The sequence below is a fragment of the Opisthocomus hoazin genome, chromosome 13, assembly GCF_030867145.1.
Source record: "Opisthocomus hoazin isolate bOpiHoa1 chromosome 13, bOpiHoa1.hap1, whole genome shotgun sequence".
Taxonomy (NCBI): domain Eukaryota; kingdom Metazoa; phylum Chordata; class Aves; order Opisthocomiformes; family Opisthocomidae; genus Opisthocomus; species Opisthocomus hoazin.
Genome location: NC_134426.1, coordinates 18,679,490 through 18,747,757, shown reverse-complemented (window position 1 = coordinate 18,747,757; position 68,268 = coordinate 18,679,490). Strand labels below are relative to the sequence as shown.

General features: G+C 57.8%; 3 protein-coding genes and 1 pseudogene across 3 annotated transcripts; 1 reads left to right on the top strand and 3 right to left on the bottom strand.

The window, feature by feature from the left end:
- Nucleotides 1-14,940: 14,940 nt before the first annotated feature.
- LOC142363067 (pre-B lymphocyte protein 3-like) lies at nt 14,941-15,544 on the bottom strand. The gene is made up of 2 exons (XM_075435060.1): nt 15,499-15,544; nt 14,941-15,269 (listed from the first exon to the last, which is right to left on the bottom strand). Exons 1-2 carry the CDS (start codon nt 15,542-15,544, stop codon nt 14,941-14,943), a joined length of 375 nt encoding a protein of 124 aa, XP_075291175.1.
- Nucleotides 15,545-24,024: 8,480 nt separating this feature from the next.
- Nucleotides 24,025-36,751, bottom strand: LOC142363070 (immunoglobulin lambda-1 light chain-like; annotated as a pseudogene).
- A 10,567-nt stretch (nt 36,752-47,318) lies between these two features.
- Nucleotides 47,319-52,750, bottom strand: CCDC157 (coiled-coil domain containing 157). Its single transcript, XM_075434439.1, has 11 exons — nt 52,503-52,750; nt 52,208-52,379; nt 51,380-51,541; nt 50,257-50,839; nt 49,862-49,939; nt 49,446-49,636; nt 49,139-49,306; nt 48,196-48,364; nt 47,916-48,055; nt 47,608-47,657; nt 47,319-47,535 (listed from the first exon to the last, which is right to left on the bottom strand). Exons 1-11 carry the CDS (start codon nt 52,748-52,750, stop codon nt 47,319-47,321), a joined length of 2,178 nt encoding a protein of 725 aa, XP_075290554.1.
- A 429-nt stretch (nt 52,751-53,179) lies between these two features.
- On the top strand, nt 53,180-67,118 carry SF3A1 (splicing factor 3a subunit 1). The gene is made up of 16 exons (XM_075434759.1): nt 53,180-53,372; nt 55,259-55,371; nt 57,138-57,342; nt 58,169-58,426; nt 58,882-58,956; nt 59,682-59,832; nt 60,335-60,528; nt 61,162-61,279; nt 61,392-61,577; nt 61,931-62,052; nt 62,219-62,461; nt 63,153-63,363; nt 64,125-64,279; nt 65,111-65,212; nt 65,433-65,504; nt 66,401-67,118. Exons 1-16 carry the CDS (start codon nt 53,307-53,309, stop codon nt 66,500-66,502), a joined length of 2,373 nt encoding a protein of 790 aa, XP_075290874.1. The 5' UTR covers nt 53,180-53,306; the 3' UTR covers nt 66,503-67,118.
- Nucleotides 67,119-68,268: the final 1,150 nt, after the last annotated feature.

Genomic DNA, 68,268 nt, shown 5'->3' with positions numbered 1-68,268 from the left:
GTCCTTGTAGATCACAGTGACAGGGGCGCTGCCAGGGACCTTCTGCTGGTACCAGCCAGCATAGCTGCTGCTGTATAGCCCAGAGCAGGTGATCTGGGCGGTTTCTCCCATGTTCACTGACACCGAGGGAGGCTGAGTCAGCGCTGCCTGGACCAGGGAACCTGCAGAGGGAGAGCAGAGAGAGCAGAAGATGGGGGTCAGTCAATACCACACAAGTGGGACATGGCCCCTGTGCCGAAACGCCCTCATGCCCCAGCTGGCCAACAGCCCCACACACAGCACTGAAGACCAGAGACTCATGGCCCTGCAAGGAGAGCTGGCAGCAGCAGGGAAGCAGAACACCACCCTCTGAGGGCAAGGCACCTGGTCATGGCTACAGAAACTTCTGGGGAGCAGAGCCTGGCCCAGAGCAAGCCAGCAGAGGCAGCTCCAGCAGCAAGAGGAGGATGGGGTTGCCAGGAGCAAAAGGCAGCAAGGCTGGGGACGAGGCAATAAGACTATTATAGCAGTAGGGAAAAGGAACTCCCAGCCACACAGTCACCTTCTGTGCCTCGCGGAATGGAGGTAGGGCTCTTCAAAGTGACCTCCTTGGACAGGGGACAGGAACCTGCCTCATCTCCACAGCCACAACTCTGCTTGGCCAGGAGGGAAACGGGCTGAAAACCTTCCTCTTTGATGCTGTAGGCTGTGTCTCACTTCCCTATTACCCGGTGCCTCCACCACCCAGATCAGAACTGCTGCCATCAGAGCCACCACAGTAATAGACAGCCTCGTCCTCGGCTTGGACCCCAGTGATGGTTAACGTGGCTGTGGTGCCAGACTTGGACCCGGAGAATCGTGAGGGGATGCCCGAGGGTCTCTGGTTGCTGTTGTAGATCACAGTGACAGGGGCACTGCCAGGGACCTTCTGCTGGTACCAGCCAGCATAGCTGCTGCTGTATAGCCCGGAGCAGGTGATCTGGGCGGTTTCTCCCAGGTTCACTGACACCGAGGGTGGCTGAGTCAGCGCTGCCTGGACCAGGGAACCTGCAGAGCTGTGGGCGAGCACCGCGAGGAGGAGAGGGGCTCAGGCCATGGCGCGATCCCACCAGCTCTGCGTCCCCACGCCGATGGAGATGTTTTGCGGACCCTGACTCCCTTTTAAGCCCCCGCCTGCCCAGGGCACGGCTCCTCCATGCAAATCTGAGTCCACGCTCAGGGCCACATCCTGCCTGGACCGCCTAGAGCACAGAGAGGCCGGGGCAGCAGCAGCTGCAGAGAGCTCTGGGCACGTGGCGTGGGGCAGCACCAATGCCTTTCTGCTCCCCAGCGTCAGACGTCAAGACTGATCCTCCCATTCCCCCCCTCCTTCCCTCGGGTCCTGCTGCACTCTTGCCCCCTGCCTGGCCCTTCTCCTGCCTGGTCTTGGCCTTGGGTGAGCAGAGCACCCAGTGCCCAGCCCCATGCCTCAGGCTCTGCCCCACCGCCCAACACCATCCGGATGGGCTCCAGCCTCTCACCGACAGTCCCCAGGGAACGTCGGCTGCCTGTGGGGCAGCTGCAGTGGGCAGTGTCCCTGGGCATGTGTTGTGGATTTGCATGAAAAGGTTTTGGAAGTGGGGGGGGCTATAGGGATGGCTTCTGTGAGAAGTTGCTGGAAGCTTCCCCCATGTCTGATAGAGCCAATGCCAGCTGGCTCTAAGATGGACTCACCACTGGCCAAGGCCAAGCCAATCCGCAACAGTGGTAGCGCCTCTGTGATAAAATATTTAAGAAGGGAGAAAAAAAAACCTGCAGTCAAAATGGCAGTCGAGAGAGAGGAGTGAGACTATGTGAGAGAAACAACTCTGCAGACACCAAGGTCAGTGAAGAAGGAGGGGGAAGTGATGCTCCAGATGCCAGAACAGAGATTTTTCCCCTGCAGCCCGTGATGAAGACCACGGGGAGGCAGGCACCCCGTGGGAAGGACCCATGCTGGGGCAGTTTGTGAAGAGCTGCAGCCCGTGGGAAGGACTCACGCTGGAGAAGTTTGTGGACAACTGTCTCCCCTGAGAGGGACCTCACGCTGGAGCAGGGGCAGAGTGTGAGGAGTCCTCCTCCTGAGGAGGAAGGAGTGACAGAGACAACGTGTGATGAACTGACCACAACGCCCATTCCCCGTCCCCCTGTGCCGCTTGGGGGGAGGAGGTAGAAAAATGGAAGTGAAGTTGACCCAGGAAGATGGCACGGGTGGGGGGAAGGCTTTTCAAGATTTAGTTTTATGTCTCATTATGCTACTCTGAATTGATTGGTGATAAATTAAACTTCCTTTTCTCCCCAAGTTCAATCTGTTTTGCCCGTGACAGTAAATGGTGAGTGATCTCTCCCTGTCCTTATCTCGTCCCACGAGCCTTTCATCATATTTTTTCTTGCCTGTCCAGCTGAGGTGGGGCAGTGACAGAGCTGCTTTGGTGGGCACCTGGCATTTATCCAGTCCAAACCAAAGCAGCATGGAGCCGCAAGCTTCCCTGGCCTGCAGCCCTTGGTAGACTGTCGGCTGCCCAGGCTTCCCACCAGCACCACTTTGCTCTCCCAAACTCCTCATCCTGGGGGTTGGAGGTCAAGCTTTGTCCTGGCTGCTCGGCCGGCAGCACGGTCCTGCCTGTCTGTGATGGGGCTGAGCTTTCAGCAGGCTGAACTCCCCAGCAGGTTTGCCCAGGATCAGGCACAGACCTTGCTGTGGGCAGGTCATACCCAAGCATGGCCAGGCACCCCTCTCCTGCAGCCCAGCCCAGGTGGGCTCCCCCGGCCTGCACCCAGACGCACCAGTCACCCCAAACCAATGGCTACGGCTCCTCAGCCCATACCTACCCCTGCCCAGGACTTCAGTGTCCCACAGCACAAGGGCCTCTGCAACAGCCCAGCAGCACCACGCTCCCTCCGTGCTGCGTGGCTGCAGTCAGAGCCCTTTGGCTGCCGGAGCAGTCAGACATTTCCATGCCGGTGCTCGCACAGAGCCGTGCCAGCTGGACACCTCCAGGCCAAGGAAAAGCCTGTCGGCAACCACAGCGTGTCACAGCAGCTCCAGGTCCAAGGGAAGGGGAGAGGGTGGTGGGGAGCAGGTGCCAGTGACAAGAGGGGCCGTGGTGCAGGAAGGCACAGGGGCAGGCGCAGGGCTGCTTGGGGTCATCCCCTCCGCAATGACAGGGGATGGGCACAGACCTGGGGCTCTAAGCAATGGCTGAGCAGGGACGCCAGCCACAACCACCTGCAGCAGAGGGCAACAAGGTCAGGGCCATGATGGGGACCTGGCCCACCATCAAATGGGGACAACAGATACTCCCAACCAGCTCTGGTGATGGTGGGAGCTTTCTGTGTCACTGCCCCATTGCTCCATGTCACCATTATAGCTGCTGTCGGCACCACCACAGTAACAGAGAGCCTCATTCCTCGGCTTGGACCCCAGTGATGGTTAACGTGGCTGTGGTGCCAGACTTGGACCCGGAGAATCGTGAGGGGATGCCCGAGGGTCTCTGGTTGCTGTTGTAGATCACAGTGACAGGGGCACTGCCAGGGACCTTCTGCTGGTACCAGCCAGCATAGCTGCTGCTGTATAGCCCGGAGCAGGTGATCTGGGCGGTTTCTCCCAGGTTCACTGACACCGAGGGTGGCTGAGTCAGCGCTGCCTGGACCAGGGAACCTGCAGAGCTGTGGGCGAGCACCGCGAGGAGGAGAGGGGCTCAGGCCATGGCGCGATCCCACCAGCTCTGCGTCCCCACGCCGATGGAGATGTTTTGCGGACCCTGACTCCCTTTTAAGCCCCCGCCTGCCCAGGGCACGGCTCCTCCATGCAAATCTGAGTCCACGCTCAGGGCCACATCCTGCCTGGACCGCCTAGAGCACAGAGAGGCCAGGGCAGCAGCAGCTGCAGAGAGCTCTGGGCACGTGGCGTGGGGCAGCACCAATGCCTTTCTGCTCCCCAGCGTCAGACGTCAAGACTGATCCTCCCATTCCCCCCCTCCTTCCCTCGGGTCCTGCTGCACTCTTGCCCCCTGCCTGGCCCTTCTCCTGCCTGGTCTTGGCCTTGGGTGAGCAGAGCACCCAGTGCCCAGCCCCATGCCTCAGGCTCTGCCCCACCGCCCAACACCATCCGGATGGGCTCCAGCCTCTCACCGACAGTCCCCAGGGAACGTCGGGTGCCTGTGGGGCAGCTGCAGTGGGCAGTGTCCCTGGGCATGTGTTGTGGATTTGCATGAAAAGGTTTTGGAAGTGGGGGGGGCTATAGGGATGGCTTCTGTGAGAAGTTGCTGGAAGCTTCCCCCATGTCTGATAGAGCCAATGCCAGCTGGCTCTAAGATGGACTCACCACTGGCCAAGGCCAAGCCAATCCGCAACAGTGGTAGCGCCTCTGTGATAAAATATTTAAGAAGGGAGAAAAAAAAACCTGCAGTCAAAATGGCAGTCGAGAGAGAGGAGTGAGACTATGTGAGAGAAACAACTCTGCAGACACCAAGGTCAGTGAAGAAGGAGGGGGAAGTGATGCTCCAGATGCCAGAACAGAGATTTTTCCCCTGCAGCCCGTGATGAAGACCACGGGGAGGCAGGCACCCCGTGGGAAGGACCCATGCTGGGGCAGTTTGTGAAGAGCTGCAGCCCGTGGGAAGGACTCACGCTGGAGAAGTTTGTGGACAACTGTCTCCCCTGAGAGGGACCTCACGCTGGAGCAGGGGCAGAGTGTGAGGAGTCCTCCTCCTGAGGAGGAAGGAGTGGCAGAGACAACGTGTGATGAACTGACCACAACGCCCATTCCCCGTCCCCCTGTGCCGCTTGGGGGGAGGAGGTAGAAAAATGGAAGTGAAGTTGACCCAGGAAGATGGCACGGGTGGGGGGAAGGCTTTTCAAGATTTAGTTTTATGTCTCATTATGCTACTCTGAATTGATTGGTGATAAATTAAACTTCCTTTTCTCCCCAAGTTCAATCTGTTTTGCCCGTGACAGTAAATGGTGAGTGATCTCTCCCTGTCCTTATCTCGTCCCACGAGCCTTTCATCATATTTTTTCTTGCCTGTCCAGCTGAGGTGGGGCAGTGACAGAGCTGCTTTGGTGGGCACCTGGCATTTATCCAGTCCAAACCAAAGCAGCATGGAGCCGCAAGCTTCCCTGGCCTGCAGCCCTTGGTAGACTGTCGGCTGCCCAGGCTTCCCACCAGCACCACTTTGCTCTCCCAAACTCCTCATCCTGGGGGTTGGAGGTCAAGCTTTGTCCTGGCTGCTCGGCCGGCAGCACGGTCCTGCCTGTCTGTGATGGGGCTGAGCTTTCAGCAGGCTGAACTCCCCAGCAGGGATGCCCAGGATCAGGCACAGACCTTGCTGTGGGCAGGTCAAGCCCAAGCATGGCCAGGCACCCCTCTCCTGCAGCCCAGCCCAGGTGGGCTCCCCCGGCCTGCACCCAGACGCACCAGTCACCCCAAACCAATGGCTACGGCTCCTCAGCCCATACCTACCCCTGCCCAGGACTTCAGTGTCCCACAGCACAAGGGCCTCTGCAACAGCCCAGCAGCACCACGCTCCCTCCGTGCTGCGTGGCTGCAGTCAGAGCCCTTTGGCTGCCGGAGCAGTCAGACATTTCCATGCCGGTGCTCGCACAGAGCCGTGCCAGCTGGACACCTCCAGGCCAAGGAAAAGCCCGTCAGCAACCACAGCGTGTCACAGCAGCTCCAGGTCCAAGGGAAGGGGAGAGGGTGGTGGGGAGCAGGTGCCAGTGACAAGAGGGGCCGTGGTGCAGGAAGGCACAGGGGCAGGCGCAGGGCTGCTTGGGGTCATCCCCTCCGCAATGACAGGGGATGGGCACAGACCTGGGGCTCTAAGCAATGGCTGAGCAGGGACGCCAGCCACAACCACCTGCAGCAGAGGGCAACAAGGTCAGGGCCATGATGGGGACCTGGACCACCATCAAATGGGGACAACAGATACTCCCAACCAGCTCCGGTGATGGTGGGAGCTTTCTGTGTCACTGCCCCATTGCTCCATGTCACCATTATAGCTGCTGTCGGCACCACCACAGTAACAGAGAGCCTCATTCCTCGGCATGGACCCCAGTGATGGTTAACGTGCCTGTGGTGCTGGATCTGGATCCACAGAATCGTGAAGGGATGTCCGAGGGTCTCTTGTTGCTGTTGTAGATCACAGTGATGGGGGCATCGCCGGGGACCTTTTGCTCGTGACAGCCAACAGCACTACTGCTGCTAAACCTGGAGCAGGTGATCTGGGCGGTTTTTCCCAGGTTCACTGACACCGAGGGTGGCTGAGTCAGTGCTGCCTGGACCAGGGAACCTGCAGAGGGAGAGGAGAAAGCGGAGAAGACGGGGGTCAGCCAGTGTCCCGCAGGCACAGCCCTGCCCGGGCAGTGGGACAGGGACAGGACCCCTGTGCTCAAAGTCCCCATCTGGGCACAGTAAATCTGGCCAGGGCACCTCAGCTGTGGGTGAGCACCATGATGAGGAGAGGGACAAAGCCACCCAGGCACCTGGTCCCAACACATGACCAGGAACGCAGGCTGCTGGGCAGCCCCTTGCTGTCGTGGGGCCATGGTGGGATATTGGCCAGAGTGAGGGGCTCCTGCACAGGCTGAGCATGAGCTCTGTGGGCTGGCACTGGGCAAAACACAGCCCTTGGTGCCAGCCGGGGAGCGCAGGGGACCTCAGCCCTGCAGCTCAAGGCAGGCACGGGGCTGCTGGTAGTTATCTCCTTACCGAATGACAGGGCATGGGCACAGACCTAGGGATCCAAGGAACGTCCGAGCTGGGACACCAGGCACAGCCACCTTCAGCACAGGGCAGTGAGGGCAGGTCGACGGTGTGGATCTGCCACCATCAACTGAGGACAGCAGAGACTCCTAACTGGCCCCTGTGACGGTGAGATGTTCTTGTATCACTTCCCCATTGCTCTGTGTCACCGTGGCACCAGTACTGCTGCTGTCGTAGCTTCCACAGTAATAGACAGCTTCGTCCTCGGCTTGGACCCCAGTGATGGTTAACGTGCCCGTGGTGCCAGACTTGGATCCGGAGAATCGTGAAGGGATGCCCGAGGGTCTCTTGTCGTTAGCGTAGATCACAGTGACAGGGGCACTGCCAGGGACCTTCTGCTGGAACCAGCCATAGCTGTAGCTGCTCCCGGAGCAGGTGATCTGGGCGGTTTCTCCCAGGTTCACTGACACCGAGGGTGGCTGAGTCAGCGCTGCCTGGACCAAGGAACCTGCAGAGGGAGAACAGAGAGAGCAGAAGATGGAGGTCAGCCAGTGTTCCGCAGGCACAGCCCTGCCCGGACAGCGGGACGGAGCCCCTGTGCCCAAGGGTCACAGCCGGGCGCAGCGAGTCTGGCCAGGGCACCTGAGCTGTGGGTGAGCACCGCAAGGAGGAGAGGGGCCCAGGCCATGGCGCGATCCCACCAGCTCTGCGTCCCCACGCTGGTGGAGATGTTTTGTGGACCGCGACTCCTTTTTAACCCCCCGCCTGTCCAGGGCACGGCCCCTCCATGCAAATCTGACTCCATGCTCAGGGCCGCATCCTCCCCACGCCTCTCCCCAACTCCCTCCCTTCCCACTCCCGCCCAGCCCCACCACCCCAGATGCAGTGGAGCTTGTCCCCAGGCACAGCACGGAGACACGTCCCAGCTCAGAATCCGAAACCCGCCAGCACGGATCCCCGTGCCCAGCCGCGGACGAGGGCTGCAGGGCCAATGGGTGCGGGGAGTCGGGAGCTGGGGCAGGGTGCAGGGGGCACGGGCAGCGCCCACAGCTCCAACAGCCCTGCCACGGGTCGCGGGGAGTAGACAAGCCGGTGCCTGTGCCAGGATGGAAGGATAAGCCAGTGCTCAAGCTGAGAAAAAGCAAGAATAAAGTCCCCATTTCAATCCCTCTGAGATCCTCAGCTGAACCTTATCTATGACCAATGAGCACCTGGGAACGTAACCTGCAGTGGCCTGGAGGGAGGGGGCTGGGAGTGGGGCTTCTCAGGGAGCACACAGCTGCCCTCGCCCCTGAAGACCTCAGGGTGCTCAGAGCAGCCCTGCTCTTGCCCTCCTGGCCCCAGCCCATGGCACATGGCCCTCCTCCCCAGCACCATGGTCCTGGGCACAGAGCTGGGGCACAAGGCCACCTGGGACCCGGCTGCCCACATGGCACATCCCGACACTGCAAATGCAGCCCCCATGGGGCCAGCACCCCTACCCACAGCCTGAACCTGTCACACCTACGCACCCCCACATCTTGTCCCCTGCCCCGTCACACTTGTTGGGACAGAGGAAACGTCACTGATGAAAGCAAGTGGCACCTCATGACATGAAGGAGACGGTGCCTTTGTCCCCAGTGATAGCCACAGACCTGAACTCACACAGCACAGGACGGGGATGTGGTCTGGGTGCTGGGCAGCTGTTGTGGGGCCATGGTGGGAAATCAGCCAGGGTCAGGGGCTTCCCAAGAAGGCAGATGTGCTGGGGCGCTCGGGCACAGGCTGAGCATGAGCCCCGTGGGCTGGCACTGCGCAGACACAGCCAACGCTGGAGGAGCCCGTGGGCTGCTCTTGCAGCACAACAGAGCAGCTCCTGGCCAGCCCTGCTCTGCCCCGACAGCCTTGTGCACGGCCCTGAGCTGCTGTGCCCAGGGGAAACTTCCCTTCCCAGGGCTTGCAGGCACAGCTTTGGCCCAGCTCCCCCGCCCATGGCACGTCCCCACCTCTTGGTGCTGGGGCTGCACTTTCAGCAGGGCTGAACCCCCCTCGGGTGATGCCCCGGGGCCTCCTGGCGCAGCCGGGCTGGGGGGAGGGCAGGGAGGCACCCGGCAGGGCCCTGGGGGCCAGCCGGGGAGCGCAGGGGACCTCTGCCCTGCAGCAAAGGGCAGGGACAGGGCTGCTGGGCTCTTCCCTGCATTGCTTTACAGACACGGTGGTCAAACAATGACAGGGACAATGCTCCACAGCCATTGAGTCACCTCCAGTGCTCTAAGACACGAAAGGGATGATATTCACAGCCATGGCCATGCAGAGAGGACAGGAACTGGCATCTACCCCACAGGGACAACTCTGCTTGGCCAAGAGGCAGAAGGCCTGAAAACCTGCCTCTTCAATGATAGTGTCTGTGTCTTGCTTCCACGGTACTCAGTGCCTCCATCACCCCGATCAGAACTGTTGTCCTCCCAGCCACCACAGTAACAATCAGCCTCATCCTCGGCTTGAACCCCAGTGATGGTTAACGTGGCCGTGGTGCCAGATGTGGATCCGGAGAATCGTGAAGGGATGTCTGAGGGTCTGTAGTTGTCATTGTAGATGACAGTGACAGGGGCACTGCCAGGGACCTTCTGCTGGTACCAGCCAGCATAAGGATAGCTGCTGTCAAGCCCGGAGCAGGTGATCTGGGCAGTTTCTCCCAGGTTCACTGACACCGAGGGTGGCTCTGCCTGGATCAGGGAACCTGCAGAGGGAGAGGAGAGAGCAGACAGTGCCCCAGAATCACAGCCCTCCCCAGGCAGCGGAACAGGGAATGCCATAAAATCATAGAAGAGTGGACACAAGCACTGTCATGGTAAATCTGGGAGCAGAGCCCAGCCCAATGCATCACAGCACATAGGCAGCTCTGCCAGCAGCAGGAGGACATGGTCATGAGCACCAGGAGGAAGTGGAGTGGCAGACCAGGCCACAGTGGGAATTTTGTCGGGACAGAGATAACAGTCCAAAACCACCAAGTCACCTGCAGTCGTCTGGGACACAGAAGGGAGGACATTCACAGCCGTGGCCATCCAGAGGGGACAGGAACCAGCATCAGCACCACAGCCACAACTCTGCTTTGCCAGGAGGGAGAAGGGGTGAAAACCTTCCGCTGATTTTGGAGTCTGTGTCTCACTTCCTATTACTCATTGTCACCACACACCATTGCTGCTGCTGTCCCAGCCACCACAGTAATAGACAGCCTCGTCCTCGGCTTGGACCCCAGTGATGGTTAACGTGCTTGTGAAGCCAGACTTGGTTCCGGAGAATCACAAAGGGATGTCTGAGGGTCTCTGGTTGTTGTAGTAGATCACAGTGACTGGGACACTGCAGGGACCTTCTGCTGGAACCAGCCAACAGCATAGCCGCTGCTAAGCCCGGAGCAGGTGATCTGGGCGGTTTCTCCCAGGTTCACTGACACCGAGGGTGGCTGAGTCAGCGCTGCCTGGACCAGGGAACCTGCAGAGGGAGAGGAGAGAGGGAGGGGGCCATATAGTGCCCACCAAAAGCACCAGGATCACGCTGGGCTGCCTGCTCCCTGGGCCTTGCAAGCTGGGAAAACCGGGTCCTGCTTCAGCCCAGGGCACCACAGCTGGGTTTCTCTCAGGAGCCACAAGACTGTGACCGGCTGGATCGAGGTGTCTGGGCAAGAGCTCCTGGACTCTGGCTTTGGCAAATACAACTTAGCCAAGGCACATGCCAAGGGATGGCAGAAACACTTTGCTACCCTGCCTCGCTGACGCACCCTCTGCAACCGCCTCAGCCCATCTGCGACCCTGGCATCACCCACACACCCACCCTGAGAGCATCCCTGTGCAGCAGCACAGCTCCTCCAGCCACGCTCCCCTTCCCCTCCCGACACGGGCACTTCTCCGCAGGGCTCCGCACCCGGCCCAGAACCCTGCCCGCAGCGCAGACCCACGGCACGCCAGTGCTTCGAGGCCTCCTGGGCCCGGGTGGGGATCGCTCCGGCAGCACGGGCGCTCCTGCTTCCCCACAGCACCGTGGGCACGAGGAGAAGCGCTCTGGACTCTGCCAAGTCCTGCTGGTTCTGCAGCTTCAGGGCAAATGCCCAGCTGGCCCAGCTCCACCGCACCACCCACAGCTCTCCACAGCGGCCTTCCCAGACCTGCCTCCTCCTCTCCGTGCTGTCCCAGGCTCTGAAGAGTCCCCTGTGTCTCTGACAGCTCCTGAAGGTTTTCAGGGCTGCGTCTCAGGAAGCAAACTGCAGGTTTCAGCCCTCAGAGAGCCCGCTCAGACTAAATTCCAGCTCCTCATCACCTTTTAGAGGCATAATGAATAGGACCCAGACACACAAAGGCAGGGATTTATTATTCTATGTTCATTTCACAACAGAGGGTCAATGCCAAGCTACCACCACCCTCTGCGACTACCTTATGCCAGGAATACAGCAGGCCCTCCTTACACACAGGATATTTTCCACAGGCCTCTTTCTGTTAATCCACAGTTTCTTCTGTCACAAGTTCTGGTTGGGAACCAAGGCTAACAGGTTTTCTGGGTGTTGGATTTTTTTTTTTAACAAGCTCATAAGCAATAAAGCCTTGTGGTGCCTTTACAGTCCAGCATGCCACAGCAGCAGCACCCCCCCGTGGCCTGCCTCCGCCTACACTTGGCTAGAAAGAGAAGGAATGCAAGGCGGTCAGAAGTCCGCAAGCCAGTCTGAACTTAATTCAGTACTTCTTGAACTCCATTCTTTCTACGTTCACATCATCCTCAATTAGTTGGTATACATAAGTCACAACTGTGGAAGCCTGCATATCCGTCAGCACAAATGAAGGGAGGATGTTCCTGGAAAGAAAGCATACTTTGCTGATCTTCCCAATTAGATTACACTCTTGCTATTAACATACTTTATGCTTATGTGTTCTAATACGCTTGGTTGCCAAAGGCTGGAGGGATCTGGAAACACTGCAGCTGGCAGGCACTGACAACAGCGTCCCAGGCACAGTTGCACGTAGCCTCGAACAGCCCTTGAGGCTGCAGAACACAGACTTACAGAACAGTAGGGGTTGGAAGGGACCTCTGTGGATGATCTAGTCCAACCACCGTGCCAAAGCAGGAGAGAGGCTCCAGTCCCCTCATCATTCTTGTACCCCTCCACTGACTCTCTCCAATAGCTCCTCAACTCAACAGCCGAAGTCGTGTCAGGCTCAGACATCTAAGCTGACAGTGCCTTCAGAAGTCTGAATTCCTACAAAATACTAGCATGCAGCTTCTGGGAAGACCCTAAACACCAAGACTACTTCAAGAAGCTGCTGGAATGCGTCCCTCTCAGGGCCCAAGAAGCAGCCCCAGACACACTAGTGCCGGGCCGTTGTGCCCAACACGGGGGCTAAGTAAAACCCTAGTAAGGGGGAAGCCCCACTGCATTCCCCGGCAAGGGACAGAGCTGGCTTCCTGCGCCTCACGGCACCTCGCCAACAGGGTAGCCAGACACTTGGGCATACACTTCGGGTATGCCTACAGGCTCTGCTGCACCGGGCAGCTCAGGGACCCCATCACTCACGGTTCCAAAGCACTGCAGGCTCCTGTAGCTGATCCCGGGTTGGTGTAGAATTTGTTTTCACGTTGAAATGTTTCAGATCTCTGTGTGTGCATCCCGACATGAGGATGTCCACGTCCAGCTGCCTCTGCAGCAGTGCCAGCCTGGCCACATCGCCCCAGGGAATAACTTGATGGCCACGAATCAGCCCGATTCTGAACTGCCCGACAGTTACAACCTTCTCTTCAGGATAATTCAGGCTCCGAGAAGGAGAAAGGCATAGCCTATAAATCAGCCAAAGACACCTCGCCTACGCAATGTATACTCCTACGTTCCAAGACACAGACCTCTTTTTGCTATTCGAGGGTACAAGGTCTCTTCCCAGGTGCGGACCCACTGGATGCCTGTACCACACCCCAGCAAGAGCAACTGCCGAGCAAAGAGCAGGGAATTTGCACAGAGATCATGAGCCTCAAGCCTACTCAACAGTAAATAAACACACACACAAGTCCCCAGTTCCGGCAACGACACAGCCAGCTGGGGGACTCCAGTGGCCTCACAGCAATCACGAACGGACTTGTGCCAGAGTTCATACGAATCAAGCGCACGTATTGCCCCCCCCCACAGACACACACCCCCAGTCCCCCTGCTGCAAGTGCAACAAGAAGGGTCTGGTAAAGAAGTTTGTTTCTTCAGTCTTACTTTTCCCTACTTCCCATCCTCGTGAACAACGGTTTGGGAATTGCTAATGCTGAAGGACTCCCCAGTTTTCACGGGAACAGCCGCAGCACGCGGGAAGGTGGGCTGAGGAATTCACAGCAGCAAGAACATTACCTCTGAGTCCCCCCTAACAACATGCATGTCCCCAGCCAGGGTCCTGAGGCAGTCACAGTTCTCCTTGCTGCACAGGTTCCCTATACACAAGGTGTGCTGAACCTTTCCCGGAACCAGCAGCTCGCTGAACTCCACCGGCAGACCACCGCAGCGGTGGCGGCTGTGAAGGTCCCCCAACGCTAACACCAACTTCAGGCACAGCAGGAGGACAGAGCGAGCTTTAGCCCAGGTTACTTCGCAGAACAGCACAAACCCTTTCCGCCGCTGCAGGGCACGCGCAAAGCCTGGCAAAGCACTGCAGGCCCAGCAGGGATTCCTTTCAGGCTCAGCTTTGAGGAAACACCCCGCAGCGAGCCCGAGCTGCCCCACGCAGGCAGCCCAGCCCGCTCCTGCCCGGGGAGAGCAGGCCGCTCTCCCTCCCGCACGCAGCCGGAGGCGAGGGAGCGCGCTGCCCGCAGCAGCCGCAACAGGGTGGGGATGGGGCGAGCTGAGCTGAGCTGGGCCAGGCCGGGCCGGGCCGGGCCGGGCCGGGGCGGACCGCCACCCCGCGCTGAAGCTGCGGGCCCGGGGCCGCTCCTCTGGCCCGGCGATGCAGCGAAGCGGCACCGCGCCCTCCCGCCGCGGCTGCTCTCCATCCCGCCCGTCGGGCGCCCCGCCCCTCGTCGGGCGCCCCGCCCCTCGTCGGGCGCCCCGCCCCTCGTCGGGCGCCCCGCCCCTCGTCGGGCGCCCCGCCCCTCGTCGGGCGCCCCGCCCCTCGTCGGGCGCCCCGCCCCTCGTCGGGCGCCCCGCCCCTCGTCGGGCGCCCCGCCCCTCGTCGGGCGCCCCGCCCCTCGTCGGGCGCCCGCTGAGGTAACCAGGAAGTGACGCGCCTCCCTGTCTCCTCCCACAAGCCAATGGCAGCGCCAGCAGCGCCCCACGTGACGGCGGCGCCGGTGGAAGGGCCGTAACTCCCGCCCCGGTGCTGGCCCGCGGCGCTGAGCATGCGCAGTCCCGAGGGGAGGCTGCCGCTGGTGCGGGGGGCGAAGCGCTGTGGCGTTCCCTCCCCTTCCTCCCCCCCCCCCCCCCCGCCGTGTTTTGAATGAAGTGTGCGGGATTGTGGTGGGGAAATGCATGATCTTCCCGCGTGAACGCGTTCGTAGAAAGTGCCCGCGAGTGCCCGTGTGTCTGAAGGCGTCCTTCTCCCCTCAGAAGCTGTGGGGGCTTGTGGGGTGAGGGAAGATGGCGGCGTGGGGAGAAGCGGCGCGAAGGGAGGTGGGGCTCAGGGAGGCGCTGGGGCCGTGAGGAGGCGTTGGGGTGCTCTGGCAGGGGCTCTGGCTCGCTGGGGAAGGTGGGCTCTGCCGGGGGTGGGTGATGCAGCTCCCTCCAGGCCCGAGAGGTCCCACCAACCTCGACGCCACAGCGCAGCGCCTGTGGCTTGCCCTCCTGGCTCAGCCCCACAGAGAGACGCCCGAGGGGCTCCTCTGGGCGCCGCACACATGACACAAGCCACGGGGCTGAGGATTAACCTTTATCATCAGGGGAGCCAAACCGCGCAGAAGCTCAGGCTGGGATCAAGCCTGCATTGTGTCAAGTGCTGGCAGAGCCCAGGAAAGCCTGGCCAGGGCAGCACTCGCCGTCCTCCCACCGCAGCAGGAGATCCCTGCTCCTGTGTGTTCCTGGGCTGAGCCCTGGCAGGTCTCGCACCGCGTCAGGCTGTCTGATGCTCCATGGGGGACATTTGGGGTCGAAGAGGAGGTTGCCGCACCTCACGGCGCAACGCGGTGCTGCTGGGCTTGCTCAAGCGTGCGAGAGGGTCTTTTGCCATTCCTCCTCCGGCTGCCATTCTCCCTGTTGAGGGCTTTGCGTCAGGGTTGCAAGGCAAAACGCAGAAAGCTTTTGTTCCCTGTCTCTAAAACCAGTTGAAGGCATGTGACAGGGAGCAGTAATAGCTGCCGTTGTCTTCGTGGCGGGCAGATGTGATGATGAGGATGCAGGCATTGCTGGCGAGGTCTTTGGTAGCAGAGAAGCGGTCGGGAATCTTGTCGGGCTTGTGCTTGTCTCGCTCGGAGTTGTAATAGAGCAGATACCTCAAGGAGTGCCCCGGGCGCTGCTGGTACCAGGAGATGCCGAACTTGCTGATATTGTACTGGGGGCTCAGGGTGCAGGAGAGCCGAGCGGTCTGCCCGGGCAGCACCAACACGGAGGGTGGCTGGGTCAGCATGGGCTGAGCCCTGGAAGCTGTGCACACCAAGGATGCAGTTAACTGATGGGCTGAGCCATGTTCCCCACCACCCCCAGCCCCAAGACGTCCCCCCGCTCCCTTGAGGCAACCCTGTTAGCCAGCCTCCACCCGGCTCGTCCCACCACACAGCCCTAGAGCACGCTGCCCTGCTCAGACTGACATCCCCTTCGTACAGCCCAGTCCTGCGGGCCGCCCCGCAGGCAGCAGCCACCTCAGCCGCACCACCCTTACCTGTCCCCACCAGGAGCAGGACCGTGAAGCCCAGGGCCATGGCGGGAAGCAGAGGGAGGGAGGCTGTTTCGGAGAGGGTCTGCAGTGCTACATGAACCCAGGCTGCTGCGCGGCTGGCGCCGGTGAGGCGTATGTAAATGACACAGGGGGCTTGGGGACTCCAGCTCCCTGCGCTGCTGGCTTTGCTGCAGCTGGGCTTCAGGGAGGGGGCTTGAAGCAGCGGGGCAAGAGCTGAGCATTGCGACCCACTGCCCACCTTCGCCCCAGGCTAGGCCATTTCCTCCAGGTGCACCCATGCAGGCACAGCCACTCCTCCCCTTCTGCCCCGGGCAGGGGGGTTCGATGGGGAGGCATCCCTGACCACCTCTCCTCTGATCGGGGGAGCAGAGAGGTTTCCCTGTGGTCTTGCACTCAGGCCTTTTGCCAATGCCCGGTGGTAGCAGCCGGCAGGGGGCCAGCTGGCTCTGCTGCCACCAGGGAGAAAGAAGGACAGGACGTGCCCAAGCCCCCCCGCAGCTGTCTCATCGCAGAAGGAGCATCAGGGAAGTTGCTGCACCCTTCTCCACTCAGCTCCATTGCTGGGCCAAGGGCTGCCCCGTGGCACGGGCTGGGAGCTGCCGACGGTGCTGGGAACGCTGCCTCTTTGCCAGGGCCGCCTGAGGAGCAGCAGCCACAGGCAAACACACGGGGCTGGCTGCCAAAGTGGCCGGCCAGCAACGTTTCCCAAGGAAGCCGGTGCAGCGAGCCATGGCTGCAGCCCAGCTGGTGCCTTGCGCGGAAAGACAGCAGGCCGTTACAGCAAAAGGCTGCCAGACTCAGTGGGCGTAACACCCCTCCTGTCTGTAACACCTGCCACAGGGCCCAGAGACGCCACATTACACAGCCAGCCACAGCCACGGGCTGGCCTCCCCCCAGCACGTCTGTGCACCCTCCAGTCACCAGCCTGTGCCCGTCCCTCGCAGCAGCGTGGGCGGCAGGCAACTCGCAGCCCCCATACCCTGCGGGTACCTCCTGCCCTCCACAGGTGGGCTCAGCCCCTCCTGATGCCATCACATCACCACCCACCGACGGCCCCTTCCCTCCCCCCTGCAGCACCCAGCCCTGCTCCCGAGGTGTCCCCGAGCCAAAGATGTTTGCAAGTGGTTCCTGACATGACTGGCTCGTGCGTGCTCTGAGTCTGAGGGAAAATGCAGCCCTGAGACACAGCCCTGCCTCATCAGAACACCCCAGCACCGTGTCTCTGGCACGGGCAGATCCTGAAGAGGAACCACCACCATCACCCAAGCATGCAACGCAGCAAGCTGGACACTTGCTTTGCTGTGCCACGCTGCAGTGCTCTGAACAACGGCTGGTGCGCCCTACGGCTCATCTGTTTTTTCTGCGTTCTCTATCAGTTGGTCTAACAAAAGCAAACACCCACACAACAGTGCCCAAATTACTGTGACACAGGCTCCCTTGGGAGCAGTGAGGGGATCACAGAATCACAGAATGTTAGCGGTTGGAAGGGACCTCTCTGGGTCATCTAGTCCAACCCTCCTGCCGAAGCAGGGTCACCCAGAGCAGGCTGCACAGGACCTTGTCCAGGCGGGTCTTGAATATCTCCAGAGCAAGAGAATCCACAGCCTCCCTGGGCAGCCTGTTCCAGGGCTCCATCACCCTCTAAGTGAAGAAGTTCTTCTTCATGTTCAGACGGAACTTCCTCTGCTTCAGTTTGTGCCCATTGCCCCGTGTCCTGTCGCTGGGCACCACTGAAAAGTCTGGCCCCATCCTCCTGACACCCACCCTTGAGATATTTATAAACATTTCTAAGGTCCCCTCTCAGCCTTCTCTTCTTCAGGCTAAACAAGCCCAGCTCCCTCAACCTTTCCTCATAGCAGAGATGCTCCAGTCCCCTCACCATCTTCGTAGCCCTCTGCTGGACTCTCTCCAGTAGCTCCTCATCTTTCTTGAACTGGGGAGCCCAGAACTGGACACAGTACTCCAGATGCAGCCTCACTAGGGAAGTGTAGAGGAGAAGGAGAACCTCCCTCAAACTGCTGGCCACACTCTTCTTAATGCACCCCAAGATCCCATTGGCCTTCTTGGCAACCAGGGCACACTGCTGGCTCATGGCCAACTTGTCATCCACCAGCACACCCAGGTCCCTCTCCACAGAGCTGCTTCCCAGCAGGTCCACCCCAAGCCTGTACTGGTGCATGGGGTTGTTCCTCCCCAGGTGCAGGACCCTGCACTTGCCCATGTTGAACTTCATCAGGTTCCTCTGCGCCTAACGCTCCAGCCTGTCCAGGTCTCGCTGAATGACAGCACAGCCTTCCGGTGTATCCACCACTCCTTCCAGTTTGGTGTCATCAGCAAACTTGTGAGGGTACACTCTGACCCTTCATCCAGGTCATTGACGAAGAAGTTGAACAAGACTGGGCCGAGTACTGACCCCTGGGGGACACCAGTAGTTACAGGCCTCCAACTAGACTCAGCGCTGCTGATGACAACACTCTGAGTTCTGCCGTTCAGCCAGTTCTCAATCCTCCTCACTGACCACTCATCCAGCCCACACTTCCTGAGCTTCCCTATGAGGATGTTATGGGAGACAGTGTCAAAAGCCTTGCTGAAGTCGAGGTAGACAACATCCACTGCTCTCCCTTCATCTACCCAGCCAGTCATGCCATCGTAGAAAGCTATCAGATTGGTCAAGCATGATTTCCCCTTGGTGAATCCACGTTGACTGCTCCTGATAACCTTTCTGCAGGCTTCCACTCTTACCTCCAGGACCTGGGATTCCTGAGGGCTGGCCTTAGCACTGGAGACTGAAGCAAAGAAGGCATTCAGCAACTCTGCCTTCTCTGCATCCTCCGTCACCAGGACACCCACCTTGTTCAGCAGCAGCCCCACATTATCCCTAGTCTTCCGTTTGCTGCTGATGCACTTGAAGAAGGCCTTCTTGTTGTCTTTGACATCCCTTGCCAGCTTCAGTTCCAGGTGGAACTTAGCCTTCCTCGTTGCATCCCTGCATGCTCTGACAACATTCCGCTACTCTTCCCAAGTGGCCTGTCCCTCTTTCCACGTTCCATGGGGAAAAGGAGAGTGAAAGGTGTCATTGATGGGGACAATCAGAGCAGCTGTAACACAGATGCCACAGAGCAGGGTCTGCACCTGCAGTGCTATGAAGTGGTGAGCTGCCAGTTACACCTGATGGGACCATACAGCAGCTTGCACAGCTGGGCTGCGGGGGCTGCTGCATTACAGCAGGGCAGCAAGGACTCTTGTACATCTGCCAGGGGGCTGTGGAGCATATAGGAGCCTCAGCAGTCCCCACGCGTGCGTTAAAGCCTGGCAGTGTCCCACCTGTGCCCATCCGGGCAAACCTGCTGCATCAGACTTCATAGAGCCAGCCCACAGCGGGCAGCAACGGCTGCGTGAGGCCAGCTCCAAAGCCCCTTCAAGGCTGGGGCTTTGCCTTGATACCTTCTGGGCTTGTGAAGCCCTGCCATTGCAGTGTATCAGCAGCTTGTGTTTCATGCAGCCAGGCCAGCGAGCCCATGCAGGTATGAGCATGCTGCAGACTCAGTTCCAGCTGTTACCCACCAGCACCCCCGAAACTAACTGCAAGGTGGTGGCAAGGTGAACATGAGTCACCCTGCGCGTGTGTCCTAGGTGAAGAGCGTCACACATGCACCCTGTCACCAAGCGCTGAAGAAGTCAAATCCATGGATTAGACACAGGCTGTGAAACGAAGACCCATGAAGGCAGAAGGAAATCACCCCCTCATGCCAGGAGGGGCATTTTGGAGCAAGGGAATTTGTCCACAGAGCAGAGAGCACTGGATATGCAGTACATCAGCGTTGCTACTGGTTCCTGCTATTCAGGTCCTCCACATCTGCTGACCAGCCTGGGGCCATGATTTCATCCGTATGTCTCAGTATCTCTGCAGGAAAAGGGGATGATGCTACAGGCCCCGCTAAGCACTGCTGCAGGATGACTTGTACAGCAACATTTGGCCACCAAATGGAAGATGCAGCCGGTGCGTAAGCCATGCACATTGCTCGGACGGCCCAGGGGTGCAGGACAGTACCTGGCTGTGCAAAATACAAGAACAGGTATGAGCCCAGCCCCATGCTCATCCCACTCTGCCAGCTCTATTCCCTCCTGCACGCAGTATGAGATGTGCTCAGTGAACAGAAGGAACTCACCCAAACAAGGTAAGATTTATCCCAGGTTGACACGCCACTGACCAAGCTCAGCTACCCTTCAGGCCAGGGTGAAACAGTGACCAGGACTTACTGCCACAGCACCCTGCATTCGCCTCAAAGCCCTGTGGCTTCCTCCTGCTCTGCTGCGCAGGTACAGCTGCTGTCCTGGCCACTGCCCACAGTGCCTCCCGGGCTCGAAACCCTGCTACCTTGTGCTCCAGAGCGGGACCGACACAGGCAGGGTCCTCAGAGAGGCTTTCCTGGTGGCATCCAGCCACCTCACAGAGAAGACCACGTCTGCCCTCACAGCAGCGTTGGACTCAGCTGGGAGCAGGGTGGGCATGAGCTGGCACCATCACAGCCCAGAAGAGCTGCAGGACAAACAGGGAGGGCAGGAAACACCACAAGACTGTGAAAAGCCTTGACGTTCAGCGTGGCTGGGACCACAGAGACTGGGCAGCCTTCCCAACAGGCTGTTGTGTAGCCCAGCCCCTGCACTACCCTCCCTCACCCACTTCTTGGCTGGAGGAGGCTCAGGTATCTGCGGGGGCCATTCCCTGTTGCTGGGAAGTCTGGCTACTGAAACTACGACAGCGTCGGCTAGAAACACAGCCCCTCCCCTGGGCTCTCCAGCAGCTAACGCCATCGCTGTCGGGCATTTGGTCATCCCCGCTGCCTGCAGGTCAGCATCCAGCACGAGCACCCCCCACACCACAGGCCTGGGCCCCCGCCGGAGGAGAGCAGCTCTGGGAAGTGGCGTGCCAAGTGCCATGTTCGTTACAGTGAGATATGGAGGTGCATCGGGAAAGCACCAGCTTTAACTCATCTCTGGGGCCGGCTGGTCACCAGGACCATCTTGATCACCAGGTGGTGGTCCCACGAGGGGCAGGGAGGGACATGGCACCTTGATGCACAGCAATGCCCAGCGGTTAGGGAACAGGACAGGAGAGCTCTGCCAGGGCACATCAGCATCATAGAATCATAGAATCATAGAAAGTTTTGGGTCGGAAGGGACCCCTAGAGGTCATCTAGTCCAACCCCCCCGCAGCGAGCAGGGACACCACTAACGAGATCAGGTTGCTCAGAGCCCTGTCCAACCTGGCCTTGAATGTTTCCAGGGATGGGGCCTCCACTACCTCTCTGGGCAACCCGTTCCAGTGTTTCACCACCCTCATCGTAAAGAATTTCTTCCTTATATCCAGCCTAAACCTACCCTGTTTTAGTTTAAAACCATTACCCCTCGTCCTGTCACTGCTGTCTCTACTAAAAAGATTGTCCCCATCTTTCCTATCGGCTCCCTTTAAGTACTGAAAGGCTGCAACCAGGTCTCCCCGCAGCCTTCTCTTCTCCAGGCTGAACAAGCCCAGCTCTCTCAGCCTGTCCTCATAGGAGAGGTGCTCCAGCCCTCGCATCATTTTTGTAGCCCTCCTTTGGACCCGCTCCAACAGTTCCATGTCCTTCTTGTGCTGAGGGCTCCAGAGCTGAACGCAGTACTCCAGGTGAGGTCTCACCAGAGCAGAGTAGAGGGGCAGAATCACCTCTCTCGACCTGCTGGCCACGCTTCTCTTGATGCAGCCCAGGACACGGTTGGCCCTCTGGGCTGTCAGCGCACATTGCCGGCTCATGTCCAGCCTTTCATCTGTCAGTACCCCCAAGTCCCACTCAGCAGGGCTGCTCTCGATCCTTTCATCCCCCAGCCTGTATTGGTACCAGGGATTACCCCGACCCAGGTGTAGGACCTTGAACTTGACCTTGTTGAACCTCATGAGGTTCACACAGGCCCACCTCATCCTTTGCCTCATCTGTTTTAAAAAAAAGGGATATCTTTAAACCCTACACAATGAATCACAGAGGATATAATACATATAAAAATATACAATATAATACCGATATATATGTAGTATGTGTTGTTATATAAATATGTGTATAATTATATGCCATTATATAATATACATGTTTGTGTATTTACATATATTTTGATACAATATATATGTTTTATAAATTATATATATTTTTATACATAATATATATAATATAAAACAAAATCTCTGGTTGGTTGCCATAAACTCCTTTCTTTCCTTTTGCAACACAATTTTTTAAATATCAAATTTTCAAAAACACATTTCCTGACCAAATTTTAAGATCTTTCAGTTGAGACAATACACCCCAATCCTCTGTGGTGTGCACCAGAGCCCTCCGAGTCTGCAGGGACAAGACACACCCCGCAGTGCTGCACTTAGTGCCCGTCCCCAGACCGGCAGCAGACCCCAGCCCACAGCCAAGTCCGAGAAAAAAACCCCAAATCACCAAAATTTGACAAAATGTCACAATTTCGCAGTGGGGAAGGAAAGACCGAGAAGAAGTCAGCAACTCACCTGCGATAGTCAGTGTGGTCCCAGGCCCGAATATACCACACAGTGATACAGGGCCATGCAAAAACTTCCTGCCCCATAGCACGAGCAGTCCAGGTGCCCATGGATGTGGCAGGAGGATGGTGATGGGGTGGAGATGTCCAGATGAACACAGCAGGAGGAAGGTGATGAGATGGAGATGCCCCGATGGACCCCAGCAGGAGGAAGGTGATGAGATGGAGGTGCCCCGATGGACACAGTGGGCTGCATGCATGGTGCTGGACGTGTCCCAGTGGATGTGTCAGAGCAGGAGCAGCAGGACAGACATATGGGGACGGCTGCATGTCCTTGCTGGAGGGGCCACGGGAAAATGGGCGCGCCGCGAGGCACCACCGATGGAGGTGGCTTTGGCCCCACCATCCCACATGGACCATATTGGCTGGGCTCTCCAGAGCTGCGGCCGTGTTGTCAGCTGCTCCAGGGACACACTGCTGCCCAGCACCACAAGCCTTGTGCGTGTTACAAGCCCATGTCCCTGCCCATGGCTTAGTCCCAGGTGAGGAAGGGCTGGTGGAAGCTTTGGGTGCTCCTAAGGAGCGACAGGCAGCGCCTTGCCTTGACCTGTTCTGCTGCCACGCGGGTGGCTGTGGCTGCCCTGGGGCTGTGACCTGCCACTCCTTGGGCCACACCGTGGCTGTGGCTGGGGCCAGCGGGGACCACCTGCCATCGGACAGTGTGTGTGCGGGTAAACTTCATGAAGAAACCATCCATCTGTCCTCCCACTGCCCAGGAACACCGGAGCTGACATAGGCGCTGCGGTTTCATAGGGAATCCCACCGCCTGGCACCCGTGCCACGCTGCTGCCTGGCTCTGCTCTCCAGGGCAAAAGTAGACCCTGGCACAGCCCACGGCCTTACCTGGGCAGGACTTTTGGTGCCTGGCGGGCGGGCGAGCCTCCTTGCAGCAGCGGTGTCGGGGTGCCCTGTGCTGGGGCAGCCGGCGGCAGGGGAGCGGTGCAGCCCCAGCTGCTGTCGCACTGCGCCTGCCGCTGTGCCAGAGCTCAGCCCTGCACTCGGGGCTGGGCACGGGGCACTGGGCCATCCCACCGCGGCTAGATAAGCACTTCCCTTCATCACACCTGGCACCCTGGCGCCGGCAAAGGCACTGGTGCAGGGTTGCCTCTGGTGTGGGGAAGTTCAGAGCCCCCCTGAGCCAACGAAGCCTGCCAGCCATGACGGAGGGTCACACCCTTGCTGAAGGCCCCTGTCGCTGCATCAGTGGGTGGTGACCGAAGGCTGAATTCACAGGGGTTTTAGTTCTGCCCTAACAGAGCTCAGCACAGGTTTCAGCGCTTAATGCCCTGCCTGGGTTGGGAGGCCTGGTCCGCAGGCAGAGGGGAGGGCTAGGGCCATTGGCCAGCACTGGACACTGTAGCAGAGAAGCCCTGCCCGACTGCTTTCTCCAAATTAATTTAGCTCCTGCCTTTGCTGCGGGCGGTCAAGCCAGTGCCCACGGACCAAACTCAGGGCTGGTGCAGCCCCAGCACCTGAGATGGCTCCTGCCCTGCTCCCCAGGTGCAACAGAACTTGGGGCAGGAGAAGGGGACACCTGAGGACCAGGCACAGACCATTGCAGCTGAAAATGCAGCAACACAGCGAGCTCAGGACACGGGAGCGAGCAGTTGACCTCTTGCTGATTGGGACCACGTTTTGTTGCAGCATCATGATCCTGTTTGATCAAGGAGGAATGACTGGGAGACGTGGAAGCAGGGACAGCGCTAGCTCAGGGTTTATTTGGATGATGCCCAGAATGAGGAGAAAGGGCAGGGTAGATGGGAGGGATTCAGGCACAGGGATAAGGAAGGGCCCACAGAGATGGCAGAGACTTGCACAGAAGCAGGGAACAGGGATGGGGCAGACGGTGAAGCACTGTGTCAGAGGGTGTGATGTTCCAAAGCCAGTGCTGTCCCTTCCCCTTGGGGGTTAGGAGCACTCAGATCTCTTCAGGCTCTTCTCCATGTTGCCAGCCTCATGCGTGACCTTGCAGCCGCAGGTCTCGTGGCTCTTCCAGTCGGCGGCACTCAGTGTCAGGTAGCTGCTGGCCATGTACTCGCTGTTGCTCTGCCGCTGGGGCTGGCTGATCTCGCTTCTGCTGGTGAGCGTCTGGCCATCAGCCGTCCAGGTCACCTGCACGGTGCCGGGGTAGCAGTCTTCCAGCAGACACATCAGAGTGGCTTTGCTCTGCGTGGAGATCTCATCGGACGGCGGGTAGAGGTGGACGGTGGGAGAGGCCTTGGGCTGGCCTGCGAGGGGAGAGAGAGTGGCACAGGGAGGTGGATGTGGAAGGAGGAAGGTCTTCAAAGTGTGGACAAGGCTGTACCTGCGAGGTTTTGGTCCTGGCTGGAGGCTTTCAGCGCAGCTCCAACCACCAGCAAAGGAGCTAACAGCTCAAGCTCTCTGCAGTCAGCTTATTTTTTAATGTTCAGCCTGGCAATCTGAAAACACTGCTCTGGAGGTACGAGGCCCCAGCTGTCCGGAGGACACCCAGCACACGTGTCTGCAGGATTCCCTGTCCCCAGCATCCCACGCCTCAGCCCTGGGCCATGCGTGTGTGCAGGTGTAGCCAAGCCTCAGCTACGCGGCTTTTTGGAGGCTGAAGAGGCAGCCATCCTGCCGAGTGCCACTGAGACAGGAAAAGGCAACCTTGTCCTCAGCCAGCAAGCCCAGCCCATCTGCTCAGACTTGAAGCCTTCCACTTCCACCTTCTGTATTATTTCCTCATCGTACCTTAAAGCATACCTGAGAGCTTCTGCTTTGGAGAAAGAAATGTTAAGATATTTCTATTTCATAAACTCAGTATAGGCTGGCTGTCTGGCAAATATCTAGGTATACTTTGATCCTGTAACTCCTGCACTCGGACAAGTAGAACGAGACCCAGAGCATCAGTAGAGGGTCTACAGATTTGAAAGGACCGAAAATGAGTTGCAAGCAGTAAAGCCCAATTAGCCCATAAAACCTTGTTTCCTCCTGTCAAGGAAAGGCACACGAATACGTTTCACTGTGGTTAGACAGATGGAGGATATGCTACTATAACCATATGGAGAAGTTGAAGAAAGAAAAAAAAACCCAGCCCAGGAAAAGCCTGTACAGCTCCTGGCATGGGGAAGACCCTGAGTGAGCATCAAAGCGACTTACTGAGGACGGTCAGCTGGGTCCCACTGCCAAAGAAATAAATGCAGAGACACATTGCTGCGCAGAAGGAGCCCAAGCAGCCGCTTATGCCCAGCCAGAGGCCCCGGCGCCCCGTGAGCATGGCAGGGAGGCAGCCAGCACCCCAGCCACAGGCGCAGCTTGTGCGGTGCTGCTTGCTGAGTTTGACAGAGTAGGGATGGTATTTGTGCATCCTCCCGGACCATTCGGAGTAGGGATGGTATTTGTGCATCCTCCTCTGACTCTTTGGAGTAGGGATGGTATTTGTGCATCCTCCTCTGACTCTTCGGAGTAGGGATGGTATTTGAACATCCTTCTCCGACCCGTCTCTCCCAAGGGATATCCAGCAGCTGTGCCACTGTCTTGGCTGAAATCACATGTCAATACCCCTCCAAACACCCCACACAGAAAATGCTTGCTGGATTGCAAGGTTTAGTGAAGGTGCCACCATGTTTCGGCCAGTCTGCCTTTGGTGGCCTTAAGATGAGTCCAGCCCTGTCCCTGGGGAGGGGGTATCAGCTTGGCAGGTCCAGCTTTGCCCTATTTGAGCACTGTAGCACTCCTCGGCAGCACTCCTCCCTGGGCCGGGCTGTGCGGACCCCAGAGATGCATCGAGCACGGGCAGCCCCGAGCTGGGGGCAGGGTCCAGGCTATGGGCAAGCCAAAGGCTGGGGGGTGCGCGGAGCACAGAGTAAAGGGCGAGTGAGGGCAGCAGGTCCCAGTGCAGGTGTGTGTCGAGGGGAGACACGTGTTACTGCCAGGGTGAGCACAGGCGGAGGGCAAGCAGCCCATGCGCTGCTGGTCCTGCCCTGGGCATCCTCCTGCCTTCAGGAGACGAGCTGGAAGGTGCTGCAGCAGCCTTCAACGCCAAGAGGAGCACTTCTACCCATCTCACCCGGTTCTGCCGAGGTGGTGACTGCTTCCCAAGGCACTGGGGGCGGAGGATGGTGCTGCTCCACCAGCCAAGCCAGCTCCGGAGCAGCAGGGAGGAGCAGCATGCACAGAAAGGCATGGCAGGCATGTTTTCCTCACACAGGAGACACACAGACCGCAGAGACCTGCAGGCTTGCTCCAAGCACCCTGCCAGCAGTATCCCCTGCCCACCCAGGAACTCAGCTTCCCACAGAGCCGCCCCCGGTCCATTCTGCATTTCCCAGGCTGCTGCTCCTGGCAGGGCCCTGCCTTCACAACCCCTTGGAGCAGCAGCCCTTGGGTGAGGGTCCCGGCAGCATCTGACAAGGGCCAGGGCACAGAAAAGGGGTTGGAGAGGAGGCATCAGAAGCTGTTTGTAAAGAGGAAGAGCTGGGACTAGCAGAGAAAAGCACGCAAGAGATGTGGATGCCTACATACAGTTGCAATAGCCAAGGCAGGGCTGAGCCAGGATGGCTTTCAGCAAAGACTGATGAACTTCAAATTCCCCGGGGAAGGCTTGGATGCTGCCTTGTAAAGTGCTTTCCCAGCATGGTGTCAATCTCACAGGGCACACGGTGCTTGGCTGGGAGCAAACAAGCTCCCGGAGAGCTGAATTTCAATAGCACCAACTTAAACTGAAGTCAAAATTATTCAAATGCTGTGGTTTGTGCAAGTGGTTATAGAAAGAGGCAGTAAAAAATGTCCTGAAATGGTCCTGGCATGGCTTGTACAAACTCCTATCCCAGGAAAACGCTTCCTTCATGGGTGAAAATCAGCACTGGCTGGGGGGAGCAGGTGCCCAGTGCCTGGGGGTTCCTGGCGCAGCTGGGCTGGGAGGAGGGCAGGGAGGCACCCGGCAGAGCCCTGGGTGCCAGCCGGGGAGCGCAGGGGACATCGACCCTGCAGCTCAGGACGGGCACAGGGCTGCTGGTGGTCATCCACTCCCCAAATGACACGGCATGGGGCACAGACCCAGGGCTCCAAGGAATGTCTGAGTTGGGACACCAGGCACAGCCACCTGTAGCACAGGGCAGCGAGGGCAGGGCAATGGCGGGTACGTGACCCACCATCAAATGGGGACAGCAGAGACTCCTAACCAGCCCCTGCGATGGTGGGAGGTTCTTGTATCACTTCCCCATTGCTCTGTGTCACCGTGGCACCAGTACTGCTGTTGTCGTAGCCACCACAGTAACAGACAGCCTTGTCCTCGGCTTGGACCCCAGTGATGGTTAACGTGCCCGTGGTGCCAGACTTGGATCCGGAGAATCGTGAGGGGATGCCCGAGGGTCTCTGGTTGCTGCTGTAGATCACAGTGACAGGGGGACTGCCAGGGACCTTCTGCTGGAACCAGCCAACAGCATAGCTGCTGCTGCTGCTGTATAGCCCGGAGCAGGTGATCTGGGCGGTTTCTCCCAGGTTCACTGACACCGAGGGTGGCTGAGTCAGCGCTGCCTGGACCAGGGAACCTGCAGAGGGAGAGCAGAGAGAGCAGAAGATGGGGGTCAGTCAATACCACACAAGTGGGACATGGTCCCTGTGCCAAAAGGTCCTCCTGCCCCAGCTGGCCCACAGCCCCACACACAGCACTGAAGACCAGAGACCCATGGCCCTGCAAGGAGAGCTGGCAGCAGCAGGGAAGCAGAACACCACCCTCTGAGGGCAAGGCACCTGGTCATGGCTACAGAAACTTCTGGGGAGCAGAGCCCACTCTGGCCAGCTCTGCTGGCTCCAGCAGCAAAAGGAGGATGGGGTTGCCAGGAGCAAAAGGCAGCAAGGCTGGGGACGAGGCAATAAGACTATTATAGCAATAGGGAAAAGGAACCCCCAGCCACACAGTCACCTTCTGTGCCTCGCGGAATGGAGGTAGGGCTCTTCAAAGTGACCTCCTTGGACAGGGGACAGGAACCTGCCTCATCTCCACAGCCACAACTCTGCTTGGCCAGGAGGGAAACGGGCTGAAAACCTTCCTCTTCGATGCTGTAGGCTGTGTCTCACTTCCCTATTACCCGGTGCCTCCACCACCCAGATCAGAACTGCTGCCATCAGAGCCACCACAGTAATAGACAGCCTCGTGCTCGGCTTAGACCCCAGTGATGGTTAACATGTCCGTGGAGCCAAAGAAAGGTACGGAGAATCGCGAAGGGATGTCCGAGGGTCTCTTGTTGTCATTGTAGATCACAGTGACAGGGGCACTGCCAGGGACCTTCTGCTGGTACCAGCCAACATTGCTGCTGCTGCTAATCCCAGAAGGACGAGAAGGACAAGGCCATGGCGTGATCCCACCAGCTCTGCGTCCTCATGCTGATGGGGCTGCGCCATGGACCCAACTCTCTCTTAAGCCCCGCCCTCCTCAGCAGCAGTGACTGAGGAGCTGGGAGAACCAGGTCCTGCTTCAAGCGAGGGTGCCACAACTGGGCTTCTGTTAAGTGCCACAGCAGATGCGCAGAGCAGAGAACTGGGATTTTAAAGGGCACTGGAACCACACGGAGACCAGGAGCTTCCAGGCTACCCAGCCGTGAGGAAACACAAGCCCCCCAGCTCCTGCAGCTGCAAAGTGAGCTCGGCGTCTCCAGCAGCCTCGCAGCAACCACCAATAGACTTGGGCTGGAGTTCATTCCAATCAAGTGCACGTGTCGTCCTCCCACACTTCTCCGGCCAGGGGCAGCCCCTCTGCTACCTGCCGACAGCCTCCTACGGGGTCTGCTGGCACTGCTCCACACCAGGGTGTTACAGTCTGGCACCTGGCTGTCCCCAGCCCCTTTGCCTCCTGGCTGCCCCGTGATCCTCAGGACTGTGGTGTGGGGCCACACGGACACCGTGTGGGGACAAGAAGGCTCTCAGGGACAGCACCAGAGGAACAGAGAGTACAGCCCGGCACTGGACTCTGCCCACGCTGTCTCTCACCCCCACCACAGCTTCCACCAAGTCCAGAGACACCTCCAGCCCCTGCCACAACCTTGGCGGCTTCGGCATGGCACCCAGCCCAAGGCACCCCGTGCTCACAGGGGAGAGCAGCTCACACAGACACAGGGCCCTTAGGCACCGTTGCTGTCACCAGAGCAGGGTGGGCATCAGCCCTGAACCGACAGGGAGCCTGGGACCAGAGCGGGATGCCCAGAGATGGTGACAGGCTTTCTCCCAGCTTCTCTGGGCCACGAGACCAGGCGCAGGATAAGACATTTTGAGGGCAAGAGCGACTGGCCGCATGACAGGTCTGCACTGCCAGGAGCTGTGTCACTTCCACAACCTCCAGCAGCACCATCAGGACCGCTGACACCCACGCACAGCAGACAGTAATGGTCAACCCAGAGCACCCAACCATGGCACCCTGTGGGGCCCTGGAAGCCGATCAGCACCGCTGTCCTGGGCACCACAGTAATAGACAGCCTCGTCTATTGACTGGCTTGGACCCCGGTGATGGTTAACGTGCCTGTGGAGCCAGACATTGATCAGGAGAATGGTGAAGAGATGCCCGAGGGTCTCTGGTTGCTCTCATAGATCACGGTGACAGTGCCACTGCCAGGGATCTTCTGCTGGTACCAGCCAACACCACTGCTGCTGCTAAACCCGGAGCAGGTAATCTGGGCAGTTTCTCCCAGGTTTGCTGACACTGAAGGTGGCTGAGTCAGCACTGCCTGGATCAGGGAACCTGCAGAGGGAGAGGAGAGAGCAGACAGTGCCCCAGAATCACAGCCCTCCCCAGGCAGCGGAACAGGGAATGCCATAAAATCACAGAAGAATGGACACAAGCACAGTCATGGGTAAATCTGGGAGCAGAGCCCAGCCCAACACATCACAGCACATAGGCAGCTCTGGCAGCAGCAGGAGGACAAGGTTGTCAGCAGCAAGAGGCAGTGGGGTGCAGACCAGGCCACAGTGGGAAATTTGTAGGGACAGGGACAATGGTCCTCTGCTGCAAAGTCGCCTCCAGTGCTCTGGAACACTGAAGGGTGTGGGAACATTCTTTATCAATGAAGGTCATGATGTCCTAGAGAATTTCTGAACGAGAGAAAAATAAGGACATTATCAGTTACAACAGAGGACTTTAGCAGAACTCCTAGAGCAAACGAAGGAGAAACCATACACAGCTAACTAGCCAACTGAATGTGTAGAATAGGCACGTGAACAATGTATGTCAACCAATAAGCATTTGGGTTGGAGTGCATGGACAGCTTTGCAAGGGTGTAAAACACAGCTTTCTGATAAATAAAGGGTCTTCTTTCTGATAAATAAAGGGTCTTCGATTTGGATATCGGAGTCCGTGTCGTCAATCTCCTCAGAAGGGAGGACCTTCACAGCCATGGCCGTGCAGAAAAGACAGAAACCTGCCTCAGCCCCAGAGGCACAACTCTGCTTGACCAGGAAGCAGCAGGGCTGAAAACCTTCTTCTGATTTTGGAGTCTGTGTCTCATTTCCTATTACTCGTTGTCACCATACACCATTGCTGCTGCCATTGTTTCCACCACAGTAATAGACAGCCTCGTCCTTGGCTTGGACCCCAGTGATGGTTAATGTGCCCGTGGAGTCAGATGTGGATCTGGAGAATCGTGAAGGGATGTCCGAGGGTCTCTTGTCATTGTAGTTGATCACAGTGACAGGGCACTGCCAGGGACCTTCTGCTGGTGCCAGCCTTTGTAGTTAATTCTGGAGCAGGAGATCCAGGTGTTTACTCTTGGGGACACATACATCACGGGGGCTGAGCTGGCACTGCCAAGAGACTAGAGAGGGAGAGGCAGTGGGATGGGGACAGGACTCCTTTTCCAGAAGGGCCTGACGCCACATAGGGACCCTGAGAAACACACACCGAGCACAAGGTCAGACTCCCATGGTCCTTGGGTGAAGAGCTGGCAGAAGCACGGACAGGGAGTGCCTGAGATGGAGAAGGGACCCATCATGCTATGAGGAAGCAGACCCCTGCCCAGGACAGAGCATCCCAGCAGAAAGGTTACTCCAGCAGCAAAAGGAGCATGGGGCTGCCAGGAGCAAGAGGCAGTGAGGCTGGGGACAAGGAAATGCCATGCCATTTGCAGGGACAGACACAAATTGCCCCTGGCCTCACAGTCACCTCTGCACATCATGGTACAGTTGGAGAACACGCACAGTAACTTCCTTGGGCAGGGACACGAACCTGCCCCAGCACGACAGCCCTGCTGAGCCATGAGGGAAAAGGGCAGAAAACCTCCATTTGTAATTCCTCACTTCCACATCTCTGTGTCGCTATAACAGCACCACTGCTGCTGTCCTTGCCACCACAGTAATAGCTGTGACCTTGGCTTGGACCCCAGCGATGGTTAATGTGCCCGTGGAGTCAGACCTGGATCCGGAGAATCGTGAAGGGATGCCTGAGGGTCTGTTGCTGCTCTCATAGATCACAGTGACAGGGGCACTGCCAGGTGTCTTCAGCTGGTACCAGCCGGCATCATTGCTGATGCTGCTGTCAACCCCGGAGCAGGTGATCCGGACAGTTTCTCCCAGGTTCGCTGACACTGAGGGCTGCTGAGTCAGCGCTGCCTGGACAAGGGAGCCTGGAGAGTGAGAGGAGAGAAGATGGGGGTCAGCCAGTGCCCCAGAACCACAGCTCTGTCCAGGCTGGGCAGAGAATATTTGGGTTGGAAGTGACCTTACAGACCATCTAGTTCCAACCCCCTTGCCCATGGGCAGGGATACCTTCCACCAGACCAGGCTGCTCAAAGCCGCATCCAACCTGGCCTTGAACACTTCCAGGAAGGGGGCAGCCACAGCTTCTCTGGGCAACCTGTTCCAGTGCCTCACCACCCTCACAGTAAAGAATTTCTTTCAAAATTCAACCGCATCACACACCTTGGTGTCATCGGCAAACTTGCTGAGGGTGCACTCAGTCCCACTGTCCATGTCACCGACAAGGATGTACAACAGCACTGACACCTGAGGAACACCACCCGTCACTGGTCTCCGCTTGGCCATTGAGCCATTGACCACAACTCTCTGAGTGCGAACATCCAGACATTTCCTGATGCACCGAGTGATCCATCCACCACATCATTGTCTCTCCAATTCAGAGACAAGGATGTCATGCGGGACAGTGTCAAATGCTTTGCACAAGTCCAGGTAGAGGACATCAGTTGCTCTGCCCTTATCCACCAAGGCAGTTACCCACTCGTAGAAGGCCACCAAATTTCTCAGACACGATCTGCCCTTAGTGAAACCATGTTGGCTGTTACCAATCACTTCCTTATTTTCCATGTGCCTTAGCACAGTTTCCAGGAGGACCTGCCCCATCATCTTGCCGGGCACAGAATGCCACGGGTGGAGGGAGAAAAGACCCGGAGATGGTCACATACACCTCTGGGCAGCAAAGTGCAGCCCAATGCATCCCAGCACAGAGGCAGCTGTGGCATCAGCAGGAGGACATGGTCATCAGCAGCAAGAGGGAGTGGAGTGGCAGACAAGGCCACAGTGGGAATTTTGTAGGGACAGGGACAATGGTCCACAGCCAACAAGTCATCACCAGTGCTCTGAGACACAAAAGGGAGGACATTCACAGCCATTGCCATACAGAGGACACAGCAACCTGCCTCAGTCCCACAGCCACAACTCTGCTTGGCCAGGCCTTTTGTCGGGACAGGCACAGCCCCAGGGTCACCTCCTGCATGGCATGGTACAAACAGGAGGACATTCACAGAAAACGTCCATTTTTGGCTGCTTTGCAGCTCACTTTCCCACTTCTGTGTGTCACTAGAACAGCACCACTGCTGCTGTCCCAGCTGCCATAGTAATAGACAGCCTCGTCCTCGGCTTGGACCCCAGTGATGGTTAACGTGCCCGTGGTGCCAGATGTGGATCTGGAGAATCCCATATAGAGATGTTCGAGGGTCTCTTGTCATGAGTATATTTCACAGTCACAGGGGCACTGCCAGGGACCTTCTTCTGGAACCAGCCATAGTAGTTGTTAGTCCTGGAGCAGGAGATCCAGGTGTTTACTCTTGGGGACACGTATACCACGGGGGCTGAGTAGGTGCTGCCTAGAGACCACAGAGGGAGAGGAGAGACAGGAGAGGAAGAAGGTTGGCTGGTGCCCTCCCCGGGCTGCAGGACAGGGAACACCACAGTTGTGGAGACCAGACCTGGACATGGTCACCGGAAAATCTGGGCAGCAGAGCCCACTCCAATGCATCCCAACACAGAGGCAGCTCTGGCAGCAGTGGGAGGACACGGTGCTCAGTAGAGAGAGGCAGTGTCATGGATGACATGGTGACACTGAATTTTGTAGGGACAGGGACAATGCTCCACAGCCATTGAGTCACCTCCAGTGCTCTAAGACACGAAAGGGATGATATTCACAGCCATGGCCATGCAGAGAGGACAGGAACTGGCATCTGCCCCACAGGGACAACTCTGCTTGGCCAAGAGGCAGAAGGCCTGAAAACCTGCCTCTTCAATGCCAGTGTCTGTGTCTTGCTTCCACGGTACTCAGTGCCTCCATCACCCCGATCAGAACTGTTGTCCTCCCAGCCACCACAGTAATAGACAGCCTCATCCTCGGCTTGAACCCCAGTGATGGTTAACGTGGCCGTGGTGCCAGATGTGGATCCGGAGAATTGTGAAGGGATGTCTGAGGGTCTGTAGTTGTCATTGTAGATGACAGTGACAGGGGCACTGCCAGGGACCTTCTGCTGGAACCAGCCATAGCTGCTGCTGGAGCAGGGGATCTGGATGGCTTAATCACAGTTCACTGACACCAAGGGCAGCTGAGTCCGCACTGCCTGGACCAGGGAATCTGCAGAGGAAGAGGAAAGAGGGGAGAAGTCGGGGCTCAGCCAGTGCCCCACAAGCACAGCCCTCCCTCAATGGTGGGACAGCAGAGACTCCTAACTGGTCCCTGTGATGGTAAGATGTTTCTGTACCAGCTCCCCACTGCTCTCTGTCACCATGGGATCATAACTGCTGCTGTCACGGCCACCACAGTAATAGAGAGCCTTGTCCTTGGCTTGGACCCCAGTGATGGTTAAGGTGGCCATGGTGCCAGATCTGGAGAATCCTGAAGAGATGTCCGAGGACCTACTGGTGCTGCGACAGATCACAGGGACAGGGGCACTGCCAGGGACCTTCTGCTGGTGCCAGCCAACAGCATAGCCGCTGCTAAGCCCGAAGCAGGTGATCTGGGCGGTTTCTCCCAGGTTCACTGACCCCGAGGGTGGCTGAGTCAGCGCTGCCTGGATCAGGGAACCTGCAGAGGGAGAGGAGAGAGCAGACAGTCCTGCATGTGGGTTGGGGCAATCCAAAACACAAACACAGGCTGGGCGGAGAGTGGCTCGAGAGCAGCCCTGAGGAGAAGGACTTGGGGGTACCAGTGGAGCAGAAGCTCAGCATGAGCCGGCAATGTGCGCTTGCAGCCCAGAAAGCCAACCGTATCTTGGGCTGCATAAAGAGAAGTGTGGCCAGCAGGTCAAGGGAGGTGATTCTGCCCCTTTACTCCACTCTTGTGAGACCCCACCTGAAGTACTACATCCAGCTCTGGAGCCCCCAACATGAGAAGGACATGGATGTGCTGGAGCGGGTCCAGAGGAGGGCCACAAAGATGATCGGAGGGCTGGAGCACGTCTCCTACAAGGACGGGCTGAGGGAGCTGGGCCTGTTCAGCCTGGAGAAGAGAAGGCTCCGGGGTGACATTATAGCAGCCTGCCAGTGCCTGAAGGGGCCTACGGGAAGGATGGAGAGGGACTTTTCACAAGGGTGTGTAGTGATAGGAAAAGGGGGATCTTTAAGGTCCCTTCCAACCCTTACCATTCTATGATTCTATGACAGGGGCGCTGCCAGTTGTCTTCTGCTGGTACCAGCCATAAACACCATTGGTACTCCCAGAGCACATCTAGGTGGTTTGTCCAAGGGACGTGGACACTGCAGGTGGCTGAGCCAGACCCATGGGAGAGCAAGGGGTTGAGAGAGAAGCTCTCCCTTCCCAGCCACAGTGCCAGAGGCTCCCCCAGCCTGGCAAATGCCCATGCACCCAGCCCCATGCCCACAGGTCAGCTGCAATGGCACGGGGCCCCTGGTAAGCCTCAGCCTAAGGTTGTAAAAATGCTTCCAAACTTTTCCCAGGCAGCTCCGTAGGCTCCAACTCCTAACACTGTTGCAGGCTCTTCTGCTCCTCACATGGACATTGGGCAGCAGAACTAGCGCAGCCAGGGCCTCTCCAGCACCAAAGCCATATAACTGGGGACATACTAACAGCCCTGAGAAACAGGGTACATGGGCAAGGGCAGCGGCATGGAAAATGAAAAATCCCAAAGCTCGCAAGATGCCCCTGCTGGGCACAGAGGCAGGAGATCAAACCGACCACTTTCGCACTCAAGGTCTTGCTTGCCTTTGGCTTGGTGTCACCATGTGATCAGCACTGCTGCCTTCGCTACCAAAGTAATAGACAGCCTCGTCCTCGGCTTGGACCCCAGTGATGGTTAACGTGCCCCTGGAGCCAGACACGGATCCGGAGAATCGTGAGGGGATGTCCGAGGGTCTCTGGTCGTCCTTGTAGATCACAGTGACAGGGGCGCTGCCAGGGACCTTCTTCTGGTACCAGCCAGCATAGCTGCTGCTGTATAGCCCGGAGCAGGTGATCTGGGCGGTTTCTCCCAGGTTCACTGACACCGAGGGTGGCTGAGTCAGCGCTGCCTGGACCAGGGAACCTGCAGAGGGAGAGCAGAGAGAGCAGAAGATGGGGGTCAGTCAATACCACACAAGTGGGACATGGCCCCTGTGCCGAAACGCCCTCATGCCCCAGCTGGCCAACAGCCCCACACACAGCACTGAAGACCAGAGACCCATGGCCCTGTAAGGAGAGCTGGCAGCAGCAGGGAAGCAGAACACCACCCTCTGAGGGCAAGGCACCTGGTCATGGCTACAGAAACTTCTGGGGAGCAGAGCCTGGCCCAGAGCAAGCCAGCAGAGGCAGCTCCAGCAGCAAGAGGAGGATGGGGTTGCCAGGAGCAAAAGGCAGCAAGGCTGGGGACGAGGCAATAAGACTATTATAGCAGTAGGGAAAAGGAACTCCCAGCCACACAGTCACCTTCTGTGCCTCGCGGAATGGAGGTAGGGCTCTTCAAAGTGACCTCCTTGGACAGGGGACAGGAACCTGCCTCATCTCCACAGCCACAACTCTGCTTGGCCAGGAGGGAAACGGGCTGAAAACCTTCCTCTTTGATGCTGTAGGCTGTGTCTCACTTCCCCATTACCCGGTGCCTCCACCACCCAGATCAGAACTGCTGCCATCAGAGCCACCACAGTAATAGACAGCCTCGTCCTCGGCTTGGACCCCAGTGATGGTTAACGTGCCCGTGGTGCCAGACTTGGACCCGGAGAATCGTGAGGGGATGCCCGAGGGTCTCTGGTTGCTGTTGTAGATCACAGTGACAGGGGGACTACCAGGGACCTTCTGCTGGAACCAGCCAACAGCATAGCTGCTGCTGCTGCTGCTGTATAGCCCGGAGCAGGTGATCTGGGCGGTTTCTCCCATGTTCACTGACACCGAGGGTGGCTGAGTCAGCGCTGCCTGGACCAGGGAACCTGCAGAGCTGAGGGCGAGCACCGCGAGGAGGAGAGGGGCTCAGGCCATGGCGCGATCCCACCAGCTCTGCGTCCCCACGCCGATGGAGATGTTTTGCGGACCCTGACTCCCTTTTAAGCCCCCGCCTGCCCAGGGCACGGCTCCTCCATGCAAATCTGAGTCCACGCTCAGGGCCACATCCTGCCTGGACCACCTAGAGCACAGAGAGGCCAGGGCAGCAGCAGCTGCAGAGAGCTCTGGGCACGTGGCGTGGGGCAGCACCAATGCCTTTCTGCTCCCCAGCGTCAGACGTCAAGACTGATCCTCCCATTCCCCCCCTCCTTCCCTCGGGTCCTGCTGCAGCCTTGCCCCCTGCCTGGCCCTTCTCCTGCCTGGTCTTGGCCTTGGGTGAGCAGAGCACCCAGTGCCCAGCCCCATGCCTCAGGCTCTGCCCCACAGCCCAATACCATCCGGATGGGCTCCAGCCTCTCACCGACAGTCCCCAGGGAACGTCGGCTGCCTGTGGGGCAGCTGCAGTGGGCAGTGTCCCTGGGCATGTGTTGTGGATTTGCATGAAAAGGTTTTGGAAGTGGGGGGGGCTATAGGGATGGCTTCTGTGAGAAGTTGCTGGAAGCTTCCCCCATGTCTGATAGAGCCAATGCCAGCTGGCTCTAAGATGGGCTCACCGCTGGCCAAGGCCAAGCCAATCCGCAACAGTGGTAGCGCCTCTGTGATAAAATATTTAAGAAGGGAGAAAAAAAATCCTGCAGTCAAAATGGCAGTCGAGAGAGAGGAGTGAGACTATGTGAGAGAAACAACTCTGCAGACACCAAGGTCAGTGAAGAAGGAGGGGGAAGTGATGCTCCAGATGCCAGAACAGAGATTTTTCCCCTGAAGCCCGTGATGAAGACCACGGGGAGGCAGGCACCCCGTGGGAAGGACCCATGCTGGGGCAGTTTGTGAAGAGCTGCAGCCCGTGGGAAGGACTCACGCTGGAGAAGTTTGTGGAGAACTGTCTCCCCTGAGAGGGACCTCACGCTGGAGCAGGGGCAGAGTGTGAGGAGTCCTCCTCCTGAGGAGGAAGGAGTGGCAGAGACAACGTGTGATGAACTGACCACAACGCCCATTCCCCGTCCCCCTGTGCCGCTTGGGGGGAGGAGGTAGAAAAATGGAAGTGAAGTTGACCCAGGAAGATGGCACGGGTGGGGGGAAGGCTTTTCAAGATTTAGTTTTATGTCTCATTATGCTACTCTGAATTGATTGGTGATAAATTAAACTTCCTTTTCTCCCCAAGTTCAATCTGTTTTGCCCGTGACAGTAATTGGTGAGTGATCTCTCCCTGTCCTTATCTCGTCCCACGAGCCTTTCATCATATTTTTTCTTGCCTGTCCAGCTGAGGTGGGGCAGTGACAGAGCTGCTTTGGTGGGCACCTGGCATTTATCCAGTCCAAACCAAAGCAGCATGGAGCCGCAAGCTTCCCTGGCCTGCAGCCCTTGGTAGACTGTCGGCTGCCCAGGCTTCCCACCAGCACCACTTTGCTCTCCCAAACTCCTCATCCTGGGGGTTGGAGGTCAAGCTTTGTCCTGGCTGCTCGGCCGGCAGCACGGTCCTGCCTGTCTGTGATGGGGCTGAGCTTTCAGCAGGCTGAACTCCCCAGCAGGTTTGCCCAGGATCAGGCACAGACCTTGCTGTGGGCAGGTCAAGCCCAAGCATGGCCAGGCACCCCTCTCCTGCAGCCCAGCCCAGGTGGGCTCCCCCGGCCTGCACCCAGACCCACCGGTCACCCCAAACCAATGGCTACGGCTCCTCAGCCCATACCTACCCCTGCCCAGGACTTCAGTGTCCCACAGCACAAGGGCCTCTGCAACAGCCCAGCAGCACCACGCTCCCTCCGTGCTGTGTGGCTGCAGTCAGAGCCCTTTGGCTGCCGGAGCAGTCAGACATTTCCATGCCAGTGCTCGCACAGAGCCGTGCCAGCTGGACACCTCCAGGCCAAGGAAAAGCCCGTCAGCAACCACAGCACGTCACAGCAGCTCCAGGTCCAAGGGAAGGGGAGAGGGTGGTGGGGAGCAGGTGCCAGTGACAAGAGGGGCCGTGGTGCAGGAAGGCACAGGGGCAGGCGCAGGGCTGCTTGGGGTCATCCCCTCCGCAATGACAGGGGATGGGCACAGACCTGGGGCTCTAAGCAATGGCTGAGCAGGGACGCCAGCCACAACCACCTGCAGCAGAGGGCAACAAGGTCAGGGCCATGATGGGGACCTGGCCCACCATCAAATGGGGACAACAGATACTCCCAACCAGCTCCGGTGATGGTGGGAGCTTTCTGTGTCACTGCCCCATTGCTCCATGTCACCATTATAGCTGCTGTCGGCACCACCACAGTAACAGAGAGCCTCATTCCTCGGCATGGACCCCAGTGATGGTTAACGTGGCTGTGGAGCCAGACATGGATCCACAGAATCGTGAAGGGATGTCCGAGGGTCTCTTGTTGCTGTTGTAGCAAGGAGGAGGCTGGGGGGAGGGCAGGGAGGCACCCGGCAGGGCCCTGGGGGCCAGCCGGGGAGCGCAGGGGACCTCTGCCCTGCAGCAAGGGGCAGGGACAGGGCTGCTGGGCTCATCCCTGCATTGCTTTACAGACACGGTGGTCAAACAATGACAGGGACAATGCTCCACAGCCATTGAGTCACCTCCAGTGCTCTAAGACACGAAAGGGATGATATTCACAGCCATGCAGAGAGGACAGGAACTGGCATCTACCCCACAGGGACAACTCTGCTTGGCCAAGAGGCAGAAGGCCTGAAAACCTGCCTCTTCAATGATAGTGTCTGTGTCTTGCTTCCACGGTACTCAGTGCCTCCATCACCCCGATCAGAACTGTTGTCCTCCCAGCCACCACAGTAACAATCAGCCTCATCCTCGGCTTGAACCCCAGTGATGGTTAACGTGGCCGTGGTGCCAGATGTGGATCCGGAGAATCGTGAAGGGATGTCTGAGGGTCTGTAGTTGTCATTGTAGATGACAGTGACAGGGGCACTGCCAGGGACCTTCTGCTGGTGCCAGCCAACAGCATAGCCGCTGCTAAGCCCGGAGCAGGTGATCTGGGCGGTTTCTCCCAGGTTCACTGACACCGAGGGTGGCTGAGTCAGCGCTGCCTGGACCAGGGAACCTGCAGAGGGAGAGGAGAGAGGGAGGGGGCCATATAGTGCCCACCAAAAGCACCAGGATCACGCTGGGCTGCCTGCTCCCTGGGCCTTGCAAGCTGGGAAACCCGGGTCCTGCTTCAGCCCAGGGCACCACAGCTGGGTTTCTCTCAGGAGCCACAAGACTGTGACCGGCTGGATCGAGGTGTCTGGGCAAGAGCTCCTGGACTCTGGCTTTGGCAAATACAACTTAGCCAAGGCACATGCCAAGGGATGGCAGAAACACTTTGCTACCCTGCCTCGCTGACGCACCCTCTGCAACCGCCTCAGCCCATCTGCGACCCTGGCATCACCCACACACCCACCCTGAGAGCATCCCTGTGCAGCAGCACAGCTCCTCCAGCCACGCTCCCCTTCCCCTCCCGACACGGGCACTTCTCCGCAGGGCTCCGCACCCGGCCCAGAACCCTGCCCGCAGCGCAGACCCACGGCACGCCAGTGCTTCGAGGCCTCCTGGGCCCGGGTGGGGATCGCTCCGGCAGCACGGGCGCTCCTGCTTCCCCACAGCACCGTGGGCACGAGGAGAAGCGCTCTGGACTCTGCCAAGTCCTGCTGGTTCTGCAGCTTCAGGGCAAATGCCCAGCTGGCCCAGCTCCACCGCACCACCCACAGCTCTCCACAGCGGCCTTCCCAGACCTGCCTCCTCCTCTCCGTGCTGTCCCAGGCTCTGAAGAGTCCCCTGTGTCTCTGACAGCTCCTGAAGGTTTTCAGGGCTGCGTCTCAGGAAGCAAACTGCAGGTTTCAGCCCTCAGAGAGCCCGCTCAGACTAAATTCCAGCTCCTCATCACCTTTTAGAGGCATAATGAATAGGACCCAGACACACAAAGGCAGGGATTTATTATTCTATGTTCATTTCACAACAGAGGGTCAATGCCAAGCTACCACCACCCTCTGTGACTACCTTATGCCAGGAATACAGCAGGCCCTCCTTACACACAGGATATTTTCCACAGGCCTCTTTCTGTTAATCCACAGTTTCTTCTGTCACAAGTTCTGGTTGGGAACCAAGGCTAACAGGTTTTCTGGGTGTTGGATTTTTTTTTTTAACAAGCTCATAAGCAATAAAGCCTTGTGGTGCCTTTACAGTCCAGCATGCCACAGCAGCAGCACCCCCCCGTGGCCTGCCTCCGCCTACACTTGGCTAGAAAGAGAAGGAATGCAAGGCGGTCAGAAGTCCGCAAGCCAGTCTGAACTTAATTCAGTACTTCTTGAACTCCATTCTTTCTACGTTCACATCACCCTCAATTAGTTGGTATACATAAGTCACAACTGTGGAAGCCTGCATATCCGTCAGCACAAATGAAGGGAGGATGTTCCTGGAAAGAAAGCATACTTTGCTGATCTTCCCAATTAGATTACACTCTTGCTATTAACATACTTTATGCTTATGTGTTCTAATACGCTTGGTTGCCAAAGGCTGGAGGGATCTGGAAACACTGCAGCTGGCAGGCACTGACAACAGCGTCCCAGGCACAGTTGCACGTAGCCTCGAACAGCCCTTGAGGCTGCGGAACACAGACTTATAGAACAGTAAGGGTTGGAAGGGACCTCTGTAGATCATCTAGTCCAACCCCCGTGCCGAAGCAGGGTCACCTAGAGCAGACTGCACAGGACCTTGTCCAGGCAGGTCTTGAATACCTCCAGAGAAAGAGAATCCACCACCTCCCTGGGCAGCCTGTTCCAGGGCTCCGTCACCCACCCTTCAGAAATTTGTAGGCATTTATAAGGTCCCCTCTCAGCCTTCTCTTCTCCAGGCTGAACAAGCCCAGCTCCCTCAGCCTCTCCTCATAGCAGAGATGTTCCAGTCCCCTCACCATCCTCGTAGCTCTCCGCTGGACTCTCTCCAGTAGCTCCAAATTTTTCTTGAACTGGGGAGCCCAGAACTGGACACAGTACTCCAGATGCAGCCTCACTAGGGCAGAGTAGAGGAGAAGGAGAACCTTCCTCAAACTGCTGGCCACACTCCTCTTGATGCACCCCAGGATCCCATTGGCCTTCTTGGCAACCAGGGCACACTGCTGGCTCATGGCCAACTTGTCATCCACCAGCACTCCCAGTCCCTCTCCACAGAGCTGCTTCCCAGCAGGTCCACCCCAAGCCTGTACTGGTGCATGGGGTTGTTCCTCCCCAGGTGCAGGACCCTACACTTGCCCTTGTTGAACTTCATCAGGTTCCTCTGCGCCCAACGCTCCAGTCTGTCCAGGTCTCGCTGAATGACAGCACAGCCTTCCGGTGTATCCACCACTCCTCCCAGTTTGGTGTCATCAGCAAACTTGTGAGGGTACACTCTGATCCTTCATCCAGGTCATTGACGAAGAAGTTGAACAAGACTGGGCCGAGTACTGACCCCTGAGGGACACCAGTAATTACAGGCCTCCAACTAGACTCAGCGCTGCTGATGACAACTCTCTAAGCTCTGCCATTCAGCCAGTTCTCAATCCTCCTCACTGACCACTCATCCAGCCCACACTTCCTGAACTTCCCTATGAGGATGTTATGGGAGACAGTGTCGAAAGCCTTGCTGAAGTCGAGGTAGACAATATCCACTGCTCTCCCTTCATCTACCCAGCCAGTCATGCCATCATAGAAAGTTATCAGATTGGTCAAGCATGACTTCCCCTTGGTGAATCCACGTTGACTGCTCCTGATAACCTTCTTTTCCTCCACTTGCTTGATGATGACCTCCAGGATGAGCTGCTCCATCACCTTTCCTGTGATGGAGGTGAGGCTGACCGGCCTGTAGTTCCCTGGGTCCTCCTCCTTGCCCTTTTTGAAGATTGGAGTGACACTGGCTTTTCTCCAGTCCTTGGGCACCTCTCCTGTCCTCCAGGACCTTTCAAAGGTGATGGAGAGTGGCTCAGCAATGACATCTGCCAGCTCCCTCAGCACTCATGGGTGCATTCCACTGGGGCCCGTGGATTTGTGGGCGTCCAGATTACTTAAGCAATCTCTCACACATTCCTCCTTGACCAAGGGAGGGTCATCCTTTCTGCAGGCTTCCTCTCTTACCTCCAGGACCTGGGATTCCTGAGGGCCGGCCTTAGCACTGGAGACTGAAGCAAAGAAGGCATTCAGCAACTCTGCCTTCTCTGCATCCTCTGTCACCAGGACACCCACCTTGTTCAGCAGCAGCCCCACATTATCCCTAGTCTTCCGTTTGCTGCTGATGCACTTGAAGAAGGCCTTCTTGTTGTCTTTGACATCCCTTGCCAGCTTCAGTTCCAGGTGGAACTTAGCCTTCCTCGTTGCATCCCTGCATGCTCTGACAGCATTCCGCTACTCTTCCCAAGTAGCCTGTCCCTCTTTCCACGTTCCATGGGGAACACCTGCAGTGCTATGAAGTGGTGAGCTGCCAGTTACACCTGATGGGACCATACAGCACCTTGCACAGCTGGGCTGCGGGGGCTGCTGCATTACAGCAGGGCAGCAAGGACTCTTGTACATCTGCCAGGGGGCTGTGGAGCATATAGGAGCCTCAGTAGTCCCCACGCGTGCGTTAAAGCCTGGCAGTGTCCCACCTGTGCCCATCCGGGCAAACCTGCTGCATCAGACTTCATAGAGCCAGCCCACAGTGGGCAGCAACAGCTGCGTGAGGCCAGCTCCAAAGCCCCTTCAAGGCTGGGGCTTTGCCTTGATACCTTCTGGGCTTGTGAAGCCCTGCCATTGCAGTGTATCAGCAGCTTGTGTTTCGTGCAGCCGGGCCAGCGAGCCCATGCAGGTATGAGCATGCTGCAGACTCAGCTCCAGCTGTTACCCACCAGCACCCCCGAAACTAACTGCAAGGTGGTGGCAAGGTGAACATGAGTCACCCTGCGCGTGTGTCCTAGGAGAAGAGTGTCACACATGCACCCTGTCACCAAGCGCTGAAGAAGTCAAATCCATGGATTAGACACAGGCTGTGAAACGAAGACCCATGAAGGCAGAAGGAAATCACCCCCTCATGCCAGGAGGGGCATTTTGGAGCAAGGGAATTTGTCCACAGAGCAGAGAGCACTGGATGTGCAGTACATTAGCATTGCTACTTTCAAATATCATGGAGAGTGGCTTGGCAACTCCATCAGCCAGTTCCCTCGGGACTCTGGGATGCATCTCATCAGGTCCCATGGATGTCTCTGCCCACCACTGGAAGGAGCGATGAAAAGATAACCTGTGCTCCAGATTCCTTTACTGATCATCCTAGGGCTTTGAATTCTTTTTTAATTACCCTCGGGCTACTTACTGCAACTTTGTCCGCACCCACGTGGAAGAGCAGCAGAGGATAATAGTCTGAGGGTCGGACCAGTCTAGGAAGTTTCCTAGCAATGTCCTTGACCCGTGCTCCCAGGAAGCAACAGACTTCCCTGAGAGGAGGGTCTGCCCGGCATATCGGACCCTCTGTCCCCCTCAGCTGGGAGTCTCCTACAACTGTGATTCGTCTCTTCCTCCTTGTGGAGCTGGTAGTAATATGAGAGGGAGGTCCTTCCGATCTCTGTGCCTCCTCCGATGTGGATGGGTCAACCCCTGCACCATCCACCGTCTTGTCCTCCACATCTGGAGCCTCCTACCTGTTATGCAGAGGCACATGTGGAGATGTGGTGGGCAAGGGAAGGGTTCGCCTCGTGCCCTGATTGCGGACCCGCTTCCACTCGCTGTTTTCCTTTGCGTCCCTTCCTTCAGCCCAATGGGGGGAGGTTCCTAGTGCCCTTTGGTCCTGGGCCTTTTTGACAGGTTTTTCCTGGGTAGACTCCTGGGTTGCCAGGGCACAGCTCCACCAGTCGATCTCCTGCTCGGCCTCCCTGATGCTCCGTAGCCTGTCTACCTCTTCTCTTAGCTCTGCCACCAGGCAGAGCAGATAGTCCACCTGGTGGCACCTTGTGCAGCCATTCCCTTTGCTGTTGTCCGTCTCCAGCGCTGGCTGGCGGCACTCACTGCAGCCAGAGGCCTGGGCAGCCGCGTGCTTTCCAGGGACCTCAGTCTGGGTTGGGGCTTCCTTTCTGACCAGCACAGAAGCAGCAGCCTGCTGACGGTGGGGTGCCATGGCCGGGCTTCCTTCCTGAAAATGAGTTTCCTGAGCTTGCCTCGGGGGCTGGGGGAGGGCCTCCGCCTTCCCTGCACGAACTGCCGCGCAAACTGCCGCGCCACACGCTGTTTGCCCACCCTGTTGGCCGCGCTTCTGGTCGCTCGCACTTCCTAGGGTCTGCTCCTGTACTCAGGAGGGTCATGCCTCCGTGTGGAATTATCAGTAAAATTAAGGTTTTACATCTGAAAATTAAGGTTTATATGAAAAACATAGCAGTGTTCAGCCATTGAGGAAAAGCATGAAATCAAAAGGAGCTCTGAGGATGGGACACAGCTGCAGCAGGCATGCGAGGAATCCACTCACACAGCAACTCCCTGCAATGCACCATAGAGGACGGAACGGAGTGGAGACTCTGTGGCCCTGCTCCGTGATGATAAAGCGGGAAGAAATGGTTCTCTAGAACTGATCAGCAGCTCATCTGGCCCCCTGAGCCAACAGGTTTTCGAAACCTTGCCAAGGTGCTACCCTCTCGTGAACTTTGGTCATTTTAATATCATTTTAATACCAAAACACACCTCCATCCCGAAGGCTCCCCGCCTCCGAGGTGCGACCACCCCTCTTCGAGTCTGCGCTCTCGATTTTTCGTAAACTGTACCTTTAAACATGAAGCGAGAGAATTTTACACCAATCATGATAAAAAGTATGTATGACTGCAGTCACTCAAACTCCACCTTAAAGGTAGAAAGGATATAAAAATAGCCAGGGAAATGGGGGATTTTCGGAGAAAGAGATAACACCGTAGATTTTCGGAGAAGAAGATCTTCGGAGAAAAAGAAGATAACACCATGAGCAAGTCAAGGGAAACTCCACCTCAGACGGCCTCCGACAGCCGGGACTGGCCGACGGGCTGAGCCTGGCTTCTCCCTCCCTTGGGACGCCTCGGGTGAGACTTAAACTGAGCGCTTTTCTCGGGAATAGTTACTCCCTAATGTTTATAGCCAGGCTGTATTATTTATAACCTTTTCACGCGTTTTGTATTTGCACGTGCTTTCTGGCAGACAGTCACTATCACCGGCAATTCAAAAAACCTCTATACCTGTTGCACAAATAAAACTGCCCTGTTTCAGTAGCCAGTTGTCACAGTTTCTCACTGAACGCGACCGAATGCATCCGTGCCAGTTCATGAGCGCAACTGGACTGAAGGTGCAGACTGCTATTAGTGTGTCCAGAATCGTGGCAGTTTAATATACGTATTAAACGCGACTGGACTGGTAGTGGCAAATTGGACATCACTCAGAATTTAAACCTAGCCGCACCCAGCCTCTCACTTCGGTGAAGAGCGTTAGAAAGCAAGGGGGTTTATTTTCTGCCAAATTAACGCGACACTCTGTCACCGCTGAGTCAGAGCTGCCCGCTCGTGAGGAGCTGACTCCTGCCTGCTCGGGGGGGGCTGGGGTGCCTTCTCCCTCCCTGCGCTTTTGACTTTGCGATTCTGCCGCTTTAGGAGAGGGTTCCCCGGCGCGGTTGTCCACTCCGGAGCCCTTCGCCTCGGTGGCTTCGCTGACTGCAGTCGGCAGACTGTTAAGCCGGGATTCGTTCTTGCGGCGCCGAGCACATGGGGATCTCTCCTCCGCATGTGCACGCCAAACTCCCTGCCGTGTCAGGTTAAATACAGTCACAATGTGCATCTTCATTGTGTTTCCAAGAAATGCTTATCGCGCTGGCAGCTCTGCTGCAGGAGGGTGGGGGGTCGGACGCCTTATTTATACCGACGTGTTAGAAAGGGCAGCACGAGGCATGTGTGAGTGACTTCACGGACCCCAGTCCTGTGCTCGACCAGACTCGTTTTATTGCTCTAGTGAACACCTTCTCTACCAACACAACAGTTACTGGAGCCGGTCAGCTTGGGAGCCGTGGCTTTGCGAATGCCGGCTCATGGTGGCTGTTTTCCAGGACCTTGTGCAGCTGGATGTGTGCAAACGGCTGATCTCAGGAGAGCAGAGCAGGGAGGCACAGGATGTGCTGAGCCTTCTGGGTCATGAGACAGCGCTGTTCTGTCTCAAGTTATTCGGTTTCCCACATCGACGGCCTTATTTATGCTAACCTGTTAGAAAGGACGGCACGAGGCAGCTGCGGAGAGCAAAGGCAGGGCTGGTTTGGCCGAACCCGGGTGTGCCGCGGTGGCTGGCTCCTGCGGCAGCGGCGTCTCTGTTAACCAGATGCAGAGCACGGCCGGGCTGCTGTGCCTGGTGTCGGGATCGCACGGCTCCCGGCGCCCTGCGGGGCTGGCGAGGTGGCCGGGGGGCTCAGGGCCGGCTGGCGGGTGTCTCCAGGGCACGCGTCTCCGGGCTGCGCAGGAACAGCAAGCGAGGTCCCGCGGGGCTGGGCAGGTGGCTGCGGGCTCAGCCCTTGGCTTCTGGTCGCACTGCCGGGTGTTTATTTGCGGCGGGCACCAGTGCGGGGCAGGGTGGGAGGGCGCACTCTGCCTGGCGGCTCGGGCCTGAGCCCCGGGAGCGAGAGGCAGGCACCGGGCTGGCGCGCGGGCTGTGCCGAGAGCGGCTGTGCTGGCTGGCTGCCGGGAGCGCGGTGCCGGGCCTGGGCTGCGTGGCCGCGCGTCCCTGCGCCGTCGCTGCTGCCTGGGCTGCTGGGCCGCCTGCGGGGGTGGGAGCCGTGAGGGGCGAGGAAGAGGGCAGCTGCCAGCCCCTGCCTCCGGGCTCCTACTCACCCTGCGTCCTGGCTGTCGAGCTGAGATCCCGGACGGCTCTGCGGGACGAGCTGGGGAAGAGACGAAGGGGGTCAAGCTCCCCCCAGGCTCAGCTCCGTCCCCGCAGCGCGGGTGGTGGTGGCAGAGGGGGCCGTGCCCCACGGCCGCCTGCTCCCCAGAGCCTTTTGTGCTGGTCAGGCAGCCGGGGCAGCGCTCCTCCGAGGGCGTGGGACAGCGGCAGGGGCTGCGGGGTGTTCGTGGGGGTGGCAGCACCCCGCCGGCAGCGCAGCCCTCTCCCCCGCCTGGCCCAGGCGTGCGCGCGGCCTCACCTGCAGCACGCCCTGCTGTGCAGCCGCCTTCAGCTTGGCCAGCGCAGCGCCGAGCCGGGCGTTCTCCTGCTGCAGCACGCTGATGCGGACGCTGTTGGCCTGCACGTGCTGCTCCATCTCCTCGGCCACGCTCCCGGTGCCTGCCAACGGAGCAGCGTCTTGGTGGCGGCGGGAGCAGCCGGAGCTCGGCCCGGCAGGACGCCCCGCGAGCGCTGGCAGAGCCCGATGGCATGAGCCCGTGCCCTGCGGGGCCAGCGGGCGCTGCTGCCCTGGCCCTTACTCTGCAGCTGCGTCCCAGCAGGGCTGTGGAGCTCGGGGAAGAAGACGAGGAGCCGCTCGCGCTCCCGCAGCTCCTGTGCCTGCTGCTCCAGCCTGGCGCCGTTGGCCCGCAACTCCGCGACGGACTGCTCCAGGCTCCGCTTCTCCCGCTGCTGGGCGTCCAGCAGCTCCTGCTCGGCGCAGCGGAGAGGCGCTGAGCTGGGCCGAGCACTGGCCCCGACCTCCGGGGGTTTGGGCTGGGGGAGTCCCGCGGGACTGGGGGGCCCGGGAGGGGATGGCCACGGGGCACTGCCACACCGCGTCCCTCCAGGGAAGGCTGTGGCTCTGGGTGGGGGCAGGGCAGCTAGGGGTCCCTGACAGCCCGGCTCCTGGCAGGGCTGTGACCCCCCCCCGGGATCCCCATTCCTGGCAGGGCTGTGTCCCCCCCCGGGACCCCCATTCCTGGCAGGGCTGTGACCTCCCTCCCGGGATCCCCACACCTGGCAGGGCTGTGTCCCCCCCCGGGATCCCCATTCCTGGCAGGGCTGTGTCCCCCCGGGATCCCTGTTCCTGGCAGGGCTCTGTCCCACACCCTGGGATCCCCACTCCTGGCAGGGCTGTGTCCCCCCGGGATCTCTGTTCCTGGCAGGGCTGTGTCCCCCACTCTGGGATCCCCGTTCCTGGCAGGGCTGTGTCCCCTCCCTGGGATCCCCGTTCCTGGCAGGGCTGTGTCCCCCCAGGATCCCTGCTCCCGGCAGCCCCACGCTGACCTGCGGGTCTCGGAGCTATCGGCCGCTCTGCTCCCGGCTCTGCTCCAGCTGCTCCGCCAGCCTGGCCCTGTCCTCCTCAGCCTCCCCCAGGCTGGCCTGCAGCTCCCGGCAGGGCTATGTCCCCTCCCCGGGATCCCCGCTCCCGGCAGGGCTGTGACCCCCCCGGACCCCCGCTCCCGGCAGCCCCGCGCTGACCTGCTGCTCCCGGAGCTGCCGCCCGCTCTGCTCCTGGCTCTGCTGCAGCTGCTCTGCCAGCCTGGCCCTGTCCTCCTCGGCCTCCTCCAGGCTGGCCTGCAGCTCCTCACGCTCCTGGTCCAGGCTGTCGAAGTCCTGCAGCAGGAGCTGGTACTTGGCCTGCAGGGACTGTGCAGGGCGGGCGAGGCTGCAGCGGGCGGCTGCTGCGGCCGCTGGCCACCCTCTCACCGGGCAGCGGCACCCGCCAGCCCAGCCCACTCGCCAGCACCCCGTGGGGCTGCGGAGCCGCCCCGGAGCCCGGCCGTACCTCCTGGTGCCTCAGCATGCTCTGCACTTTGGCCTTCTCCTTCGGCAGCTGGCTGCTGGCTGCGCTCAGCTCCTGGCCCAGGCTGTCCCGCTGGCCTGTCAGCAGCCGCACCTCCTCCTCCAGCTCCAGCACCCGGCTCCTGGCCGCCGTCGTGGTCCTCAGCTCCTCCAGCAAGGTCATCTTGCTCCGCTCTGGGGAGGGACACTGCCCTGAACCCCCCCAGCACCAGCACCAGCCCCAGCCCCAGCGCGCTCTGCTGCTGGGTGATGCTGGGGCAGCGCAGCCAAGGAGGCTGGTCCTCCTCCCCGCTCCCCCCAGCCTAGAGCCGAGCGGTTCCCGGGGAGCCGGGAGTGACGTGGCTGTGACACACGCGTGAGGGGAGAGCGGTGGCAGCCAGGGAGCCTCGGGCTCCTTACCCAGCTCCTGCACAGCAGCCTGCTTCGCAGCCAGCTCTTCCTTGAAGGCCGAGAGTCGCTCTTCCAGCAGAGCAGCTCCTAAAGCGGCACAAGAAGCACTGCTAATGAAACAGCTCCTCTGAAAAGTTGGAACAAGGAGGCAGCGAGCAGCTGCAGCAAAGCATTTTTCACCCAGTGCTCATTTGGTGCTGTGCTTCAGCGGCAGCAAGAGGACGTGGACAGCCAGCTCCCGCTGCCTGGGCTTCGTCCCCCCACAGGGAACGGCCCCGGCGCCCACCAAAACCCCGGGCGGGAGCCCTGCTCGTGGTCCTGGGGCCGAGCTGTGAGCAGGGCCTCTGTGCTTTTCCTGCAGCCGCCCGCGGGCCTGGGAGGGCAGGCTGGGCACAGCACCGTACCTCTGCGTAGGTCGTCCCTGTCCTGCTCCAGCCTGGCCACCGCCTCTGAATGCTCTTTGTTCTTTACTGCCAGCTTCTGCTCAGCCTCCTTCGTCTGCCTCGCCTGGGCCTCCTTCTCCGCCTGCAGCACGCGGGACAAGTCCTCAAGCTGTTTGTGCAGCTCGTCCTTCTGCTTGTGGGACGCCTCCAGCTGGGACTTGAGAGGGTTGACTTGCTGCAGCAGCAGCTGGAGGTGCTTGCTGATGCGGGAGAGGTCCTTCGTCTGCTCCGAGGCCCAGTAGCTGATGTCCTTTGCAGAGAGAGTCCCTCTCCCTGTGGTCTCGTCCACCTTCTCCTGGAACCTGGTGAGGGCCGAGGGGATGTTCTGGCTCTGGCAGATGCGGGTGATGGCTCTGCCGACGTCGCGGAGGCAGCCCTGGGTGCTGGCGCAGGCGTCGCAGGGTTCCAGAGACGCCGCAGCCGTCTGCGTGTGGACGCTGCGGCTGCTGTCGGCCGTGCTGCAGGCAAGCGCTGGCAGTGGGACGCTGCAGCTGCTCTCAGGTGTGCTGCAGGCAAGCGCTGGCAGTGGGACGCTGCAGCTGCTCTCAGGTGTGCCGCAGGCAAGCGCTGGCAGTGGGACGCTGCAGCTGCTCTCAGGTGTGCCGCAGGCAAGCGCTGGCAGTGGGACGCTGCAGCTCCTCTCGGTCTTGCTGCAGGCAGCCACGGGCAGTGGGACGCTTCGGCTCCTCTCGGCTGTGCTGCAGGCAGCCGCGGGCAGAGTGACGCTGCGGCTGCTGTCAGTCTTGCTGCAGGCAAGCGCTGGCAGAGGGACAGTGCGGCTGCTCTCAGGTGTGCTGCACGTAACTGCGGGCAGAGGGACACTGTGGCTCCTCTCGGCTGAGCTGCAGGCAAGTGCTGGCAGTGGGACGCTGGGGCTGCTCTTGGCCCTGCCGCAGGCAACCGCGGGCAGAGTGACACTGGGGCTGCTCTTGGTCTTGCTGCAGGCAATTGTGGGCAGAGCAACGCTGCAGCTGCTCTTGGTCTTGCTGCAGGCAGCCGCGGGCAGAGCGACGCTGCGGCTGCTGTCGGCCGTGCCGCAGGCAGCCCTGGTCACGGAGCTGCGCAAGGCATTGCCATCTGGCACGCGGACACCCGGTGATGGGCGCAGAGGAGTGGACTGGGCAACTCCAGTGGAAGGTCTGACGTCCACAACATCAGGCAGGCAGCGTTTCGGACGCCCCTTCTCAGGTCTGCCAGCCTGAGCAGTGGATTGCAGCGTGGGGATCTCCTTGCTGCATGGCTTTTTCTGGTGGAGAGAGCACAGAAGAGAGCCAGGGCCCAGATCAGGCAGAGGCGGCTGCAAACGATCCGTAAGAGCCCTGACACAGCAGTGTGCAGAGCGGGGACAGGCCGTCGGTGCAGCCGAGGGGCGGCGAGGCCAGCGAGCCCTTCTCTTGGGAGGAGAAGTTGCCAACGGCCGGAGGAGGAAGCTACCGAGCGCTCGGGCTCCCCGTTTATTGCGCGCCATTACAAGGCCAGCACAGGGCTAACGAGCACAGTGAATTTGCTTCCCGCTCCCTGGTGTGGGCTGGGGGGACGCAATGTTGGGGAGCTGCCAGGCAGCTTTCCAGCCACCGGTGCTTTAGCGGAGCTGTGGTTTCCCAACGGGAAGCGTCGGCAGCGGAACCTGCTCCCAGGCTGTGCTGCTTCTGACGGTCCCTTCTTCCCCAGCGCCTGGACGTGCCAGGGGAATTGCTGTGAGGCTTTGCCACGAAAGGGCTCGCTTGGGGGGCAATAAAATGCTGGGGAGCGGAGCAGTGTTTGTGCCAGAAATGATCTGACAGGTGGGAGGCAGCTGAGGCCAGAAGCGGTGGGGTGGGCAGAGGCGCAGGGGCAGTGCGGGTGAAGGCAGGGCCATTTCCCTGAGCCCTGCGCTGAGCTCGTGGGGCGTCGGGGCCCCCAGATGTCCCACCTCGGCCAGGAGCTGCTGGTAGACGGCGCCCAGTTTCAGCATGCTGCACCAGTACCTCCTCGCCGTCAGCCCCGCGGACAAGGAGGGGCCCAGTGCCTGCGCCGGGGGCACGACTTGCTCGCTCAGCAGGTGTTCTGAGTAGCCCGTGAAGCTCTGAAGCAGCAGCAGCAGCCTTTTTCGAGAGAAACAAAACACAGCTTAGAGCAACACAGCACTTGTGACGGGGGGGAAGGAGCCGTGCTGGCAGCCAGGCTGCTTTGGCGAGGGGCGCCTGGGGCCGGCTTGGCCTTCTGACCTGTCTATGAGCAGCTCCAGCAGCACCACGTGGGAGTGCTGGGTGAACTGGGGGTCGCCCTCGGTGTAGCGGTACTGCTCCAGCAGCGCCACCAGGTCCAGCTCGCAGGAGACTTTGTGGGGGAACTTCCAGGAGGGGAACCGCACGGCCCCAGTGCGGGAGGAGACATCGGCGATGGCTGCCTGCAGGTCCCTGAGGTCGGCCCGCAGGCTCTCCATGCAGCCGGGGTGGCCCAGGAGGTGCGCCATGCTGCTGGGGCCGGGGGGGGAGAAGGCCTGTGGCGCCGGCCTGCTGCGGCCTGCGGCTGGGCCAGCAGGCCCGGGACGGAGGGCCGGCCGTGCGGGGGCCGGGGCGCTGGAGGGGCAGCGGCACGGCGGCCCCCGGGGCTGCGGGACCCCAGGAGGGCCGGGGGGCTCCGGGGGGAAGCGGGGAGAAGCAGGGCGAGGAGGCGCCGGGCCGAGGTGCCGGGCCGGGGCGCAACGGGCGCGTCCGCGTCTTCGCCTGCTGCTATGGCAACGGCGCAGGCCACGCCCCCCGAGGGCTCTGCCCAGGAGGCCACGCTTCCCGCAATGGTCCGCTCCGCCTGCTCCCGCCTCCCGCTCTCTGCATCCCCCCCGCCGTGTGGCGCGCGGATGGCGCTTCCCGCCGCGCATGCGCCCTGGTGAGGCGGAGGGGCCGTCACTTCCGGGCCGCCATTTGGGCCGCGGCGGTGTCGGGTTCCCATCGGTCGGCTCTCGCTCGTCCCGTTCCGTCCCGGGAGCGGCTCCGGCGGGGAAGCGCTCCCCGGCGCCCCGAGGGAGCACCATGCCGGCCGGCCCCGTGCAAGCCATGCCTCCGGCGCAGCCGGCGCCCCCCGCCGAGAGCAAACCGGTGCGGGCGGTGGGGGGGAGGGAGGGGTTAGGCTGCGGGGTTAGAGGGTAGGCCGCGGGGGGGGGGGGGTAGGCCATGGCGGTAGGGTGTAGGCCGCGGAGGTAGGCCGCACTGGTAGGGGGACCGACGCCTCGCTCCCGGGGCTGCTGTGGGCATGAGGGTTCGCTGTGGGAGCCGGGAGCTGCCAGCGGGCACGGCGAGGGAGTCAAAGACTCCTGACCCGGCGCGATGGAGCGCGACAGCCCCGGGGCCCGCAGCACCTTCCGTGGCCTCGCCTGTCTCGGCCGCGGCCACCGCTGGAGCCCCTTCCCGAGCGGGAGGCAGCGGTTCCTTCTCGGCTGTCCCAGGAGCTGTGCGCACCGGCGTTGCACAGCCGTACAGTGAGGCAGCGCAGGAGCTGATCCGGCGGCGGAACCGGGGTGCTTTGCTGTCGCTGAGGCGGTTACGCTGCGGTTAGAGAGTCGTGGTTCCCAGCAGGCACCCGGGGGCTGCGGTGCGTGTGTGTTAGCAAGGCAGCTCGGTGTCACGGCTGGATGAAAACGTCGCTTAAGCGTGGTGCTGCCTTGGCCTGCAGCTCCTTGAGATGTTGCTCACAGGGAGTGGGTGTGAAAACCAAAATCGTTTATGGTGCCTTTCTGTTAGTGCAGTTTGTCAAGGCCGTGTTTAGCTCATGAGAGTTTTCTGCCTCGGGAGGCCCTGTGGATTTAGCAGAGCGGGTAGCTTCACTGGCGTTGTAAAATATCCCTGACTGCTGTTGTTAAGATTATAAACATTTCCCATAGGCCTGTTCTCTCTTGTAATGCCTTTGCTTGTGAGAGGTGCTCGGTGAGGGAAGAGGAGAAGCATCTGTAGTATCCTGCGAAGAGCAGCTTCTGGTCCTGCTGGAAGATAAAGCCGTCCACAGGGTGGTTCTGGGATTTTAGTTCAGACTCTCCTGTAATATCAGTGAGAAAAATGCCCTGCAGAGCTCTTCTCTACCAAACGGCTCTTGGTGCAGCCGCAGTAGGGTTAGAAGCGATGTTTAACTTTGTGTGGAGTTAAGTCATTCACATTCCAGTTTCTTGCAGTCCCGCAGGCCGCTAGGAACATTCCTTACTTCCAAACGTGTTTAGCAATGCAGAGTTATTCCTCGATGTGTTTTTATAGGCATTCCCCAGCGCTGCCTCTTGGCTCGGCGTTTATAAACCTGCTCAGGGTCATGGCTGAGGCAGTAAGAGCACCGGGAGGACTTGTTTTGGTTCCCATGGAGTGGCCTTCGTCGGTGCCTCGCTGTGCCCGGCCCTGCAGCGGGTGCCCTTGCCAAGCCGACAAATATTGTCTCCCACCCTGAGAAGCCGAGGAATTTGTCTGTGGGACGGGTTAAACCAGGCCTTTGTGTGTGGAAAAAGTCAGTGATCTGGGGGCTGAGGAGGAGGAGGGTAGGCAGTGCTGCCTGCCATTTGGGTTGCTGGTTGGAATACTTAATTCTGACATAGCATTCGTTAAGCACGGGATTGCAGAGCAATTTGTTAAGGTGTGTTAGGATTGTTATTCCCAGGGTAGGTGAGGAAGTTGAGAGAGAAGGGAGATGGATTTTCCAACTCAGCCACGTGAAAATAAACCTAGTCTGGGTTTGCAGGCTGCCGCGCCTTGCTTTCGCCTCCTGGTGCTGGTACCTAGCATGTTACTCAATATTACTTGAAGTTCCTTCTCTTGTTTTCAGCTGTCACTTAGGCTGCTTGGATTTAGTGTCTTGAGTGACTGCAAATGCCAGAATGAGAGATGTCTTCCTGTGCCACCACCTCTTCGCCTTTGGAATAGTGGCTGTAGCTGTGGGCAGCAGTACAGAGGGCTGTAAATAAGCGTACATATGCATAAATAAGCGTACATATACATTTCTGTTACAGCCGGAAGAGGAGCCAAAAGAGGAAGCAGCACCAGCCAAGCCTGTGGTGGGAATTATCTACCCTCCTCCGGAGGTCAGGAATATTGTCGACAAGACTGCCAGCTTCGTAGCCAGGTAAACGACACTGGTGACGTCTCATGTTTCCCAGGATTTTCGTGCCTCTCCTCTTCCAGTGCTGATGTCTGCACAGCTCCAGAAACTGCAGCGAGTCACAGTCCTGTGAATTTACACAAAGGGTTTTAGGGATTGAGTCTGTACCAGTGAGACTGTGGAAAAGAAACAGCGATGTTCTACTTAACAGGTGTAAGACATGCTTTGCTAGAAGAGTTATGGTAGTAAATAAAATTCTTGGCAAATTGTCCAGCGTGTGCTGCAATAACCAGGTAACGGTTCCTGTTCCAAGTGATCCGAAGGCGAAACAAAATTCCGGGTAGAAGGGGAACTTCGTTACAGGTGCCCTGTTGCATGGTGGAGCCAGGAGGAGCCATGGCTGTTTTACAGCATGTGGGCACATGGTAGGTGATGAACTTTGCAGTGCAGGGTTACTCGCTGGCTGGTGGAGCCCTGAGAAGTCCCACTCTGTTTGTGCACAGCGTGGTGAGCTGTGCCAGTGGCTGGGGTGTGTGTCCATCCATGCCTCTGTCGCCTCTCCCCTCGGCAGCAGAGCAAGAGACGTGCGTTCCTCCAGAGAGAAGGCTGATCCTCCTCTAGGCCAGGTGAGCTGCCCGTGATGTCTGTGGGACGTTTTCCCTGTTGACTGCAGCAGATTGATTAGCGCGAGTCCAGATGCCCAGTGGAGGGGAGGAGTCTGAAAGTTGAATAAATTTCACTCATTTGGGCTTCTTCCATTTGCCTAATGTCGCCATTCTGCAAGTGCAAGCGGTTGGTGCCGTGTAGGCCGTTTTTCTCTATTGTTTTTAATGCGCAAGTATTTCTGGCTGTCTTACCACGACATGAGGACTGAGGGGACCGGAGCTTGATGTTCTGGCAGTGTACGAGTAGCACAGGAGGCAAACACCCCTCAGCTGGCTGTGCCAGTTCTTAACCCTGACGGCATCCAGACAGGCGGAATGCTGTGTGCTGTCACCGCACTGCAATGGGGTGGTGGTTGCTGTGGGTTTAAGGCAATTACTGAAAGCTGGTCTAGTCACAGGCACTTATTGTGTAGCCGACCTGTGAGGCGCTGCCAAGGAGCCCTGGCTTCCTTTGAGGATCAGGAAGGGGCTGTGTTTATCCTTCGGTATTGTGGGACCTTGTTTGGAAGGGGCAGAGTGTCTGAACAAGACCTGAAGGCACCCAGAGAACATGAAGAGGAACGTGCTGTGGCAGCCACTGGTTTTCTCCGGCCGCCCTGGCTGTGCTTTGGGTGGGAGGGGTGGGTGTTGCCTGAGCTGAACCTGGGGCTCTAGTAAACGCAGCGCTCTGGCGTGGCGGTCTCTGCACAGGCTGATGGCTGCCTGTTTTGTTCCTTATATGAGCTTTCTGGAAATGAAACTAGTCTGAAAAGCCTGTTAATAGAGCAAACAGAATTGGTCCAGTAAGTGACTTGTAAAACTCATCCAATAAATTGTTTCATCCAGTAAACGGCCGTTTGGTTGTGCGTAGCCAAAGGAGACTGTGAACACATGTGAGTGTGAGTTTTTAACTGTCTTAAATACTCGCTGTGAAGCGTTACAGACTCAATTAGGACAAATGCCTTTAACTTGTGTGTACACAGCTGGCTGCTATGTTGGATGTGAGTGAGTGACAGGTAAACTCCTTGTGTAGAGGAGAGAGAACTGAGGGGCTGATCCACCAGCACGTCTTACTGTGAAAGAAACAGACGTTTACACTTGAGTTGATGCCTATCTGTCTGAACAATGTATCTTTTTCCTCCCCAGAAATGGTCCAGAATTTGAAGCTCGAATTCGTCAGAATGAAATAAATAACCCAAAGTTCAATTTCTTGAATCCCAACGATCCTTACCATGCATACTACCGGCACAAAGTCAGCGAGTTCAAAGAGGGTAAAGCACAGGAGCCCTCGGCTGCTATTCCCAAGGTCATGCAGCAGCAGCAGAGTGCTCAGCAGCAGCTTCCGCAGAAGGTGAGTGTTCCTTCTCACGCTGGTCGAGAGCTTGCCTTCGAACCGTTGGTGTCACGGCCTGACGTCAAGCGGGAGGTCTGAAGGACCAGGCAAATGGAGGAGTTACTTAGCATTTGCAAAGAAGACAGCACGGAGAGACTTGGAGTTTAGTGTCTGGGACTTGTTTTGATGCAGATGTGCATCCCCCACATCCTGGTAACTCAAAGCTGTGCATGAAACTCAAAGTTACACCGTTTAACTTGGTCTGTTTTACTTGTGTTTAGTTGCTTATTGACTGATATGGTGCTTGCACTAGTGATCGCTCGGACTGTGTGAGTTTGGGACTCCCGCCATAGGCGAGTCTTTGGAATCCCTTGGAGTTCAGTCTGGGCTTGTTGTGTACACTGTTGTGTAGAAATATTTCCTTTTTTTCTGCTGGAAGGATCAACTTCCCCTTGAAATGTGGAGCACAAAATGTTGCTAGTCTCATGTAGCTGTGCCGTGGTGTGCACTGGATGGAGAAAGGGCACTGGCTGCGTCCGGGTCGTTTACGTGCTTTGCACGGCCAGCGGTCACTTGGTGTGTTACTGACATCCTGGAGGATTATAGCAAAGTCTTGGTAGCTTCCAGCTTTGTTAGCTGTGGGAGCAAGATTTGTTTTATCGTAGGCCTAAATACAGACGTCCAGGCACATCCCTGGGTACTGATTTTTCTCATCCTTGCAGCTGCTGGGATATCTAGGCTGATGTTGCTTTCCCACAACAGCTGAAGGAAAAATGGGCTTTCCCAAGTGTTTGGTGACAATTTCTTTCCTCGGTCCCTGAGCCGTCTCCTTGCTGCTCTGCAGGTGCAGGCCCAGGTGATCCAGGAGACAGTTGTTCCGAAAGAGCCACCTCCAGAGTTCGAGTTCATTGCAGATCCTCCCTCAATCTCGGCCTTTGACTTGGACGTGGTGAAGCTGACGGCACAGTTCGTGGCTCGGAACGGGCGGCAGTTCTTGACTCAGCTGATGCAGAAGGAGCAGAGGAACTACCAGTTTGACTTCCTTCGTCCCCAGCACAGTCTCTTTAACTACTTCACTAAGCTGGTTGAACAGTACACAAAGGTACTCTTGGCAGTTTACCTGTCCAGGCGATTCCTTCAGCAGCAGTACTGATTTTTGAAGAGTATTGAAGCCTGACAAAAGAGCCAGACTAGCAATACGTGCAGGTCTAGGAGTCCGTCCTTTAAATCGCGCTCTTTAAGTAGAGTGGATCTCTCGTTTGTTGTTGGTAGTGTGCAGCACTGAACACACTGTACTGTTGCTTAAATGTACCAGGCACTGTTGTAATAGGAGTAAAAGTTGTGGGTTTTTAAATCCGGAGGGTGTTGGAAGGCCAAGAGTGAATATTTTCAAGTGTGAGTGTGAGCAAGAAGTAGTAAGAGGGTTGCAATAGAATAAATGGAACATCCCCCCAGGGGTCTGCTGATATTTTTATCAGTGTGGAAAGAAAATAACTGCTTTTAAGGAGGCTTTGGCAAAAAGAATTGTCACCGACTGTCATGCAAAATATGTTTCAGATCTTGATCCCACCAAAAGGCTTGCTCCTCAAACTGAAGAAAGAGGCCGAAAATCCCAAGGAAGTCCTAGATCAGGTATTACACGAAAAATCTGCAAAATTGCCAAAGCATTTCAGTTATGTTTTCATTTTTTTCTGTTTGCACATATCTGACTTACTGGCAGCAAACACAACTACACAGAAAATGAAATGGGTGTGTGCCCTGTAGTCCCTTGAAGACAGGGTGCTCGAGCTTGCCTTCAGACCGCTAGCCAGCGTACCTGCGGGGGGTCGTTGGCCTGGGGCAGCGCAGAGGCAGAGATACGGCACAACTCCAGTTCCGAGCGCTTTACAAGTAGAGTGTTTCCCTCTCGGACAACTTCACTGCCGCACCTCAGTCACTGATGGTCCTTCTCAGCTGTACTTTATTACGTTGACTTCTGTCTTTGTCACAAAGACTGCTTTTGCTTTGGGAAGGTGACAGTACAGGGTTGTAGTGAAGCGCCTGAAGTATTTGCTGGCTGTGAATCTCCAGTGATACCCGAGTCACATCGTAGCTGGGTGGCTTGGTCGTGGCTCAGGAAGTCTGCAGTTCAGCTTTAGGAAACCGCTTTACGAAGCCGGTGCAGTACATTACTCAACAGGCAAACCTGTAGTTTCTAAATGAAATACAGATATTTCTTTGTTGTGCCAGGCCTCGGAAGCAGTGCTTGTGTAACTGCCCTGGAAGGGCGGGCAGCCTGAACTTTTGAATGCTGTAGAGATGACTGTGATCTGTTTCTTGTCTGACGTTTGGTGCTTGCTTTATGTCTGCTTGTGCAGGTGTATTACAGAGTGGAGTGGGCAAAGTTCCAGGAGCGAGAGAGAAAGAAGGAAGAGGAGGAGAAGGAAAAGGAGCGTGTTGCTTATGCCCAGATCGATTGGCATGACTTTGTGGTCGTGGAAACAGTGGACTTTCAGCCCAATGAGCAAGGTACTGGAGTTAAGCGTTGTAACCTCTGTGAAACTCTGCTCCCTTTGAGTAGGCACTGCCTCCTGAAATGCCGGGTTTAGACATTGGGTTTTACAGCCGCGTAGCCTTCAGAGGTGAAGGGGAAAGCCTTCTAGTGACAGTGTGCGGGGTGTTTCTCTCTCTCTCTCTCTTTTTTTTTTTTTTTTTTTTTTTTTTTTTCCCCCCTGGAGTCAGTAATGCGCTCCTTGCACGAAGTCCAGGACTGCACTGGTGTCTGCTTTTCCACTTCCACCAGGACAGCAGAACTTGTCCCACTTTGTAGTGGTGCTTTCACCTGGAACGACCTTCATCCTCAGGTGTCGTGCTGGTGTTGGTCTGTACGGACTCCGTCCATTCCCTTCTATATGCCTTCGCTCCCAGGAGATTTTGATGCCGCTGCTTTTCACTCCAGAAACTGATGTTTCTGTCTGTGCATCGAGCAACGAAATGGAATAGAGAAACGTAAGCTCTGTTTTCGTTGTAGGGAATTTCCCTCCTCCCACCACTCCGGAAGAGCTGGGAGCTCGAATCCTGATCCAGGAGCGTTATGAGAAGTTCGGGGAAAGTGAGGAGGTAGAGATGGAGGTGGAGTCAGACGAGGAAGATGAAAAGCAAGAGAAAACAGATGAGCCCCCAGCCCAGCTCGATCAAGACACACAAGTGCAGGATATGGATGAGGTAGGTAGCCAATAGAAGCAGCATTACTTTTGTCTGTGTGGTTTGTGATGCGCTTCATTGTCACTGTGAGAAGTTTCTCACTTTCTTGAGGAAATAAGATTTCCTTCGATGGAATTTCAAATCAGCCTGTTTCTGTTGGAAGGTTAGAATATGGTATTTTTAATGCTTTCCGTGACAACACAGTTTCCAAGACTGAAATCCAGTAATTTGTCACCTAATGGTGTGGATTTTACATTTCTGTGGTAAGCCCTTTGGGCTTTGTTCTGCACAGAGTCTGGAACGCTGAAAGCAGACTTGTTTTAGGCTCTTCCTCTACCCATTCTATGTAAGCTGTTTTTCCTGTAACAAGGAACAAGAGCATGGTTGGCCGTAAGCCCCTGCGTGCTGTGCCATGGTCATGTGGAAGCTGAGGAGTACTTACTTCCTCTTCTGGGTCAACTGAATTTCTGAATCATAATTATCCGGAGGAACCGCTGTAGCATAGGTGTCCAAAGGCGAAATAGCCCTGTTGCTTTGAAGCTGCATCATCAGTTCTTCCAGCACTGCATCAGATTTTTATGCCTTTCTCAAATATTTTGTTGAGATTTGACTACAGGAATTTGGTTATGATTTTTCTGTTTTCACCTAAATAAGGGCTCAGATGATGAAGACGAAGGTCAGAAGGTTCCTCCTCCTCCAGAAACCCCGATGCCACCACCTCTTCCTCCCACACCAGATCAGGTCATTGTGCGGAAAGATTATGATCCCAAAGGTAAATCGGGCTGGTGAAGAGAAAAATTTTCTTCCTGAAATAATCACAAAAGCACTTGCTTCTGGGCTGCATCCTCTGATGGGTTTTTAACAGTGTGATTTTGTCTTCCTAGCCTCAAAACCATTACCACCCGCCCCGGCTCCAGATGAGTATCTTGTTTCCCCTATCACTGGGGAGAAGATTCCTGCCAGTAAAATGCAAGAGCACATGCGAATTGGTCTCCTGGATCCTCGATGGTTGGAGCAGCGTGATCGATCCATCCGTGAAAAGCAGAGCGATGATGAGGTCTACGCCCCAGGTCAGCTTGAGTTTGCAAAACCCAGCCACTAGATGAGTTCTGTGAGCTCTGCACAGCCCTCATTCCCCCCCAGGCCCCACTGATAAGGGCCATCTTAAATGTAGCTTTCTGTGTGATGTCCCGAGTGTGCTGATTGTGTGGATACATTTCTCGTTGGCACATTGAAGCCTTTCTGTAAACGTGAAGGCAAGAGCATTGGCTGCTGCTGACCAGCCGTCGGCTGCCATCTCTTTCTAAAAAGAGCAGCCCTCTGCCATTAGGTACCAGACAGTTTAAAGATCGTTGAAAGAGGCTTGATCGTGTTTGACTTCGATTGTATCGCTTGAGACAAGAATTTCTCTTTTTGCCTGCAGGTTTGGATATCGAAAGCAGCTTGAAGCAGCTGGCAGAGCGCCGTACCGATATCTTCGGTGTGGAAGAGACTGCCATTGGTAAAAAGATTGGTGAAGAAGAAATCCAGAAACCGGAGGAAAAGGTAGACTAGAAACTGTGGGGTTTTTTTTTAACAGGTTCCTCTAGTATTACAAATGCTCAGAGAGGCAGGAGTCTTCTGAACTTTGTTCTTGCTCTCGTGATTTATCTGCGGCTCTTGTTGCAGTCTGGACAGGCTGGGGTTTCTCTGATTTATCTTATCCCCTCAGGTGACCTGGGATGGCCACTCGGGCAGCATGGCCCGCACACAACAGGCTGCTCAGGCCAACATTACTCTCCAAGAGCAAATTGAAGCTATCCATAAGGCCAAGGGACTGGTGCCAGAGGATGACAGCAAGGAGAAAATCGGTCCCAGCAAACCCAATGAAATTCCGCAGCCACCCCCTCCTTCATCGGCATCAAATCCCCCAGCTAGCGCCCAGCCCATCACATCTGTGCCTCGTCCACCCGCGGTGAGTGTTTGGGCTTCCAACAGCAGATTGCTGTGGCCGTAGCTAATTAGCAGGGAGTCCTGACGAAGGTCAAGGGTTGTGACATCAGGGTGCTGGCTTGGAGGCAGATTTGGAGTGAAGTTCATGTTTCCAAATGACTCTCAAACTATTAGAGGAACCCTGCTGAACTTGCTGTCAGCAGTGGAAAATAAGACCTAGGTGGAGCTTTTTGTCCTCAGAGGTGTCAAAAAGGCTTGATCATTTGGGCAGGGGAAGAGCCTGGGCAGTTAGGTCTCGGAGGCAGGGAGTATGGCTGCCAGAGGAGTGGGTGGGGGCCCTTTTTTAGGTGTAAGAAGGCATGATGCGGAACAAAAGTAGCTGCAGGTAAGAAAGAATGACAGGTGACTGGCTGCCCAGCGTTCCTGCCCTGAGGGCTCTGCTGTGGGGCTCTGAAGTAGCTCCTTGGGTGGCTCACGGTCTGATACCTGAGTGGTGAGGGAAGGCAGAGCCTTTTAATCAGTTAATGAGGCTTCTGTGCCCGTTTACAGGCAGCAGGGCTGGCCATGCAACAGGCTCGCTGGGGTTCCCAGCAAGTCTTTGGCCAGCAGGAATCTTCTGTGTGTTGCCCTGGTTGTTTTAGTCGGGGTTGTGAACAGCACTGAGCGCCGCTGCGTGGGCCTGCTAAGGACAGTTGCCCTCTCTCTCTCTCCAGATGCCGCCTCCTGTTCGCGCCGCTGTTGTTTCTGCGGTTCCGGTCATGCCGCGTCCCCCGATGACGTCCGTGGTCCGCTTGCCTCCCGGGTCTGTCATAGCCACCCCCATGCCACCGATAATCCACACCCCGCGCATCAACGTTGTCCCCATGCCGCCCTCGGCGCCTCCCATCATGAGCCCCCGCCCGCCTCCCATGATAGTACCCACAGGTCAGTGTCGCCAGCTCTGCCTGGCCGCTTGTCGGCTCATCGCTGTGCAGCGTGGGCTTCGATTCTTTTTTCCTTTTGTGGCTCTGGTGTGTAACTGGGATTGCAGACCCAAAGTCCCAGCGTTGAGAATTTGGGGGTGTTTGGGATGACTTAGCTGGCAGTACTGCTTTGGGGCTCAAGGCTCCTCCTGCAGCGTGAAACACAGAGACTTCTGTCTCGCCCATTTTACGTCTCTGTCCCCTGGAGCCTGCCCAGGTGGAGACTGAAGCATCCGCACTGCTTGCTGAAAGGAGCCAGAATAAAGAGGAGCTGCCAGCACCTCACTGGGGCTTACGGCTCCTTAGAGAAGCTGCTGCTGCAGGAGGAAAAGCTGTTGTCTGGTCCCTTTCCTCCTAGCAGCTGCAGAGCGTTAGGTGCTTTTAAGTTGAAAAGCACGATGTGAAAAACAATTCTTCATTTTTTCCTTTTTTTTTCCCTTTCTAGAAATCGAGGTGCTGGCACCACGGTGTGCCAAGCTGAGAGCACTTTTTTTTTTTTTTTTTTGCAAGATCTACAGGAAGCTCTTACGCCTCTTCTTGTCCTTTGCTGGACTGTTTCCCAATGGAACAGATCTCTCCTGTTGGTTGTGTTAACTTCCCCCATGTATTGTGGCACTTTCGGCCTTCACTGGTCTGCTAGAGGAGTTTTTGTGTAAGGGGGTGTCTGCTGTGTGCTCAGTGGGTGACTGCAGGTTGTGCTGTGTCCCCCCTGTCCCCTTCCAGCGTTTGTTCCTGCGCCTCCTGTGGCTCCGGTTCCTTCCCCAGCACCGATGCCTCCTGTCCACCCGCCGCCGCCGATGGAGGATGAGCCAGTCTCAAAGAAGCTGAAGAGCGAAGATAGCCTGATTCCCGAGGAGGAGTTTCTGCGCCGGAACAAGGTGCGTGTGTGGGCTGGCGGCTTGTGGGGAAGCGCCGGAGCCCCGGCGCCGCTGGGCTGTTGGGCCGCCTCTGCCCGAAGAGGATGTGATGAAGCCAGCTCGCGCGCAGAGGGGAGCTGGGCGCAGAAGTGCTTTGCGAGGGAGTCTGAGACGGCTCCTTCCTCCTGCCGCTCCTGAGCAAGGCACGCTGCTTTGGGCTTTACTGGAGAGAGCAACGCAGCGCTGCACACAGGAGTTGTACTGAGAGATGGTGCTCCTCTGTGTTCAAGGGCGGTGAGGGGCAGGTTCGTCGTAGTGTAGAGAAGAACTAAAGCTGCTAAAAGGCTTTGAAGCAGAGGACTGCTAAGCTGGAGGCGCAAGGAGCTTTAATATATCGGTGTCAGCATGGTAGTGTGGTAATGTGGTATGTTCCGTGACAGCGTGAACCGAACGCGAGCCTGAATTCCTTCCTGGGGAGTGCCGCCCTTGTGGGTTGTGTGTTCGGTCCTTTAAGCAGGCTGTGCTGCTTTCCTGGACATTGCACAGAGACGCCGTCTCCCGCTTAACACGTCATACGCTCGCTCTGTAGTGCTGCGGATGTGTGTGATGCTCAGTGAATGGAAGGGCTGGTGGGAGAAGTCTAAATGTTTTGTTTTGGTAGCAGTGCAGTGACTTTCCCAGTGTTGGAGGGAAACGTTTGTATGTGTACACTGAGAAGTCGAGATACGCGGCTAGTTTTGGAAGTGAATCATTTCTCTGCCACTCTGTGTCTATAAATGATTTGTCTGCTGCTCTTTTATCGTAGTCCGGAGCCTCCTTGCCTGTAAGAGATGTTATCTTTGTTTCCTCCAGGGTCCGGTCACGGTCAAAGTCCAGGTTCCCAACATGCAGGACAAGACGGAATGGAAACTGAACGGCCAAGTGTTGGTGTTCACCCTGCCGCTCTCCGACCAGGCACGTAGCTCATTAACCTGCCCTCTACCCCTGCTTCCTTCGCTACTGAGTTTCTTGGCTTTGCGAACAGCAGGTGACCTGCGTGGCAGGAGCTGTAAGACTCTGGACGTTCCCCGCGCTGCGGGCGCGTGCCCCGCAGGGTCGCGTGGCCGGGGAGCGGCGCTGCCCGTCGGTGCGGTGGGGGGAGGAAGGCCTGAGCGAGCTCTCTGCTTCTTCCCAGGTGTCTGTTATAAAGGTGAAGATCCACGAGGCCACAGGGATGCCAGCCGGGAAGCAGAAGCTGCAGTACGAGGTGGGTGTGAGCCCTGCGGACACTCTGTGCTTCCTCACACAACAACCCGCTTTTTACAAGGAGAAGCTGCAGTGCACCCACGGAGATACTGGGAAGAGCAGAGGGAATGCTTTTCCTGGCTGTGCAGCACACTTGGTTACGGAGCTGCGCACTCTTACAGCGGGACAGGCCTTGCTTGGTCGGCGTCAGTGGCTCCTCACGTCCGCTGAGCCTGCTGGCTTTCTCTGGACCCAGCCTGTCAAGTTACTGGGGAGTTTTGACATTTAAATGCAGCAGTCTGCTCCCACTGATTTGTCCTGTGTGCTCTGGAAGGTGGGCGAGGGTACCTGGAAAGCCTGGCGGCTCTGAAAAGACTGTCTCCAAGACACGGAAGGGAAGAGCTCGCTCTCTCCCTCTCAGGACTGGAGCTTAGAAAGGCGTCGTTCCTTGCAGTAACTTGTTTCATCACGCGTGTGCACAGGCACAACCTGCTGCCTAAGCAGTGAACTTTGTGCACTTACCTCCTCAGCAGTTCGTCTCTGGGCAGATACTGCGTTAACCCTTAGCTGGAAAGGAAGCCTCGCTGTGTTGGTTTTTTTTACGGGGGTAAAAAAGAAGTGGCGGGGAGTGGAGCCTGAGTAGCATCACTTGTGGTGACTGTCTGTGTGTCTGCAGAGGTGTTTAGTGTATGTTGTCTGTCTGTGCTCCTGCACCATTCCCAGCGTACCCACGTCCTCCGGGGCTGTCTGCTGCGACGCTAGGATCTCTCCGGGGCTTTGCAGAGCCTGCGGCGTTCTGTCCTCACCCCGTTCGGAGAGCTGGGCCACGAGGGCTTCGCCTGCCGGGGGTTTCGTGGGACGGGAGCGTTATGGTTTCCACTGTGACTGTTTTTATTCTTTCTTTTCCCCTCCTCTCAGGGTATCTTCATCAAGGATTCGAACTCCCTGGCTTACTACAACATGACAAGTGGCTCTCTGATCCACCTGGCACTCAAAGAGAGAGGAGGCAGGAAGAAATAGGAGCCGTGGAGCCCAGAGGCGTAACGTGGCCGCTCACCACTTGTGTAACCCCAACCCTTGGAATCCCCCAGCCATGTAGGGGCTGCTGCGGCTGCCTGCCAGCTCCATTTGAGAGGAGGGACCGGGAACCCCGCGCGAGGGTGGCTGGTGAGAGACGGGACGCTGGCAGAGCCCTGAAGGTTGTATAAATGTAGTGACCTAGTGCGTAGCTGCAGCAGTCTGTTAGTGATGCTTTGCTCCAACGCTGCCTCTCTGTTGAAGCCCCCCGTGAAGCCGCAGGGAGGTCATGCCCAGCTTAGTCTAGATCTGTTATCTGAGGGCTTTACACTGACCAAGAACACCATCTGACCGCGGTGCTTGCTGCTTCATTTAACCTTTTTCTAATTGAGAATTTCTTCCTTCTCAACATACTTGCGTAGCCCGTTGTTCTTTCTCTGTCTCCAATCTATCTGCAAGAGCCTCTCGTGCCGACCCTGACTTGATTTCCCCTCCCTCAGCAGGAGAGCACGCGGCCGTTCCCTGTGATAAGGGAGCTGTTGGTCTGCGCGCGCCGAGCGGCGGCGTGCAGCATCTGGGCAGCCTGTGGTTTGTTTCAATAAACACGTGTCTCAGCGCAGTCTGTCTTGCGCCTCTCGTTCCGTGGGGCTTGGGTTTTTTGGGTGGGGACGTGCCTGGCTTCAGGGCATGCGGATGGGTTGTGGGGAAACAGGTTGGGGTTCTGTAAGCAAGCAGTTTGTCATAGGAAATGCTTTTATTTGCTAGGAGAGGCTGCAAGAAAAGGGGTTTGTTGAAATTTCTCTAGTGCTACACAGTTACTCCTGAGCGTAAAGCTTGTATGTATAGATGTGTGTGTCTGTCTGAGGGCGGGAGGACTACTTTGAACTTGGAGTTCTACTGTGGAAAAGGTGTTTTACACTATACCGTGCGACTGACATCTCTTGGTTACTCTTGCTGAGCTGGGAGGGGAGAGCCAGCGTCCTCCTGCCGCGACAGGGAAGGGGCCTGGCGCTGCTCCGGCCCGGGTGGCCGGTGGGCCCAGGCCGCGGTGGCCAGCTGCCCGTTCTGGCACGTGCCCCCATCTCCGTGCGCACTGCCATGCTCGTCGCAGGAAGGCTGGGGGTGCCGTGTTCCCAGTGTTGCGGCAGGCGTGGGCAGGGCGGCTGCGGGGTGCTCCTGTCCTGCGGGAAGGTGGGGTGATGACTTCCATTTTGCTTCTAAAAACTGGGCAATCGAGGAAAATGAAACTGGGCAGCGAAGGGCGTTTTCCAGAGCTGGCAAAGAAAAAACTGTCCAGAAAGCCTTGAAATGGAGAAGTCACGTTTTTACATCAGCTGAGGGGCCTGGAGGTGCTCGGGGTCAGCCGGCTTTCCTTCTGCGTTGGCGTGAGCTACCCCGGCGCTGGGTTCCCGAGGAGCTCCCCGCTCCCACGCCCGCTCCTCGACGCCTGCCCCAGCTCCTCGGGTGACGTTTTCTGCCGACCCAGCCGGGCAGGGCTGAGCTCCCTCCGGCTTGGAAGGGCTCGCCTGGAGCCTCGCCAGCCTCTCTCTCTCTATCTCAGTGTTACTGATAAATGTAGCGGGCTCCGTGTGTGTCTCTCGTGCAAAACAAGTGCTCAGGGGCCTTTGGCTCGGCCTGCGGAGGAGTCTGGAAGCAGGGTGAGTTGTGGCCGACTTCAGTGAGCTTCCCTCCTCCTGCCCGCTTGGAGAGGGGCCTGGGCTCGGGTGAGACCCCCGTCCCTCGCTCTGACGAGGAGAAAAGAGAGTGCT

Coding starts and splice junctions, on each gene's coding strand:
- SF3A1 (XM_075434759.1), top strand. CDS start 53,307: ATGCCGGCCGGCCCCGTGCAAGCCATGCCTCCGGCGCAGCCGGCGCCC. Junction 57,343..58,168: donor AGCAGCAGCTTCCGCAGAAG/GTGAGTGTTCCT, acceptor GCTGCTCTGCAG/GTGCAGGCCCAGGTGATCCA. Junction 61,578..61,930: donor TGATGAGGTCTACGCCCCAG/GTCAGCTTGAGT, acceptor TTTTGCCTGCAG/GTTTGGATATCGAAAGCAGC.
- CCDC157 (XM_075434439.1), bottom strand. CDS start 52,750: ATGGCGCACCTCCTGGGCCACCCCGGCTGCATGGAGAGCCTGCGGGCC. Junction 49,637..49,861: donor GGCTGCTGTGCAGGAGCTGG/GTAAGGAGCCCG, acceptor GTCCCTCCCCAG/AGCGGAGCAAGATGACCTTG. Junction 49,307..49,445: donor GCATGCTGAGGCACCAGGAG/GTACGGCCGGGC, acceptor CGCCCTGCACAG/TCCCTGCAGGCCAAGTACCA.
- LOC142363067 (XM_075435060.1), bottom strand. CDS start 15,544: ATGGCCCTGGGCTTCACGGTCCTGCTCCTGGTGGGGACAGGTAAGG. Junction 15,270..15,498: donor CCTGGTGGGGACAGGTAAGG/GTGGTGCGGCTG, acceptor TGGTGTGCACAG/CTTCCAGGGCTCAGCCCATG.